Source organism: Syngnathus typhle, linkage group LG14 (assembly GCF_033458585.1).
Source record: "Syngnathus typhle isolate RoL2023-S1 ecotype Sweden linkage group LG14, RoL_Styp_1.0, whole genome shotgun sequence".
Taxonomy (NCBI): Eukaryota; Metazoa; Chordata; class Actinopteri; order Syngnathiformes; family Syngnathidae; genus Syngnathus; species Syngnathus typhle.
In genome coordinates, this window is record NC_083751.1 from 11532945 (window position 1) to 11591843 (window position 58899).

At 47.5% G+C, this 58899-nt stretch overlaps 6 protein-coding genes, 1 long non-coding RNA gene and 1 pseudogene across 8 annotated transcripts in view; 5 read left to right on the forward strand and 3 right to left on the reverse strand.

Annotated features, from left to right (window-relative positions):
• LOC133167015 (uncharacterized protein K02A2.6-like) overlaps nucleotides 1-15 on the reverse strand; it is a gene marked incomplete at its 3' end in the record, with an annotated part of 1345 nt that extends 1330 nt beyond the window's left edge. The window contains exon 1 of the mRNA XM_061297495.1: nucleotides 1-15. This exon is cut by the window's left edge and continues 1330 nt beyond it.
• Nucleotides 16-371: 356 nt separating this feature from the next.
• On the forward strand, nucleotides 372-4624 carry LOC133167486 (uncharacterized). Of its 2 annotated transcripts, XR_009717991.1 has the most exons (4): nucleotides 372-567; nucleotides 1011-1190; nucleotides 1292-1612; nucleotides 2217-4624. It is a non-coding gene; the product is annotated as an uncharacterized LOC133167486 (long non-coding RNA). The 2 variants fall into 2 exon arrangements; XR_009717990.1 differs by having other exon boundaries at nucleotides 1292-4624.
• Nucleotides 4625-18853: 14229 nt separating this feature from the next.
• Nucleotides 18854-22385, forward strand: LOC133167238 (trafficking protein particle complex subunit 8-like). Its single transcript, XM_061297865.1, has 9 exons — nucleotides 18854-19054; nucleotides 19190-19256; nucleotides 19302-19370; nucleotides 19443-19501; nucleotides 19697-19885; nucleotides 19980-20081; nucleotides 20244-20383; nucleotides 21409-21498; nucleotides 21651-22385. Exons 1-9 carry the CDS (start codon nucleotides 18854-18856, stop codon nucleotides 21910-21912), a joined length of 1179 nt encoding a protein of 392 aa, XP_061153849.1. The 3' UTR covers nucleotides 21913-22385.
• Nucleotides 22386-22883: 498 nt separating this feature from the next.
• On the forward strand, nucleotides 22884-29970 carry LOC133167127 (spindle assembly abnormal protein 6 homolog). The gene is made up of 16 exons (XM_061297691.1): nucleotides 22884-23003; nucleotides 23333-23393; nucleotides 24745-24824; nucleotides 24908-25012; nucleotides 25122-25290; nucleotides 25647-25724; nucleotides 26040-26147; nucleotides 26214-26405; nucleotides 28237-28431; nucleotides 28508-28597; nucleotides 28826-29005; nucleotides 29178-29259; nucleotides 29334-29434; nucleotides 29515-29576; nucleotides 29649-29749; nucleotides 29848-29970. The coding sequence occupies exons 1-16, from the start codon at nucleotides 22942-22944 to the stop codon at nucleotides 29889-29891; spliced, it is 1710 nt and encodes a 569-aa protein (XP_061153675.1). The 5' UTR covers nucleotides 22884-22941; the 3' UTR covers nucleotides 29892-29970.
• Nucleotides 29971-30000: 30 nt separating this feature from the next.
• Nucleotides 30001-36022, reverse strand: LOC133167239 (leucine-rich repeat-containing protein 24-like; annotated as a pseudogene).
• A 954-nt stretch (nucleotides 36023-36976) lies between these two features.
• Nucleotides 36977-42117, forward strand: LOC133167240 (trafficking protein particle complex subunit 8-like). Its single transcript, XM_061297866.1, has 14 exons — nucleotides 36977-37201; nucleotides 37325-37399; nucleotides 37488-37593; nucleotides 37669-37826; nucleotides 37904-38334; nucleotides 39461-39614; nucleotides 39692-39788; nucleotides 39987-40055; nucleotides 40128-40186; nucleotides 40382-40570; nucleotides 40665-40766; nucleotides 40929-41068; nucleotides 41141-41230; nucleotides 41383-42117. The coding sequence occupies exons 1-14, from the start codon at nucleotides 36977-36979 to the stop codon at nucleotides 41642-41644; spliced, it is 2157 nt and encodes a 718-aa protein (XP_061153850.1). The 3' UTR covers nucleotides 41645-42117.
• A 498-nt stretch (nucleotides 42118-42615) lies between these two features.
• Nucleotides 42616-50289, forward strand: LOC133167126 (spindle assembly abnormal protein 6 homolog). The gene is made up of 16 exons (XM_061297690.1): nucleotides 42616-42735; nucleotides 43065-43125; nucleotides 44490-44569; nucleotides 44652-44756; nucleotides 44874-45042; nucleotides 45387-45464; nucleotides 45825-45932; nucleotides 45999-46190; nucleotides 48523-48717; nucleotides 48794-48883; nucleotides 49116-49295; nucleotides 49468-49549; nucleotides 49624-49739; nucleotides 49820-49881; nucleotides 49954-50057; nucleotides 50156-50289. Exons 1-16 carry the CDS (start codon nucleotides 42674-42676, stop codon nucleotides 50197-50199), a joined length of 1728 nt encoding a protein of 575 aa, XP_061153674.1. The 5' UTR covers nucleotides 42616-42673; the 3' UTR covers nucleotides 50200-50289.
• Nucleotides 50290-50354: 65 nt separating this feature from the next.
• LOC133167241 (leucine-rich repeat-containing protein 24-like) lies at nucleotides 50355-55952 on the reverse strand. The gene is made up of 4 exons (XM_061297867.1): nucleotides 55943-55952; nucleotides 53362-53930; nucleotides 51619-51621; nucleotides 50355-50955 (listed from the first exon to the last, which is right to left on the reverse strand). Exons 1-4 carry the CDS (start codon nucleotides 55950-55952, stop codon nucleotides 50590-50592), a joined length of 948 nt encoding a protein of 315 aa, XP_061153851.1. The 3' UTR covers nucleotides 50355-50589.
• Nucleotides 55953-58899: the final 2947 nt, after the last annotated feature.

Here is a 58899-nt window from a genome sequence, read left to right on the forward strand (position 1 = left end):
AAGGCATCTGCATTTGCATGATGTTTGCCTGGTTTGTAGACAATGTTGTATTTGTATGCACTCAACTTCACAGCCCACCGCTGCACTCTAGGTGATCCCATTTGAGGAATTGGCTTCTTCTCATTGAACAGATAAATCAATGGCTTGTGATCCGTGTAAATGGTAATAATACAAAATAGAACTGGTTATTCCCCCCGCAAAAATAGCTTAGGGTCTTCTCACTGCTGCAAGGTCGCCATTTAAGGTGACATACAGTGACGCATAGAATCCAAAATTTACCTCACTGCTTCCGTTTCGGAGATACGTATTACACATTTATTTTATAGCGATGACGTCAGGTAGCCCCACCCCCTTGTTTACTTCCAAACGACCCAAAATAGTGCCGTTCGTTGGTGTTTCGCTTGTGCTGGTTTGTGCTGCAAAAATGGTACCGATTGTGCCGGCTGCTACGGTTTTGCAGATATTACACATTTAATTTATAGCGAAGACGTCACCCAGCCTCACGTCACTGTATTTTGTCGCAAATTTCAAGCTCCTGGAATGCTCCTGGTGCAGGACGAATACAAGGTAAATATGTTCTTAGCCTTTTTTTTTCTTTTTTTATCTTACAGAAAACTTTCACTGCGGGGAATGGATTTGAGTACGAGGATATTTCTGTAATTATGTTGGTATTGTGCTCATTGATCAATTTCCTTGTTTTCAATAAGCCTATGTGATCTTTTTTTTTCAATTACATCTGACATGCAAAAGGTTAACCGCAACCTAAATACCCTGATGAGTCTATGTCTGCTCCAAAACATTAATTAATGCAACAATTAGTACATGTATGTGAAGTTGATGACAGCCAGAAAAAGAAACTTGAAAACGTGAAAAAATAACTTTCTTTGTCAAAGGGAACATTATCAACATTTTTTTCCAACAATTCAAACAATGAATCACTGCACTGTGTAGAACACAGCATGTGGGAAGATCTTAGTATTTACTGATGCTGCTTTCACTCCACTTCCCAGGTCATTATAGATCTCCCAGGCATATGAAGTCCTCCTGCAGTATGCCACATAATGCCCGAGAGAATCCTGTGTCAGTCCTGGTTCAAAGCCAATGACTGCTCTCAAAGTAAAGGTCTTCTCTTTTAGCTCCAGACTGGAGGGAAATTCAAGCAAGGCAACTTCCTTGCAACTGCTACCAAGGTCAGTGTCAATCCACACAAACTCTCCCAGATTGTAGCTGTGAGTAACATTACCTGAACACAGAGCCTTGCCTGTATTGTTGTCCTGTGTTTTGAATGAAGACGGACACTGGGAAGGATTTCCAATTGGCCTGAGGCAGAGAGAGTCAGGAAGGCTGAGTCCCTCTTCAGCAGCAGTCTGAAGAGAAGCCATGCCACAGGTCTGCAGGACAGCAACGTTTGGACAAACAAGTGAAACTTGCCTTGTTACTTGTTGGCTTAAACTGCAGTACTGTGAGGAGCATTGTTTTATCAAATAAACACTTGGGATATTCCTCATTGCGCTCTCAATTACAGTGGAGATGTGGCATTGCGCATCAATTTGGAGAGCACCAGAGGTCAGGAGGACAGGTTTGAATATTTCCCCCAGCAGTTATGCCCTCTGTGAGTATACCTATGGGTTCACACTCTGTGTTGTGATGGTTTTCACCAGGTGGAGGAATTGGTTCCCACGTTCATAGTTCAGAACAGTCTTTTCAAATGAAAAACTTTCACAGAAAGAACAGCATAAGCATTGCAACACAGAATCAAATGCACAAGTATTGAGCACAAACACTTTTGATGTGCAAAGTTTAACAGGCTGTTGATGGTTCCCGTTTTTCAACAATGGTACCTTGACTTTTTTCCAGCCCACTTGTGTGTCAATATGCAGCCATTCAGGACAAGGAGAGAGATATGAAGTTATCTTTCTTTTTTTCGGTGGGACCGCTAAACCTCTCCAGTTTTCAACTGCACTGTCAGTAGATGCATCTGGCTGCAGATTTTTCTCCCCTTTTGTTTACTACTTCAGTTTGAGAAGTACTGCAGACATTGTCAGGCTCTCTGACGGTCGTGGCATCACACACATCGCTCTTTTGTTTTGCAAAGCAAATCCGCATGTTTCACTCAATGAAGGAAAGATGACGAGCAACAAAGCGGTCCACACGAATGGGTAGGCTTTCATGCTTGAAAAGGCCTTTTTTTATGTTTTTGAACTCTGCTTCAACAGCTGCGGAACTTGCAGTGATGCTGGCGCTTTTGAAGAGAGGGACCATTATTGCTGTCCAGAGTGGCAAGTAACTTCCAAGTCTTGTTATTTGGGGAATAATCTCAGGGAGGAAGTGGGTGTTGTCTCTATCCCCATCAGCCATGGCAAGTGACCTGCTCTCCTCACATATTTCTGTCACCCACTCTCGGACATTAGTCTGGATGTGCTGATTTAATCCATCACTTGGTTCTTGTCCCTCAACTTCCTCATCTGAAATGGGGACAAATTCCTCTGCGATTGGCGCTCTCAAGTATTTCTTGCACCTTTCTGATGGGATAGGGGCTCCAGAATTGTCATTACCCTCCGTCTCACTCAGTGCCACAATGGTGATAGCACGAAGAAGTTCTTTTGCATGTTGCAAACATTGTGACTTAAGAAGCTGTGCTATTGACCTAACAAAGAAATCCTTAAAACGAGGTCTTTTGTTTTTCAGGCAGTCCCATCGGCAGATCATCTTAATGCAATGTGCTACATCTACCCTGACAAAACATGGGGGTAGATGTCCAGGTTGATTCCCACGTGAAATGTTATAGCACTCATTTATGTAGCTCTTCAGATCAGGATGAGGGGTAAAAGCTTTGACTAGAGCTCCAAGAATGGCCAGAGAAAAGCCACTCACTGCTTTTTTAGGAACAGATGCACCTGCATGGATCCATTCCTTCAGCCACTGTGTGATAGCATTAACATCTTTCTTCTCTGACAGCATCTGCATGACTGGGACACTGGAGCTGGTATGCCCTGTCATAACACCCTGATACAGGAAGATATGGCCAGACATGCCATTCGGCCTCATCAGTTTTTTAACTATTGAGCCAGTTGCATCAACACATAATATTGGGTGGGATTTCTTTAAGCTCTTGTACACATGCATTTGTGTTTGACTCCAATAGTGACAGAAGAACTTGTCAAGTCCAATGTCTTTGATGCTGTCACTGTGAGGTGCACTGTATTTCAACATCTGCAATGATAAAATTGGATTTTGGTCACCTAATGCCAAATCATTTTTCTCTTGCTTTGCCTTGCGGACGGTGGCCAAATTTGGCAGGTGGCTTGGCTCAGGGTCTCCGAAGTCCATCGATTTATTTGCCTGTGATGCTCGCCATACATGTGGTTCCATCCTGCCCTCACAAAGTTCCTTGGCTACCTGCACACGCAACTGTTCAGATAGAAACCGCTTTGAGCTACCAGTGTGTAGGGAGTCATCACTGTTCTTAATGAAACAGTTCAATATTATTGGACTGTTAATTTCTGGCTCCCCACTACAATTAATGTTGAGAATGACACTCCTTGCAGTATCCTCTGATTTCGATATAATTATTTGAGACCAATGGATAGACCTTGGCTCTTTTAAAAACAAATGTGCAAGGAGTTTTGACTGTTTTCCAGATTTGTTCATTTAGGATGTGGGTCCAGGTGCCAGGCTTCAAAATTGTATATTCTCTTTTTCGGGTTCAACTGTTCTTATCTCTGTATTCAGCCTTTTCCGGAATAAATTCCATCCACTTGTCAAAAGGAATATGAAGCTGAAAGGACTGTTCAGGTCCTTATTCCGAGCTTGCTTCACTGCTAGTTTCAGGATCAGTTTCATCATGACTGAATCCCAGAGCTGACAAGATATTGCGTCTGTTTGTTTTTACAAAGGTGTACAGAGCCTTTGCAGACATCTTCTTTTCCAACTGGTCACTCAGATCTGTCCACACAGTAGCGCTTGGAGTGGCTACGTTACCATTTTCAAGTATGGCCTCTTTTGATGAGCAGAGAACTGCAACAATTAAATCATTGTCTACTGCTGGTTGTTTGGGCATCTAGTTGAAGGACAAATATAAATATAATCAGGATTCATTGCTTGAATAATTAAAATTACACATGCGTGATCATTATAATTGCTATGCATGGACGGAAAAATGATGCAAAGGGAAAAATATTTTGACATCAAAATGTATCAAGCATGCTTTCTTTAGTAATTTAGTTTTCTTGGTCAGTGCAAATTACACATGTATAATAAGACAATGTTAGCCAACTAACTATTCAGACTACCTAGGGTGTTTTTAATTCTATATTGTAGGAACTTTTTTTTTTTACATTTTACTTACATTGGTCAATGGTCACTTCCCAGAAAAAGACGCTTTCTGTCACTCACTGTTATTAAATCTTCGGAGATAGTTGTGCATTTGTCGCTTGAAAAAGTTGCACGTCTTTGTTTTTCGCCACCCTGTTGCGATATGTCTTACAGGTGCGCTTGATTTGGTTCCCCCGTGAGATTTTGTTTCCCCTGCCGCGGGAGCGCGCACACCTTATTTGGAAACCGAAAAACCGATGTCGTACGGCGTCAGCACTACGTTGTTTTCAATAAAAACATGAAGAACTCACGTTTGCGTCAGTCAATTTTCATTTTTATAAAGGATTATTCTCATTTGATGTCTTTAAATTCATCCGCGTTTTGCCATTGAAGCGGAGTGCGTCTAAAGACCAGTCGTACAGACGGAATACTCATTAATTCACCAAAAAGCAACAATATAATTACGTGAGCTCTTTGCATAAACCTCGATGCAAAGAAACTCCTCTTTTTGGGTACAGGCTACAAGGAGTATGTATTGCAAAGGAGACTTTATACTTAATTGTGATCATCATTCATCCATCCATCCATCCATTTTATTTTATTACTCAGGTATTTTCAAAGCAAATTAATATCGTTGCATTTATTAATTTGCTTTAACATGACAGCGCAATATAATTAAAAGCTGACACTAGCAATGTCAAACGTGTTCATTTAAGAAAAAGCCACACACGTTTTGTCATCAAATCTTTCATAACGAGAATGATTTCAGTGAATTGATTTGAATGAATAATTGAGAAGACATTTCAGTTCTGAAGGCTCCTTTTGTCCCAAGCAAAGTGACAGATGGTGGGGAGGGGGGATATAAATTGTAACAAAAACTCTATAAAAAATGTCAAGCCATGAGAATATGTTTACCCCCCCCCCCCCCCCTTTATTTTAAGAACGGTGAGTGCTGGACTCCAGCTGTTTTTTTTCTGTCTCCCTGGGGGTCTGTTCAAGTTGTGTGGGAAATTTAAACAGGTCCCCTCATTCCTAGGCCAAATTACATGGGGGGAACAAATCCCCACAGCTGCCCCGTGAGAATATGTTCCCCCCCCCTTATTTTGAGAACCGTGAGTGCTGGACTCCAGCAGTTTTTTTTCTGTCTTCCTGGGGGTCCTTTCAGGTTGTGTGGAAAATGTGAACAGGTTCCCTCATTCCTAGGCCAAATTACAAGGGGGGAACAAATCCTCACAGCTGCCCGTGAGGATATGTTCCCCCCCCCCTTATTTTGAGAACGGTGAGTGCTGGACTCCAGCTGTTTCTTTTTCTGTCTCCCTGGGGGTCTTTTCAGGTTGTGTGCCAAATTTGAACAGGTTCCCTCATTCCTAGGCCAAATTACAAGGGGGTTACAAATCCTCACAGCTGACCCGTGAGAATATGCCCCCCCCCCCCTTATTTTGAGAACCGTGAGTGCTGGACTCCAGCAGTTTTTTTTCTGTCTTCCTGGGGGTCCTTTCAGGTTGTGTGGAAAATTTGAACAGGTTCCCTCATTCCTAGGCCAAATTACAAGGGGGGAACAAATCCTCACAGCTGCCCCGTGAGGATATGTTCCCCCCTCTTATTTTGAGAACGGTGAGTGCTGGACTCCAGCAGTTTTTTTTCTGTCTTTCTGGGGGTCCTTTCAAGTTGTGTGGAAAATTTGAACAGGTTCCTTCATTCCTAAGCCAAATTACAGGGGGGGGGGGGGGGTAACAAATCCTCACAGCTGCCCGTGAGGATATGTTCCCCCCCCTTATTTTGAGAACAGTGAGCGCTGGACTCCAGCTGTTTCTTTTTCTGTCTCCCTGGGGGTCATTTCAGGTTGTGTGCCAAATTTGAACAGGTTCCCTCATTCCTAGGCCAAATTACAAGGGGGTTACAAATCCTCACAGCTGTCCCGTGAGAATATGTCCGCCCCCCCCCCCCCCCCTTATTTTGAGAACCGTGAGTGCTGGACTCCAGCAGTTTTTTTTTCCGTCTTCCTGGGGGTCCTTTCAGGTTGTGTGGAAAATTTGAACAGGTTCCCTCATTCCTAGGCCAAATTACAAGGGGGGAACAAATCCTCACAGCTGCCCCGTGAGGATATGTTCCCCCCTCTTATTTTGAGAACGGTGAGTGCTGGACTCCAGCAGTTTTTTTTCTGTCTTTCTGGGGGTCCTTTCAGGTTGTGTGGAAAATTTGAACAGGTTCCTTCATTCCTAAGCCAAATTACAGGGGGGGGGGGGAACAAATCCTCACAGCTGCCCCGTGAGAATATGTCCCCCCCCCCCCTTATTTTGAGAACGGTCAGTGCTGGACTCCAGCAGTTTTTTTTCTGTCTTCCTGGGGGTCCTTTCAGGTTGGGTGGCACATTTGAACAGGTTCCCTCCCTTAAACATATCCTCACGGCTTGACATTTTTTATAGAGTTCTTGTTACAATTTTTATCCCCCCTCCCCACCATCTGTCACTTTGCTTGGGACAAAAGGAGCCTTCAGAACTGAAATTCCTTCTCAATTATTCATTCAAATCAATTCACTGAAATCATTCTCGTTATGAAAGATTTGATCACAAAACGTGTGTGGCTTTTTCTTAAATGAACACGTTTGACATTGCTGTAGTGTCAGCATTTAATTATATTGCGCTGTCATGTTAAAGCAAATTAATAAATGCAACAATATTAATTTGCCTTGAAAATACCTGAGTAATAAAATAAAATGGATGGATGGATGAATGATGATCACAATTAAGTATAAAGTCTCCTTTGTAATCTATACTCCTTGTAGCCTGTACCCAAAAAGAGGAGTTTCTTTGCATCGAGGTTTATGCAAAGAGCTCACGTAATTATATTGTTGCGTTTTGGTGAAGTGGTTGAGTATTCCGCCTGTACGACTGGTCTTTGAATGCACCCCGCTTCAATGGCAAAACGCGGATGAATTAATAAATGCAACAATATTAATTTGCCTTGAAAATACCTGAGTAATAAAATAAAATGGATGGATGGATGAATGATGATCACAATTAAGTATAAAGTCTCCTTTGTAATCTATACTCCTTGTAGCCTGTACCCAAAAAGAGGAGTTTCTTTGCATCGAGGTTTATGCAAAGAGCTCACGTAATTATATTGTTGCGTTTTGGTGAAGTGGTTGAGTATTCCGCCTGTACGACTGGTCTTTGAATGCACCCCGCTTCAATGGCAAAACGCGGATGAATTTAAAGATATCAATTGAGAATAATCCTTCATAAAAATTAAAATTGACTGACGCAAACGTGAGTTCTTCATGTTTTTATTGAAAACAACGTAGTGCTGACGCCGTACGACGCCGTACGACATCGGTTTTCGCTTTCCCGCGGCAGGGGGAACGAAATCTCACGGGGGAACCAAATCAAGCACAACACCTGTCTGCAGAGGTCACTTGGCATGGTAATTAGTTAGATAATACATGTGTAAGAATTAAGGAGTTATCATGATGTCAAGTGAAAAAGAATAAACATGACAGGGGGTTAATGAAGAAGCATGATTTTAATAATGAAAAATTGCAATGGCACAAACAAATGGTTAATTAACAATCCATGGAGCAAGGATTTGACATCTCTAGAAAATAAATTAGTATTAAATAAATGACAAATTGAATGATTCACTGAACGCCAACAATTGTTTTTGCTGCACAATCGGTACCATTTTTGCAGCACAAACGAAACACAAACGAACGGCACTATTTTGGGTCGTTTGGAAGTAAACAAGGGGGCGGGGCTACCTGACGTCATCGCCATAAAATAAATGTGTAATATCTCCGAAACGGAACCAGCACAAACGAAATTTTTGCTGCACAAACCTGCACAAACGAAGCACAAACGAACGGTACCATTTTGGGTCCATTTGGAGACAGGTGGGGGGGGGGGGGGGGGGCTGGGTGAAGTCATCGCTATAAAATAAATGTGTAATATCTCCGAAACGGAAGCAGCACAAACGAAACTTTGCTGCACAAACCAGCACTAACGAACATCAGAGGCTGCAGTTTCGCTGAAAGGTGTCTTCGAACACGGCATGGGGTACGTAGCTCTGAGTAGAGTGACTTCGCTCAGTGGTCTGCATATTCTGCATATGGATGAGAGAAGACTTCATGCAAATCCACAAATCACTGCTGCTCTTGCTGAGATGGCAGAGGATTCTTTGGAGAGCGTCATGCCCCTCCTTCACGTGATGCCGTCGGTAGATCGGGCAAATCACCTGGTTGTCGTCCATCATAACACCGAAGGGCTGGCTTGTCACGTGCAAGATATCGTGTCTCATCACGAACTGCTTTTCGCTGATGTTTTGTGCTTCACAGAGACACACCTCCAAGGATCAGTGGCCGATGGACGTGCTTGCTTGGAAGGCTACACGATGTTTTGCAGGAACCGAAGTGATTCTTACACAAACTGTCCTGACTTGGCGACAAAACGTGGTGGCGGCGTAGGTATTTGTGTCAAAAGTCACATCGCGGCCCAGGAAAAGAAATACGTTCAGGGTGTGACCGACATTGAATTTGTTGTGGTGAAACTTGAAGATCCCCTCAATGTGTTGATTGCTGCCGTTTACAGGCCTCCAGGCAACAGTCTGCGCACTTTTCTGCCAAGCTTGGGAAATCTCTTGCGGTACCTTGAAGTAATGGAGCATCATCAGATCTTGGTATGTGGAGATTTTAATGAAGATATGCTATCTGCCTCATTCAAGCCCATTCTTGATTTGTTCCGCTCGAAAGGCTACACGCAACTCATAGCCACTGCTACCACTGACAAAAACACATTGCTTGACCTCATTTTTGTCTCTCGACCTCAGTGTGCCCTTCATTCAGGTGTCCTGCAAACTAGGGGTGTAACGATACATCGATACACATCGATTAATCGATATTATGCTCTACGATTTATTGGCATCGATGCTAAAGGTAAACATCGATTTATATCGCCGTGTTTGACCTCGGACATTAGACGCGACTTTATTTTGAAATCCAGTTCATTGTTGCTTGCTTCCTCTTCCGGGAGCAGGGAGCAGTGCGCGGCGTTGTTGTGTTGTGAGCAGAGCAGCCACGTGAAAGGGGAGGCGACAACTAGTACGCGGCTCCTGGGCTGGTGCTATGGCTAGTGTCCAAAAAGACGAGGAAATTTGCTCCCCTTTAGGCTTCAAGTCATTCGTTTGGAAGCACTTTGGATTCCAAAAAAAAGATGGCTCAACGGACAAGACACGTGCAGTTTGTAAATCCTGCCATGCGGTGATCAAATATTCAGGGAGCACAAATCTCGCCGCACATTTAAAGAAAAAACACGACATCAAAGTTAAGTGTTAAAGTAAGCAATTTGTATACTACAATACTCTTGTAATTTCCTAAATAAAGAGTTTGCAGTACCTTGTTGATTTTGCGTATGAATTGTTATAAATCAGGATATTGTTCTATATTTTTTTATTAAACAAAAAAAATCGATCGTAGAGCACTATATCGCGATATATCGTGATTGAATCGCAGCAGGCTTTAAGATATCGGCAAATATCGTATCGAAGTTCTTTATATCGATATTATATCGTATCGTGACAAAACCCGCGATTTACACCCCTAGTGTCTATTATTTTATCTTCGCGATTGTACTGATCACGTTGCATTGAAATAATTTGAAATAATTTGAAAACAAATCGGAAACCTCATAAACCGTGGCGATTATAGTTATTACCATTACTGTAAGGCTATTTTATTACTATCATGATCATATTCGAAATATGCTGAAACATTGCCACTCAATCGTATCGTCACGTATCGCGTGATTTTACAGGGAAGTCTTTTTCTGTCTTTCCATAAAGTGGACGCTACCATTTTTCACGTTTTAAGGGGGCGGGGGGGTTGGCTCTAAAAGCGTTGAGTTCACGTAAATATAAACATGCACATGTTCACTCAATTGTGTAATCATATTTCACACGAATTTAGAGCGATGTGTTCCGCTCTCAGTGTTTTTCTTCTGTGTGTACGAAAGTTTTGACGCTACGACTAAGTTACCCTCCCCTTTTCGGCGCCGCCGAAAAGTGGGTGGGTTTCACGGGTCTCATTATCAGTTGAAGACGAGAAAGGTAAGTGGCTTTTGGCAAGATTTTCTCACAACTTTATTAAAAACCCTAAATATATGCTTACATTTTAGCCAGGATTGTTGCGTTAGTGGGGAAATTAGCACTTCCTCACTTCTAACTGAAGTTAATTACGATCGACACAGTTCTATTACTGTACTATTACATGTCATTACTCATTAACTGTACATATAGGGAAAAAAATAGTCTCCTGTTCTCACGACGGACTTTAGCGGAGTTGCAGGGCTCGAAACTAACGATTGCCCGATTGCCCGGGGCAAGTAGCGATGGCAGAGGGGCAAGTAGAATTTTTTCCTCACTTGCCCGAACTTGCCCTGCCATAATACCATGTTTTCAAGCTGTAAAAACACGATTTTGTGCATAATTTCTCGCAACTTCTGCCGCTTCTGGTCCGACATTTTGTTTTCTAGGGAGCGGTTAGTTTCTCGTGTAAGTCTGCAATACATTGATAACGGCAAAGCGCTTCGTAATTAAATGCATGCTCCCTCACTCGTCCCTGGCTCTTCTGCGCCTGCGCACCAGCAGAGCTTGTTTCCGGTTGGCGGATACGAAGGCATATGAAGGCAAAACTTATAGTGTTGTCTTTTTTATTGCAAAAATGTGTCGGGCAAGTAGAAATCCACTCCAAAAAAATTCGGGCAAGTAAAATTTTGTTTCGGGCAAGTAAAATTTTCTCCAACTTGCCCGAGGGCAACTTGGGCAAAAAATAAGCTTCGAGCCCTGAGTTGTTTCTCGGTGAATTTAGTATGGATTAATTCCATCGGTTGATGAACGTGAACATTATTCGCGGCACAAGTATTGTATTTTCAGTGAACTCACATCTTTGGTTTGCGTCGAGCAAAAAAAAAAAAAAAAAAAAAAAAAAAGGCCGCATATGGCAAATGAACTTGTAATTATTCATTAATTAGTCTGTCGAAAATACATGTTTGTTTTGCGTTCCTATTTATGACGGAGGATTCCCCATTTTATTGCTCTTGCGTTTAAGTATTATACACTATCGTCCGCCGTGTGCATTTGCCGCTATCTCAGAGTCAGAGTCAGCTTTATTGTCAATTCAAGATGGACGCGCCACACGCATGCATGATGCTTGCTAGGGGTGTAAATCGCGGGTTTTGTCACGATACGATATAATATCGATATAAAGAACTACGATACGATATTTGACGATATCTTAAAGCCTGCTGCGATTCATTCACGATATATCGCGATATAGTGCTCTACGATCGATTTTTTTTTTTTTTTTTAATAAAAAATATAGAACAATATCCTGATTTACAACAATTCATACGCAAAATCAACAAGGTACTGCAAACTCTTTATTTAGGAAATTACAAGAGTATTGTAATATACAAATTGCTTACTTTAACACTGAACTTTGATGTCGTGTTTTTTCTTTAAATGTGCGGCGAGATTTGTGCTCCCTGAATATTTGATCACCGCATGGCAGGATTTACAAACTGCACGTGTCTTGTCCGTTGAGCCATCTTTTCTTTGGAATCCAAAGTGCTTCCAAACGAATGACTTGAAGCCTAAAGGGGAGCAAATTTCCTCGTCTTTTTGGACACTAGCCATAGCACCAGCCCAGGAGCCGCGTACTAGGTGTCGACTCCCCTTTCACGTGCAGCAACGCCGCGCACTGCTCCCTGCTCCCGGAAAAAGGAAGCAAGCAACAATGAACTGGATTTCAAAATAAATCCATCCATCCATCCATCTTCTTCCGCTTATCCGGGGTCGGGTCGCGGGGGCAGCAGCTTCAGGAGGGACTCCCAGACTTCCCTCTCCCCAGCCACTTCATCTAGCTCATCCCGGGGGATCCCAAGGCGTTCCCAGGCCAGCTGAGAGACATAGTCTCTCCAGCGCGTCCTGGGTCGTCCCCGGGGTCTCCTCCCGGTGGGACATGCCCGGAACACCTCCCTAGGGAGGCGTCCAGGAGGCATCCTGATGAGATGCCCAAGCCACCTCATCTGGCTCCTCTCAACGTGGAGGAGTAGCGACTCTACTCCGAGTCTCTCCCGGATGACCGAACTTCTCACCCTATCTCTAAGGGAGAGCCCGGACATCCTGCGGAGAAAACTCATTTCGGCCGCTTGTATCCGGGATCTCGTTCTTTCGGTCACGACCCATAGCTCGTGACCATAGGTGAGGGTAGGAGCGTAAATCGACCGGTAAATTGAGAGCTTTGCCTTTTGGCTCAGCTCTCTCTTTACCACGACGGACCGGTACAGAGTCCGCATTACTGCCGACGCTGCACCGATCCGCCTGTCGATCTCGCGCTCCATCCTCCCCTCACTCGTGAACAAGACCCCAAGATACTTAAACTCCTCCACTTGGGGCAGGACCTCATCCCCGATCCGGAGAGGGCATTCCACCCTTTTCCGATCGAGGACCATGGACTCGGATTTGGAGGTGCTGACCCTCATCCCGACCGCTTCACACTCGGCTGCGAACCGCTCCAGTGAGAGCTGGAGATCACGGCCTGAAGAAGCCAACAGCACCACGTCGTCTGCAAAAAGCAGAGACGCGATGCTGAGGTCCCCAAACCGGACACCCTCAACGCCTCGGCTGCGCCTAGAAATTCTGTCCATAAAAATTATAAACAGAATCGGTGACAAAGGGCAGCCTTGGCGGAGTCCAACCCTCACTGGAAACGAATCCGACTTACTGCCGGAAATGCGGACCAAACTCTGGCATCGGTGATACAGGGACCGAACCGCCCTTATCAGTTGGCTCGGTACCCCGTACTCCCGAAGCACCCCCCACAGGACCTCCCGAGGGACACGGTCGAACGCCTTCTCCAAGTCCACAAAACACATGTGGACTGGTTGGGCGAACTCCCATGCACCCTCGAGGATCCTGCTGAGGGTGAAGAGCTGGTCCACTGTTCCACGGCCAGGACGAAAGCCACACTGTTCCTCCTGAATCCGAGGTTCGACCTCCCGACGGACCCTCCTCTCCAGCACCTCTGAATAGACCTTACCAGGGAGGCTGAGGAGTGTAATTCCCCTGTAATTGGAACACACCCTCCGGTCCCCCTTCTTAAAGAGGGGAACCACCACCCCAGTCTGCCAATCCAGAGGCACTGTCCCCGATGTCCACGCGATGCTGTAGAGACGTGTCAGCCATGACAGCCCCACAACATCCAGAGCCTTTAAGAAATCCGGGCGGATCTCATCCACCCCCGGGGCCTTGCCACCGAGGAGTTTTTTAACTACTTCAGTGACTTCAACCCCAGAGATTGGAGAGTCCGCCTCAGAGTCCCCAGGCCCTGCCTCCACAATGGAAGGCGTGTCGGTGGAATTGAGGAGGTCTTCGAAGTATTCTCCCCACCGACACACGACGTCCCGAGTCGAGGTCAGCAGCACGCCATCTCCACTGTAAACAGTGTTGACGTTGCACTGCTTCCCCCTCCTGAGACGCCGGATGGTGGACCAGAATTTCCTCGAAGCCGTCCGGAAGTCATTCTCCATGGCCTCGCCAAACTCCTCCCACGCCCGGGTTTTTGCCTCAGCAACCGCCGAAGCCGCGTTCCGCTTGGCCATCCGGTACCTGTCAGCTGCCTCGGGAGTCCCGCAGGCCAAAACGGCCCGATAGGACTCCTTCTTCAGCTTGACGGCATCCCTTACCGCCGGTGTCCACCAGCGGGTTCGGGGATTGCCGCCACGACAGGCACCAATGACCTTACGGCCGCAGCTCCGGTCGGCCGCCTCAACAATGGAGGCGCGGAACAAGGTCCACTCGGACTCAATGTCCCCCGCCTCCCCCGGGACCTGGGAAAAGTTCTGCCGGAGGTGGGAGTTGAAGCTCTTCCTGACAGGGGATTCCGCCAGACGTTCCCAGCAGACCCTCACAGAACGTTTGGGTCTGCCAGGTCGGACCGGCATCTTCCCCCACCATCGGAGCCAACTCACCACCAGGTGGTGATCAGTTGACAGCTCCGCCCCTCTCTTCGCCCGAGTGTCCAAAACATGCGGCCGCAAATCCGATGACACGACTACAAAGTCGATCATCGAACTGCGGCCTAGGGTGTCCTGGTGCCAAGTGCACACATGGACACCCTTATGCTTGAACATGGTGTTCATTATAGAAAATCCGTGTCGAGCACAGAAGTCCAATAATAGAACACCGCTCGGGTTCAGATCGGGGGGGCCGTTCCTCCCAATCACGCCCTTCCAGGTCTCACTGTCATTGCCCACGTGAGCATTGAAGTCACCCAGTAGAACGATGGAGTCCCCAGAAGGAGCGCTCTCCAGCACCTCCTCCAGGGACTCCAAAAAGGGTGGGTACTCTGAACTGCCGTTTGGTGCATAGACACAAACAACAGTCAGGACCCGTCCCCCCACCCGAAGGCGGAGGGAGGCTACCCTCTCGTTCACCGGGGTGAACCCCAATGTGCAGGCGCCAAGCCGGGGGGCAATAAGTATACCCACACCTGCTCGACGCCTCTCACCGTGGGCAACTCCAGAGTGGAAGAGAGTCCAGCCCCTCTCGAGAGGGCTTGTACCGGAACCCAAACTGTGCGTGGAGGCAAGTCCGACTATATCTAGTCGGAACTTTTCTGCCTCGCACACCAGCTCGGGTTCCTTTCCAGCCAGAGAGGTGACATTCCATGTCCCAAGAGCCAGCTTCTGCAGCCGGGGATCAGACCGCCAAGGTCCCTGCCTTTGGCCGCCGCCCAGCTTGCAATGCACCCGACCCCTTTGGCCCCTCCCACAGGTGGTGAGCCCATGGGAAGGGGAACCCACGTTTCCTTTTCGGGCTGAGCCCGGCCGGGCCCCATGGGCGAAGGCCCGGCCACCAGACGCTCGCCTTCGAGCCCCGCCTCCAGGCCTGGCTCCAGAGGGGGGCCCCGGTGACCCGCGTCCGGGCGAGGGAAAACGTAATTCAATAATAGTTTTCATCATAAGGGGTACTGTGATTTCAAAATAAAGTCGCGTCTAATGTCCGAGGTCAAACACGGCGATATAAATCGATGTTTACCTTTAGCATCGATGCCAATAAATCGTATAGCATTATATCGATTAATCGATGTGTATCGATGTATCGTTACACCCCTAATGCTTGCACTTTGGAGCGCGGTGGTGCGTTTACGGGCAGTCGGAGAAATCAACGCCAACAAAAAAAATTACATCCAGCCTAGTTAAGACCATACCAAAGACTATAAAAATGGGACCCATTGCCTCCCTGCGTGTGTGACGATCATTGGGACTTAAAAAAAAAAAAAAAAAAATTAAATTTTCTTTTAAAAAAAATTCATAAAAATTGGGTGCGTATTATACATGGGTACAAGCTTTTTTCCAGCATCAGCATGCCATTTTTAGGGGTGCGTACTATACATGGGGGCGCACTATACACGGAAAAAAACGGTACACGACGCGTAATTCATTTATTTCAGACGGCACCTCGTAGTCGCCACACGTAAATGGATAAAAATGTTTTACAGTGTTCTTTTATTAAAATCTTTGATTTAGGTTAGCCCCCCAAAAATGCACAGGCGCTATTATGAAATGTGCTTCCAAATTTATATAGCAGATGACATTGTAACTGTAAGCACTGATATGCACTGACCGAGTAAGATCAGTAGTATTCATTGCCCAGTGTTAATATGTAGCAGTCTTGATATGCTACACCAGTGCTTCTCAATTATTTTCTGTTACGCCCCCCCCAGCAAGAAGAAAACTATTCGCGCCCCCCCTCCCCACCGTGACTATCCTAACTTGTCTTGTAAGTCGTAAAATGACATTTTTCAACCGATTCAACCCATTCCAACTTTCAACTGTTCATCATTTTTCTACCTATTCCACAACTTCCCACTTACCAAAAACTTCACGTCTTTTATTTTGAAATTCACACCCAATTCCTTTTTCCCTTCTCATTTCTACATTTTTCAACCGATTCAACCCATTCCAACTTTCAACTGATAATCATTTTTCCACCTATTCCACAACTTCCCAAAAACTTCACATCTTTTATTTTGAAATTCACACAATTCCCTTTTCCCTTCTCATTTCTACATTTTCCAACCGATTCAACTCATTCCAACTTTCAACTGTTCATCACTTTTTCTACCTATTCCACAACTTCCCACTTACCATAAAGTTCACATCTTTTATTTTGAAATTCACACCCAATTCCTTTTTCCCTTCTCATTTCTACATTTTTCAACCGATTCAACCCATTCAAACTTTCAACTGTTAATCATTTTTCTACCTATTCCACAACTTCCCACTTACCAAAAATTCCAAATTTTCAAATTTGAAATTCAACCAAAATTCTCTAGAATTTCGTTTTTCTACTCTAATTTCTACATTTTTCAACCGATTCAACCCATTCCAACTTTCAAGTGCTCATCTTTTGCCTACCTATTCCACAACTTCCCACTTACCAAAAATTCCAAATTTTCAAATTTGAAATTCAACCAAATTCTCCCAAATTTCTTTTTTCTACTCTAATTTCTACATTTTTCGACCGATTCAACCCATTCCACATTTATTCACTTTATTCACCTTATGCTTACCATATTCACCCTTACCCTTCACCCCCACTTCCACTATGCTTTCACAATTCAACCCTTGACCCCCACTTCCAGTGTGGCGGCCATCTTGGATTGACCCTGAAGTGACCCAATGAACCCAGAATGAACCGAAAGTGCCCCAAATCAAACCGGAGGTGACCCCCAATGAACCGGTAGTGACCTTAGGCAAACCGGAAGTGACCTCAGGCAAACCGAAAGTGACCCCAAATCAAACCGGAAGTGACCCCAAATGAACAGGAAGGGACCTTTTTAAACCGGAAGTGACCCCACATGAACCGGAAGTGACCTAAGCCAAACCGGAAGTGACCTAAATTGAACCGGAAGTGACCCAAAAAAACGCGGAAATGACACAAATCAAACCGGAAGTGATCCCAAATAGACCGGAAGTGACCTCAGGTCAACCGGAAGTGACCCCTAAACAAACCGGAAGTGACCCCAAATGAACCGGAAGTGACCTTTTTAAACCGGAAGTGACCCCAAATAAACCGGAAGTCACCTTAGCTAAACCGGAAGTGACCCAAATAAACCGGAAGTGACCCAAATTAGACCGGAAATGACCCGAATCAAACCGGAAGTGACCTTATTTCAAAACTAAGTACCCCAAATAGCTACATTTGCGCCAACCTTTCCATTTTTTGTCCGATTTAACCCATTTTTACCCCAAAAGTGAACCTCCTGAGGCCGTTTTTTTTGTTTTGTTCCAAATTTAAAAAGAATTTGGCGCAATTGCTTTATTTTTTATTTTTCCATTCATTCTCTATGGGGACTCAACATTTGCTCTAACTCCTTCATTTTTTAACTGATTCAACCCGTTCCAACTTTCAACTGTACATCTTTTGCCTACCTATTCCACAACTTCCCACTTACCAAAAATTCCAAATTTGAAATTCAACCACATTCTCCAAAATTTCATTTTTCTATTTTAATTTCTACATTTTTCAGCCGATTCAACCCATTCCAACTTTCAACTGTTCATCTTTTGCCTACCTATTCCACAACTTCCCACTTACCAAAAACTTCACCTATATTTTCTTTTTCCCTTCTCATTTCTACATTTTTCAACCGATTCAACTTGTTTCAACATCATTCTGCAGCATTCCTTCAATATTTATTCAACTTCTTCACCTTCACACGCAATTTCTTCAGGAATTGCAAATTCTAGTTTATGATTTAAAATAAGTACATGAACAATTCTTTGATTACCAAATTATTTCAGGAGTTAACTTAATCAAAGACTACTGCTTTACGTTCTAACTTATTTTCCGTCTTATTCTTTCAATGGGGATGACCAAAATGGCTCTTGACAACTGTCGACGTCGTCTTATTGCGTTTCAGGCTGAGAAGGAAGCACGGTAGCTAAAATTGAAAAAGACAGAAGATGATCTGACGAGGCGGCTCAACGACGCCGAGCAGGTTCTGTTTCTTGTTGCCATTTTTTGTTGCTAAATCTAAAAACAGAACAAGCTGCAGCTACAATAATTAATTGACAAGGCATTTTTTATCAAATGAATTGACAGCTGCTTTGTTCTGTGATTCATTATTTCGATACGCAAACTTGAAATTGTCCAAATGTGCAATTTCGGCCTCGCACCAGTACTCCGTAATAACGGACCGATTATCATTTTAGTGAAATGCTGATAATCAGGTGCAGAGTTCCCGATAATCGGTCCATCTAAAACTAAACCTTTTAAAATGAGATTGAATTGGGTTCGGCATCACGTATCTCGCCAGACGCTGTCGGAGATGGAGCGCATGCCTCTGGAATGGACTATTGAGAAGAACTCGCTTTGCAGCCGTTGCGCTGACGAGTTGCGCCGTGAGCAGGAGAAGGCGGCCGACGTAAGCCCGACTCCCCGACACCCTCCGGCCAACCCTGTGGCGCCGAGTGATGATGATATGTCACAGTTGCAGGAGCGCCAGCAGCAGCAGACGCAAACGCACTGTCAGGAGCTGGAGCGCGCTCACCAGCGCGACAGCCAGCAGATGCAAAGCCGCCTGGTGCAGCTGGAGACCTCCTGTGGGGAGCTGAGTGACACGGACTACCAAAACCAGGCCGCCCTCAGGGACCTCAAGGCCAAACTGGTGGCCGCCGAGAAGGTACGTCTGCCATTTTTGTCATATTCACAGCGCCAGATAGAGAGCGCATGAAAACAATAGTTAGGTGTAAAATTCCACTGCCTATACAATGACTCAGCAACGTGAACTCAAGAGTACGGGCTTCACACCGACAAGGTGGTTGAACACGTGGTAACGTTTAAGCACATTTGTTCTTTTCTGGCCATGTTGAACGATTTGGAAGGTTTCATCCGGTATTGACTGGTTGTTTTTTTTTTTTTCCCTCCAGACTGCAAAGTAAGCAGCAAAGAGCGAGCCAAGCTTTGTTTCAGAGCGGCACCGTGCAAAGCTCGCCGAGGTGCGTCGCTGCCATGTACATGCTCAACCGCACACTTCAATCATTGATTGTTCCTCGTGTTTGTGTTTGAAGCTTCCTTGGACCGCGCCGAGATGTTCACCTTTGCCGATGTCAATCTGAGTGACGAGCGGGTACGCCAAGCGGCCGTCTTTTGTGCACGTAGACCCACACGACTCGGTTTAGGGCTGTGGCGGGGTTCATTCTGCCCCCGTCCGCAATCCTGGCAAATTGTCTGATATTTGACAAAATGTGCGATTATAACGGGCGTACCATCGAATAGAGTTGAAGGACACTTGACGTCATCACTGTTGTCAATATGGGTGCAGATCGTAAGTTCGGCCACGCCCTGCGGCGACTTCTTCTTCCGCTGCCGCCGGACGTCCAAGGCTTGCCGTGCCGACACCTGCTCCTCGGGGTCAAGGACGCCCTCCGGCGGCAGAAGCCTGGGCGAGGACTTGGTCCGCGTGGTCAACGAGTGCGACCGGCTGGACCTCAACATTATTGTCATCTGGAAGGTCAGGTTTGCATGCGTGTGTGCGTGTTTGTTCAGAAAGGTGTGTTACAGAAGGCGCGTACTTGGAATTTGAAGTGCTATTTTCATGTGTGCAGGCTTACGTGGTGGAGGACAGCAAGCAGCTGATCCTGGAAGGTCAACTCCACGTGGCGCTGCAGGCGGTGGGCGAAGAGGCCACTTCCCTCGCTCCCAAGCAGGTGACCACATCTTTGGATGCCTCGTTTTGTGTTTAGCGTATCACCATGTGACGGCGGGTTGACCCGATCCGGCTTCTCTTGAGCTGGGCCACATCTCTCATAGTGTCTGTGCGTTCTTGTTGCTATGTCACACACGCTCACGAGGTGTTGTCTCGTTATCAGGACACTCAGGAGATGGTTCTGCTCAAGTTCAAGTCGGATCCGCCACCTCCCACCGTGCTGCCATCCACGCAACTCTCACGACTCATCAAGAGCAACCTGCGCTACTCGGAGACATACGCGCATGACTTTGCACACGACAGGTGGCGCGCACACGTGGGCACATGCAAACGAGGTGGCCAAATGCACTTGTAAATATTGTTTATTGTGTGCAGCAGGGGTCACCAAACTACGGCCCGCGGGCCGGATACGGCCCACGGGACCGTTTAATCCGGCCCGCCAACCCTGAACAAATTGTATTATTAAACTTTTTTTTTTGGTCATTTTGCCTGCAATGACTGCGTTTCCCCAGTAGATGGGGAAGCGCTCGCCTGCGCATTTACTACCGGAAGCCGTGTCAGAAAGCTCGGTGCACGCTCACAAGTGCGTGTACGGACATGGCGCACTCGCGCTCTATTTGTATCAGTCCCGAATTTAGAGCATGGGCTGTGACGACAGCATTCTTGTAATTCGCGCGCTGAGCTTTCAGATGCAGTTTCAGCCACATGAACGTCAAAATCTACCAGTCACATATCGAGGTAAACGGACCAACACCTCGGATCTCGCCTAAGAATTACCACAACAAATTTTACTCCAGACTATGACGCACTATCAAACTTTAACAAAAAAGACAGCGGTGTCTACAAGCCTACTGGAACCTACAAAAGGATTATAAGGAAGGAACACAAGAACTTTAAGAGACTGCTCATATGTGTCAGAGAGGTTCTGCTCTGACAACTGAGCTGAACTTTTATCTGTTAAGATTGTGCATGGCACAACAGAAAGTTAATGTTCCATGGTTTTTTTTCTATGAAGAACCCAGAGAGAGTTATTTAGTTATTATTTATTTCCTGATTTTTCTGTGAAGAACTCGGAGAGGGTTATTTAGTTATTATTTATTTCATTAATAGTGTTATTAGTTTCCTGACTTTTTTTGTGTAAAGAACCTGGAAAGGGTTATTAAATAACCGTTATTTGGTTATGTGTGGCTTTCTGGAAAAAAACTTTTTTTAAGCTCGCCTACGATCGTCACACTTTTTCTGTTACAAACTGACACCGGCCCCCCATCAGAGAAGGGAAAGGTTATGTGGCCCTCACAGGAAAAAGTTTGGGGACCCCTGGTGTGCAGTGTTTGTGTGGTTCCCGTTTGTTTGGTTTTGTCCAACTGCTGCCGGACTGATGTGGATATCACAGTAGACCTCAGGCACAAAACCACCAGGTGAGTGTGTGGCTTTTTCAAGTTTGGCCCTTGCCTGCTCACTCACACATACAAACGCATTCACTTATGGACACACAGACATGCAAAAATTCATACGCAAGTACACAAAAACACACGCTAGGACTTTCTCCCCCCCCCCACATCTTGTGTAGTTCTGAGTGGAGCGAGTGCGCGTGTAGCTTCACCTGGGTTGGCCAGACCCGCTACCGGCTGGCGCTTTGTCCCCGGCAGACGCGTCACCTGGAGTTGCAAGCCTGCTTCCTCATGCCCGGCGTCTACAACATCAACACGCACGCAGTCTGCGCCGCGCCGTGCCTCGATGGCCATCACCGTGACGACGCCAACGCCCAAACGGAGGTTGCGCAGCACGGCGCCGGACCAGCGCTTATTGTCATCACCGACAGCAGCCAATGACATTGCCGCAACACGCACCGCAAGGGCCAACGTGAAGAAGAACCCAAAAGGGAGGCTAGTGTCCTGGATTTTCATCAGGAGCTTTCATGCGACCACTAACTGCAGTGTGCGTGCGTGCCACCAGATGACAGCATTAGTTGTTCCTTTGGGTCTCATCAAGGTCAGCTTCAATTGACATTTGGGAAGTTGCAAGGTAAAAGAAAAAAAAAAAAAGCAATGTGGTTCACTTTTGACCAAGAAACTGAAAAAGTGCAGCATGTCTTAAATGTTTGACGAGCCCTCCCCATGAATGCTGCGGGATGCCGCGATCATGTAATCGGTGCCGGTGTCCGAGCGCGGCAAACTCAGATTAGAAAGCGAACAATCTTGAGTTTTGTTTTTAAATCTGACAATGGCGCCACCTTTTGTGTTTATGGTGTATTATATTTATAACACTTATCATGTACATAGAAAATAAACCAACTAATTCTCCATTGACAGTGTCAACATTTGGGTTTAATTTTTGGTTTGCTTACTTGGTTTTGCCTTCTAGTTATAGTTGAGCTCACCCGGTTGTATACAGTCACCACATGTCGAATTTGACTACAGCCTAAATGTTAATTAGTTATATAAATATAATCAACATGCTTTAGTAAGAGAATGACCTCCATTGCTCGTATGAGGTGAATTTCCCTTCTAGGGATTAAATTTAGTGGATTGTGGCAGAAGCAAGAAGCACGTGTTTAACTGCCAACAAATGAACGAAAGCAATATTACACGACAAAGAACGCACGTATAAAGCTTCCCTTAACTGCCTGCCTGCTCGCAGTATAATGTTTAAAATATTACGACTAATGCCATTCTTCCAAGACTTTAATACATGTACAGTATTAACTTTAGCTCAGCAACAGCAAACTGATAGAAAATCAAGTTTGCGGCACCACCAGTTCTCCCAAAAGAGGGCGGTAACGCGTAATTTGCCGACAGTCCGTCGGCGGAGAAGATAAGCTTACCAAAGAAGAAGAAATACAATCGCAACGGCGGGCCAACATGGAGGCAATTTTTAGCGACGTTGTCAAAGTCATAATTAGATGTCGACACTGTGATGAAAGGTATTTTGGTATTTTGTTTTTGTTTTGTCATTTGACAAGTTAGCCGCGTACGCGTCCTGCTTGAGCGCCCAACTCTCACGCACGAGTTGCGCTACCTGCGTGTACTGTCATTGCACTGTCAAGTTCCGATGACTTGTTTTGTGTGTATGTTCTTTGATCTTTCTTTGTAATTCATTGTATCTGTCTCGTATTGGCTTTTGTTTTGCCGCAGCCAGGTTGGCCTTCATCCGAAGCTTTTTGACTTTACCTGGATAAATTACTGATTTCGGAGGGGAAAAAAATAGAATGGTTTCATCTGTATGATAAGGTATGTTTTCCTGTTAATACAGAAAAGCACGCATCCGCGTCACCATTGAGCGTCAGTCGAGCACAAGTGCCGTTTGCAAACGAGTGAGTATGGCATTTATTTCGAATAAGAAAGTCCTTGAGCACTCCTTGCTTTGAATTATTGCATATTTCAAGAGCAGTCAGTCCTCTAGCGAAACGCCAACATAAAATTGATTGATTGATTGATTGATTGAATATTTATTGATCCCCAGGGGTGGGGAAATTCAGGCCCCAGCAGTATTCATACCACAGAGTGGGTATACAAAAGACGCACAAATGGCATGAGCGCAACTCAACAGGCTCTCATAAGGCTGCCACACAACGGCGCCACAAAGAAAGCCAGAAAGTGCTCAAGATAAAAGCCATCAAAGCAAAACAAAGATAAAAGACAAAGGAAAAAAAGTAACTGTGGCCAACCAGCACCCCTCAATACAAGAGAACACCCCAAAACACATTAATAGCCTCCACGGGGTCCATAGACAGGTGTAGGGGCAGTCCAGTTCAACGGCGCCCAATGGACCGTGGTCGTGAATCGGTGAAAAACATCACAAAGCAGGCAAACGTGTGAGCAGCGTCCTGGGCACCCAGTCGGGTGCACGTGCAGATGGTCACCACGGGGCTAGCATGGCGAAAGTCGTTGGTTCCGACGAGCACGAGGGAGCGGACTCCCCACAGGGGTTGCGGCTGCAAGGCCAAGGCGAGGGACCCGGTCATCACTGCCCGGATAAGCAGGAAGCCGCCGTAGAGTTACGCCGGTCTCGACCGATGATCCCGGTCCCAGGAAGAAAAAAAAATAATACAAAATATCCGATCCGAAGAGATACCGAGGTGCGGTAGAAGGCACCAGCATCGCCGAATGGACAAAAAGACAGAAAGAAAAAGGAGAAAAGAAAGAAATAAAGAGGAAAAGAGAGAACACTGCTGGGAGGCAGCCACTTACGGCGCCATACCAAAAGAAAAAGAAAAAAAAAAAAAACTTAACAAAACAATAACTTGAGTGACTGACCAGGACGTGAAACAAGAAGACAGCAGGACATGACGACAGCAAGACCGTACGACAACAGGAACCAAAAAGACATTAAGACAACAATGATCCGACGGGGTGTGAGGGGGAGACAGGACTTACATACATATGTGGCAAACCTCGGGATCATTTACAACATTTAGGACTCTTACCAGCTGGCCTACTGTTACTTTTTGCCTTTGTTTCTTGTCTTAGTTGCTTTGGATTGCTGACTTGTAACTTTGGCTCTTGTTGGTTTTCTTTGTGGCAGCCTTTTCTAGAAGCCTATTGAGTTAGTCTCATATATGTCTTTTCTTAACCCACTCTGTGGTATGAATGCTGGTGGAAACCCTTTAATGGGAGTTTTAAGTGAAGCGACCTGAAATCCATTGTGTCTCTTCTGCTCATCAGGATCTTCTGGTAAGATTGACCAATGACGAGGATCCGCATTTTTTCTTCAGCCTCACAATCTCTGAGGAAGATTTCCAAAGGTTTGCCTCAGAAGTAGCCACAATTCCATTTCCTGCATCAATGTGCTTTTTTTTTTCAAGTGCTCTTTTATTTTTCTGTTTAGTTTGAAAGTCCAGCAGGAGTTGTTGATTGAATTTGCGTCTTTCCCTGAGATGCTGGTGCAGCTTCTTCGTCAATGTCAGTCAGAGCAGAATTGCAGCCATCCCAGGTACTCCGCTGCCCCCAACAACATCAACATGTTTTCGCTGTGGGAGCCTCTTGTTTTTTTTTAATAAAAATTTTTTTTTATTCATTTGATTTTTTTTGATGGTGTGCAGGTTCCAGCTGCTGTTCTCATGCGACTCGCCGTCACTGGATGGCCCCGGCCAGCTGAGCGTGATGGAGACCAACTCCTTTAAGCACAGCAACCAGCTTTCTCTGCGGCTGACGCAGGGCTCTGATAAGCACGTCACAGACTACCTGGCTGCCTGTCTGACCTCTGTCAAGGTGACACGCCAAGGGCAGGACAATTCTGGGGCCCATGCACATTTTGAAATCGGACAGATGGGCCCACTCAATACCCGATGAACTGGTCTATGTGAAAATGTGGATTTGGATAATGAAGTCTTTTGTTTGAGTTAGTTCGATTGAATCTAGTTGGAAGTAAATAGCTCGTTATTTATGATTTAAAATAAGTACATGAACAATTCTTGGATTACCAAATTATTTCAGGAGTTAATTTAATCAAAGAGTACTGCTTTACGTTCTAACTTATTTTCCGTCTTATTCTTTCAATGGGGATGACCAAAATGGCTCTTGACAACTGTCAACAATCGATGTCACGTCGTCTTATTGCGTTTCAGGCTGAGAAGGAAGCACTGGAGCTAAAATTGAAAAAGACAGAAGATGATCTGACGAGGCGGCTCAACGACGCTGAGCAGGTTCTGTTTCTTGTTGCCATTTTTTGTTGCTAAATCTAAAAACAAAAAAAGCTGCAGCTACAATAATTAATTGACAAGGCATTTTTTATCAAATGAATTGACAGCTGCTTTGTTCTGATTCATTATTTCGATACGCAAACTTGAAATTGTCCAAATGTGCAATTTCGGCCTCGCACCAGTACTCCGTAATAACGGACCAATTATCATTTTAGTGAAATGCTGATAATCAGGTGCAGAGTTCCGATAATCGGTCCATCCAAAACTAAACCTTTTAAAATGAGATTGAATTAGGTTCGGCGTCACGTATCTCGCCAGACGCTGTCGGAGATGGAGCGCATGCGTCTGGAATGGACTCTTGAGAAGAACTCGCTTTGCAGCCGTCACGCTGACGAGTTGCGCCGTGAGCAGGAGAAGGCGGCCGACGTAAGCCCGACTCCCCGACCCCCTCCGGCCAACCCTGTGGCGCCGAGTGATGATGATATGTCACAGTTGCAGGAGCGCCAGCAGCAGCAGACGCAAAAGCACTGTCAGGAGCTGGAGCGCGCTCACCAGCGCGACAGCCAGCAGATGCAAAGCCGCCTGGTGCAGCTGGAGACCTCCTGTGGGGAGCTGAGTGACAGGGACTACCAAAACCAGGCCGCCCTCAGGGACCTCGAGGCCAAACTGGTGGCCGCCGAGAAGGTACGTCTGCCATTTTTGTCATATTCACAGCGCCAGATAGAGAGCGCATGAAAACAATAGTTAGGTGTAAAATGCCACTGCCTATACAATGACTCAGCAACGTGAACTCAAGAGTACGGGCTTCACACTCTTGGAGCCAAGGCCCATAGTTCCAACCATGGCACCAGTCCATAAAGTCAAATAAATGCTGACAGTTTTGTTTGGTCGTATTCATAAGCGCACCTCGTTTGTGTGAACCCGTTTCATCTGACCCAAAGCGGGAAGCCAGGATGGATGGGACGTGAAACGCTGCGTGTTCGCTTCGAGGGGGGAGGGGGGGGTGGCGGGGGGGGACGTGGCTCTTTGCGGTACACAGTAAAAAAATGTGGCTCTTAGTCTCTGACTGGTTGGCCACCCCTGGCCTACAGCTTAAGAAACTCATAAATCCTATCTAAAAAAAAAAAGATTTATAACAGCAAAACAAAATCAAACATTTGAAAATGTCCATTAATGCACTCAGTACTTGGTTGGGAATCCTTTTGCACGGATTACTGCATCAATGCGGCGTGGCATGGAGGCAATCAGCCTGTGGCATTGCTGAGGCGTTATGGATGCCCAGTATGTTTCAATAGCGGCCTTTAGCTCATTTGCATTGTTGGGTCTAGTGTCTTTCAGCTTCTTCTTCACAATACCCCACAAATTCTCGATGGGGTTCAGATCAGGGGAATTGGCAGGCCAATCGAGGACAGTAATGCCATGGTCAGTACACCATTTACTGGTGGTTTTGGCACTGTTGGCAGGTGCCAGATCATGCTGGAAAATGAAATCATCTCCATAGAGTTTTTCAGCAGACGGAAGCATGTAGTGCTCTAAAATCTCTTGCTACACAGCTGCGTTTACTCTGGACTCAATGAAAAACAGTGGACCAACACCAGCAGCTGACATGGCTCCCCAAGCCATCACTGACTGTGGGAACTTCACACTGGATTTCACGCAACTGGGATTTTGCTCCTCTCCAGCCTTGCTCCAGACTCTGGCGCCTTGACTTCCAAATGAAATACAAAACTTGCTTTTGTCTGAAAAGAGGACTTTGGACCACTCTGCAACTGTCTAGTGCTTCTTTTCCATAGCCCAAGTCAGACGCTTCAGAAGTGGCTTGACCATGGGAATACGGCTATTGTAGCCCATTTCCCGGACACGTCTGTGAACAGTGGCTTTTGATACCTGGACTCCAGCTTCAGTCCACAGTCTATGAAGCTCCTTCAAATTCTGGAAGCGACTCTTCTTCACAATGCTGTTAAGGCTGTGGTCATCTCTCTTGGTTGTGCAGCGTTTCCTGCCACATTTCCCCCTTCCAACAGACTTTTTGTGGATGTGCTTTGAAACTGCACTCTGTGAACAGCTTGCTCTTTGAGAAATTTCTTATTGGGTCTTACCCTCCTGATGGAGGGTGTCAATGATGGTCCTCTGGACCGCATTCAGATCAGCAGTCTTCCCCATACTTGTGATTTAGTTTACTGAACCAAGCTGAATGTTTTTCAAGGCTCAGGAAACCCTTGCAGGTGTTTCGAGTTAGACGATTCAAGTGATTAGTTGAATACCCTACTAGTATACTTTTTCATGATATTCTAATATTTTGGAATATTTGAGTTTTCTTAAGGTGTGTGCCATAATCAGCAATATTAAAATAATAAAAGGCTTGCAATATGTCAGTTGATTTGTAATGAATCCAGAATGTATTACATTTTTGTTTTTTTTAATTGTATTACAGAAAATAAAGAACTTTATCACAATATTCAAATTTTCTGAGACAGTCCTGTATGGCTCGATGGCTTGTGTTGCGTGCGCGCAGGAGTGCCAGCGCTTCCAGCAGCAGGTGGCGTCGATGCGGCGCCAGAGGGACTCGGCCGAGACAGCGCTTCACGCCAACGAGCGACTGGGCCAACAGCTGCAGACGCGTGTGGGGACGCTGGAGCAGGAAGCCAAAGACCGCGAGCAAAACGCGAGTCGCACTCGGGAGGCACTGAAGGCGGCACAACAGCAGAAGGTCGGCGCCGGCTGGCCCAGTTAGGAGGGGGCTGTCGCGCCACACCACAACACGCCACCTCCTCTTTGTTGTGTAGGAAACCCTCGAGGAGGACGCCCGCAGCAAAGAAGCTGAGCTACGAAAGCGCGACGCCCAGGTGGAGATTTTGTCCGCAGATTTGAAGAAGGTTTGTCGTCTCGCTCGTCGTCTAACAGTATCGAAATGTGCGAGGTGGCCGCGGTTGCGCAAAGCTTTTTAGCAGATTGCCCGCCTGCTGCTTATTGGACACCATTTGGTGTCTCGCAAGAAAACGCCGGCGGCGCCGCCAATTATTTTGGCGAGGACTGGGAATGGATGGGGCCTGCATTTAAGATGCCAAGAGACTCAGTATTGTGACATCTGGCGCTGTTGTTAGGCCAACGAGATTATCAAGAAATTCTGGTGCGAGCTGCAAATTCAGCAGAGCAAGAACAAGGACAAGAACGTGGCACTGGTGGAGCAGGAGAAAGTGCTGCGCGACACCTCCACCCAGCTGGAGCGAGCACAGGGGGAAGTGCGCGATGCTCACCAGCAGCTGCAGCACAAGGACCAGCAGGTGAATCGAGCCCGTGCTTGCGTGTCTTGCGTGTGGCTCACTTTGCATTTCGCTCGCTTTTTGCACGTGCCTGCAGTACCAGTCTGTTGGCTTTCTATGTATGTGTTTTGTGAATCTGCATGTCTGCATGTGCTTTTTGTTGACTTACCTGTGCGCGCACGCGCTTTGTCAGGTTGCGGGTCTGAAGGAACAGCTGGAGTCCAGCATGAAGAAGCTGGCCGAGTCGAAGGAGCTGCTGCGGAGCAATGAGAATGGTGAGCGCAAGCGTCCGCCTCGTCTCGGGCGCGCGGCGTTTTCATGTGGCATCTTTTGTCTGTGTCGTTGTCAGTGATCGGCTGGATAAACAAGCAGCTGAACGAGAAGCGGCTGAGCGAGATGCTTGCGGAGCCGCCACGGAGCACGCTGCCGACCGCCGCCATGACGTCAGCGGTAAGAGAGCGCCGTCATCTTTGTGGATGGGATCCACGTGTTTGCTCGCCATCTTCCGTCTTTTTCTTTGTCCCCTGCAGGCTCACTTTTATCCTCACGTGAGCAAAAGTCCCGCAATGCCCGATGTTGTCTACAAGCCAGCGTGAGTCGCTTGAGACGGCTTCCTCTCCAGAAGAGGGAACGTGAGAGTGAAATGTGAATTTCTCTATAACAGAGCGAGCCCGAGCGTTGGCGGTCTGGATGCCAAATACTTCAAGAGGAGAGATGACGGCGGCGGCCCCGTTCGCGAGTCTCCCGACGCGCTCATCGCCAGAGGTGATGTCGCACACTTGTGATAGCACAAAACGGCACGGCCACGTCACACCTTGAACCTTGGGCACGCTCACCAGCCGATTCTTGTCTTTCCTTCTCAGAGTTTCCGCGCAGCAAAACACCTTCAGCCTACTTTCCCAACTAAGCACACACGCTCCGCTCCACCTATGTTTATGAAGTTGCACCCTTGTTACAGAGCTCTGATTTCTCAAATAAATCAACCTTGGGTTCTCGATATTGTCCTCCACGTGGTGCTTTTTACTTTAACAGTGAGGACAAAATTGCACTTGCAAACAACAACATTCAGCCGTTGTCATCACCAAACGATGTCAGGTGACCCTCCATCTTTCGCTGCTATTTTCAAAGGACAAGCCCGGTTTGTCTGCAAAATTCTATTTTCTCTTGCTCACTTTCCAAAGAAGACAAGTACGAAGGAGAAGCACATGCGCCAGTACACGAAAGTCCAGAAAGCTGCTCAGTGTTTGTCCAAGGAGTTTTGATAAAAGCACAGCCATCGGGTCACAGTGTCGGCCTGTATTCAGCAGTGGATCTCGTAGGCCGTCAGAGAGTCCACAAACAAGCCGGCGTGGTTGACAAAGACCCCCTCGCCCTCTGGCGTCATGACCGGCTCCGCCTCGCCACCCTCGCCAGCAATTCTTAGCGCGGTCTGAATGTCGCTGTCCGCTTCAGCGGGGGGGAGCGAGGGGCTGGGAGGTGGGCCGGTTGCCAAGGAGCCAGAGGGGCCGCCGGCGTCAGGGGGGGCAGCGGGCAGGGCCGGTGGCAACACGGGTTTGGCACGGTTCAGGACGAACATCTCGTGGCCACGCTCGTCCCGGAACTCTTCCAGCTGGGCGAACGTGGTCGGCCCGTCCGAGTAGTCGTTCAGGTAAAGGATGCTCTCCTCCTGACGCACAACAACAATTTGAACTTAAACCGCGCATTCTTGCAGTCTCTTTGAAGACAAACCAAACAGCATTAGTCCTGCTAAAGGGAGAATTTCTAGGGGAAAAATGTTTACATTAAAAAACAATTGGGTGGAGAGGGGAAGAAAAAAAAGGTCTCACTATCACATCCTAAAAGTAAAAGTACAGTAATCCCTCGCTACATCGCGGTTCGTTTATTGCGGTTTCACTAACTCGTGGATTTTTTTTCCAAATTATTAATTTTTTTTAAAGTCAAAATAAAACTTCTAAATTGAGAAATTATGGCACAAACTTTTTATAAAAAAATGGTTATAATAAGAGTTGTAAAAACATATTTACAGTGTTGTACCTTGTTATAGAAAAATTGTTATAGTAATAAGAGTTCTAAAAACATATTTACAGTACGGTTTTTTTCCATGTATAATGCGCAAAATTTAACTAATTTATTGTCCTAAAATCTGGGGTGCGCATTATACATGAGTACAAAAAAAAAAAAAAATTCTTCTTTTTTTTTTTTTTTTAAATCCGGATATGATACGGAGGCCGCCATTACAGATGCGCTTTCTTCTCTGCTGTTCACTTCAAACACGCTCCATACGAACACAATGCTCTCGTATGAGACGCTTGCTCGATCACCTGCTCGTTTGCTGTCACAATGTACCCTACACAAATCCGAAACATTTCTTCGCTATCGAGTTTGCTAGCACATGCGCAGTGATACTGACCAGCAGAATAACATCCGGTTGTTCCCAAAGATGATATTTTTTCTGAAATAATTTTACGTTTACGGATTTAAGTAGGAGTCAAAATTTGGGTGCGTATTATACATGGGTACAGGCTTTTTTCCAGCATCAACATGCCATTTTTAGGGTGCGTATTATACATGGGGGCGCGTTATACATGAAAAAAAACGGTATGTACACTTGTACCTTGTTGTAAAAAAAATTATAATGATAAAAGTTGTTCTAAAAACATATTTACAGTATGTGTTAAGAATTCTCCATGTTATTTATGTTATTCAGCCGTGCTTTGATTTGAGGTAGGGTGATTTATTTTGAAGGCCGTTTTCAGGCAATACCACTTCCTGTTTTAAATTCGTGTACATACCGTAATTTCGGATTATAAATCGTGTTTTTTTTCCATAGTTTGGGTGGGGGGGCCACTTACACTCAGGAGCGACTTGTATGTTTTATTTTCACAAATTTTAACTTCATCATTAACACATCACTTACAAATATAGTTGACCACTTCACATGTTATTTTTAGTATAGTTGATCACTTCACATGCTTTCTTAACATGTTACACGCACACACGTATATTATTTTCAATATTTATACAGAATTTTCTGTATGTTATTTATACTATTAATGTATTATTTACATGTTTGAAACAATTAATGTTCTAATAATAATAATAATATATGCACTTAAATGGTTTCATATACATTTATTGACACACAAAAAATGTACAGATAAAAAAAAAAGTACAGATGAGAGGGTGACCATACTTCGCGGATTTCATTTATCGCGGGTGGTTTTTTGAACCAATTATCCGCGATAAACGAGGGATTACTCTATTTCCTGATCCAAAAATTCAAACTTCTTGGACACGTCCTAAAGCGATGCCTCTTCGGCAAGAAAAAAGGGCAATTTGTCCTAAGCCTGTTGCAAGCCTGCGGGTGCGCGCTTACCTTGTTCGCAGCGTGCTGGTCCTTGTGTTCTCGCAGTCGTCGGCTGTAGATCATGGCGACCAGCAGCAGCGCGGTGAGCACCAGCAGCGAGATGCCGGCGGCGATGGCCATCTGCGTGGCAGCGGCCAGTGCGCCAAAGGCCATGCTGCCCAGAGCGTAGAGAGGCTCCTGGCTCACCTCACCGCCGCCACTCCGCAGGCGCGGCCACACCGGCGTGTCGAGGGGCGCCGCCTGCGCCCAGCCGGCCCAGATAGACGAGGACGAACAGTTGATGGCAAGCTGGAAGGTGACCCGCACTGTGCCGCCCGCGTTCCAGGCCTCGCACTCGTACACGCCGGCATGTGCCACCGTCACGTTGCTGAGGAAGAGCATCCCACTGCCCGTGTCGGGGTCAAAGTGCAAGGCGCTCTCGTCGCTCTTCTGCACGTGTGCCCGGCCGCCCTCCGATGGCTCCGTCCCGCTGCCCACTCCTCGGGCCCCGCCGCCCAGGTCGTGCACCAGCCCTCGGGGCACCGGTGGTGACGCCTTGTCCGAAGATGCCTTCCTCCATGTCACCTGCAGGGGGCACGCTGGGGTAAGTCAACTCAAAGAAGTGGCCCGTTTCAAACTGGAAGTTAGAGCATTCAACATTGGTTTTCTTAAATACGAGTGACTTTGTTGTATACTTATTGCCCCCCCGGCTGGGCGCCTGCACATTGGGGTTCACCCCGGTGAACGAGAGGGTAGCCTCCCTCCACCTTCGGGTGGGGGGACGGGTCCTGACTGTTGTTTGTGTCTATGCACCAAACGGCAGCTCAGAGTACCCACCCTTCTTGGAGCAGTGCAACGTCAACACTGTTTACAGTGGAGATGGCGTGCTGCTGACCTCGACTCGGGACGATGTGTGTCGGTGGGGATAATACTTCGAACACCTCCTCAATTCCACCTACACGCCTTCCATTGTGGAAGCAAGGCCTGGGGACTCTGAGGCGGACTCTCCAATCTCTGGGGTCGAAGTCACTGAGGTAGTTAAAAAACTCCTCGGTGGCAAGGCCCCGGGGGTGGATGAGATCCGCCCGGATTTCTTAAGGGTTCTGGATGTTGTGGGGCTGTCATGGCTGACACGTCTCTACAACATCGCGTGGACATCGGGGACAGTGCCTCTGGATTGGCAGACTGGGGTGGTGGTTCCCCTCTTTAAGAAGGGGGACCGGAGGGTGTGTTCCAATTACAGGGGAATTACACTCCTCAGCCTCCCTGGTAAGGTCTATTCAGGGGTGCTGGAGAGGAGGGTCCGTCGGGAGGTCGAACCTCGGATTCAGGAGGAACAGTGTGGCTTTCGTCCTGGCCGTGGAACAGTGGACCAGCTCTTCAACCCCAGCAGGATCCTCGAGGGTGCATGGGAGTTCGCCCAACCAATCCACATGTGTTTTGTGGACTTGGAGAAGGCGTTTGACCGTGTCCCTCGGGAGGTTCTGTGGGGGGGTGCTTCGGGAGTACGGGGTACCAAGCCAACTGATAAGGGCGGTTCGGTCCCTGTATCACCAATGCCAGAGTTTGGTCCGCATTTCCGGCAGTAAGTCGGATTCGTTCCCAGTGAGGGTTGGACTCCGCCAAGGCTGCCCTTTGTCACCGATTCTGTTCATGATTTTTATGGACAGAATTTCTAGGCGCAGCCGAGGCGTTGAGGGTGTCCGGTTTGGGGACCTCAGCATCGCGTCTCTGCTTTTTGCAGACGACGTGGTGCTGTTGGCTTCTTCAGGCCGTGATCTCCAGCTCTCACTGGAGCGGTTCGCAGCCGAGTGTGAAGCGGTCGGGATGAGGGTCAGCACCTCCAAATCCGAGTCCATGGTCCTCGATCGGAAAAGGGTGGAATGCCCTCTCCGGATCGGGGATGAGATCCTGCCCCAAGTTTAAGTATCTTGTTCACGAGTGAGGGGAAGATGGAGCGCGAGATTGACAGGCGGATCGGTGCAGCGTCGGCAGTAATGCGGACTCTGTACCGGTCCGTCGTGGTAAAGAGAGAGCTGAGCCAAAAGGCAAAGCTCTCGATTTACGCTCCTACCCTCACCTATGGTCACGAGCTATGGGTCGTGACGGAAAGAACGAGATCCCGGCTACAAGCGGCCGAAATGAGTTTTCTCCGCAGGATGTCCGGGCTCTCCATTAGAGATAGGGTGAGAAGTTCGGTCATCCGGGAGAGACTCGGAGTAGAGTCACTACTCCTCCACGTTGAGAGGAGACAGATGAGGTGGCCCGGGCATCTCATCAGGATGCCTCCTGGACGGGCATGTCCCACCGGTAGGAGACCCTGGGGACGACCCAGGACGCGCTGGAGAGACTATGTCTCTCAGCTGGCCTGGGAACGCCTTGGGATCCCCCGGGATGAGCTAGATGAAGTGGCTGGGGAGAGGGAAGTCTGGGAGTCCCTCCTGAAGCTGCTGCCCCCGCGACCCGACCCCGGATAAGCGGAAGAAGATGGATGGATGGATGGACTTTGTTCCTATCAACAAAAAGAAAATGGTTTTTACCCCCATACCAAACTTTGAAAATATGAAAATATTTTTAAAATTCCATCATCTGAGTGTTATTTGTTTGTAAAACGACACCCTCCCAACCATTAAAAAGGTGTTGTTATTAAAAACTTAGGTTCCTTTTTGCGCCACGTGGCGGGCTGACCTGCGGGCGCGGGTATCTGGAGGCGTGGCAGGAGACGCGCAGACTGTCGCCCAGGCGCACGGCCATACGTCGGGGCTCCAGCTGCACCAGGGGCGGGATGCAAACCAGGCTGTTGGGCGGCACCTCCAACAAGCCCAGGCGCGAGAGTCGTGGCGGCTCACGGCAGCGCAGGCGCCGGCGCTCAGACGAGCTAAGCAGCCGCCGGCCCTCGTCATCCATCCAGCTCCGAAGCCAGTGTAGGGCGCAGTCGCAGCGCCATGGGTTCTCTGCAGGCATCCAAAAAAACATTGGTCGGTCAGGCGACATGCGTCTTCTTTGCTCCTTGCTGGCGGTATTGCGGCGGCTCACCGGTGACGCGCAGCACCTGTAGGCTGAGCAGTGGCCGCAGTGCAGCGGCCGCCAAGGTGTGCAGGCGATTCCCGGTCAGGTCCAGCAGCGCCAGCGAGGCCAGACCGGCCAGCGCCTGGTCACCCACCGCCTCCACGCCGTTGTGCTGCAGGTGCAGCTCCTGCAGCCGCTGAGGGCGCCGTGCCGCAAAACAACACGAGTTTTTATTTTCATTTTGGGTGGTTAAAGTAACAACCACTCCCCCCATCCTCCAAGTGCATTTCAATGGGCGGCTTTTGCTACGTCACCTGCAGGCCACGAAATGTCCAGCAGGCGCGCAATGTGGTTGGCGGCCAGGTAGAGGATGCGCAGGTGGCGCAGTCCCCGGAAGGTGTCAGCTGTCACGGACCGGATCCTGTTCCCATCAAGCGCCAGCTCCAGCAGCTGCGCCTGCGACTGGAATGAGCCCGGCTCCACCGCAGAGATACTGTTGTTCTGCGAGATGAGCGCAAGGGGGCGCCGTCTAGCCTCCGCATCTCGTTTGCATAACGGGCGTGTGTGCATACCTGCAGGTAGAGGTAGCGCAGGTGTGCCAGCGGGCTCAGGTCCTGCCGGCGGATCTGACCGATGGCATTATCTTGCAGGAACAGCGTCTGTGAGGAAAGTGTGAACAACATCAAATAGTGGACACTGGCTCTGGTGCACGGCGGGGTGAGTGTACTACACTTCTGTACTAAACGGGCCAACGAACGGCATCAACGCGGCAGTTTTCTAGCGCAGGGGTTTTCAACTGGTTTTGTTCGAGGGACCACCATTATAACCAAGAAGCAACTCGGGGACCACTCCTTTGACGGAATATTATTTTATTTTGCAACGGAGGCTAGACCTATACTGGCTATTTATTTGTATCTGTATGTCTACTTTGGTCATTTCAGCTACATTTGACATAATTTGGATGGGTAAATGATTCACAAAATTAGCTGGAAAATAAATCAAGTCTGAATCATAAATTCATTTTATTTTTTTTAAATGTTACAATTTTTTTCCATTTCCGATTTTGCAGTCCACCTGCAATACCACCTGAGGCCACGAGAGGCCTGCGGACCACCGGTTGACAATTGTTGAGGTGATATTTCCCTCGCTACGTCGTGGTTCAATCATCGCAGCTTCAGTACATCGCGAAATTTCCCCCCCCCCCCCCCCCCAAAAAAAATCACAAACTCAAAATAAACCTAAATTGAGGAATTATGGCACGAAAGTTGTCCACACGCCAGCAGAAGGCAGGAAGTGTCCACACAATTGCAGTGCGACCAGTGCAGTGCGACCACAAAAAAGTTGTTGTAATAATAAGAGTTCTAAAATCATATTTACAGTATTGTACCTAGTTATAAAAAAATGTTATAATAATAAGAATTCTAAAAACATATTTACGGTATGTACACTTGTACCTTGTTATAGAAAAGTTGTTATAATAATAAGAGTTCTAAAAACATTTTACAGTATGTATACTTGAGCTACATATACATATGCAAGATGGCGGCGCGTGCACACGCAGCGGCCTCTCTCTGTCTCGCCCGAACGGTGTTTTGTCATTTAATGTGTTTGTCCGACTTCATTACTGCACAGCTGACATGCGGCCACCCGACAAATACTTGCCGCTTGTTGACCCGCTTCCGGCGTGGTGCTTTGCAGAGCCGGTGGTGGTGGAGGTGGTGTTCAGAAACCCTCTGAAAGTTCCGCTGGCGCTATCTCGCCTCTCGCTGGTCTGGAAGTTTACGCGCGACACCCACGCTGCTGCCGCCGCGGAGGACGCCGGAGAAGAACTCGTCAGCAACCAGGACACGTTGGAGCAAGAGGTCAGCGTCCTCCGGCGATGCCTTTTCCCAGGACAAAATGCTTATCCATTTGCTCGCTTGTATGCGTGTTTTTTGTTTGTTGTCTCTGCGTTTGATGAACTCTGTCCCGCTTTCCCTTTCCAGTCAAGGCAGACAGATGATGTGGTCACTACCGAGACCATCCTGGACTTCCACTTGGCCCCCGAGGAAACCAAAATGGTGAGTTATAACGATCTGTGGCTGTCTTGAAGATGCTCATCTTTGTTAGCGTCTGGTGTATAACAGCCTTTGCGACTCGTAAACGCAGGCTCGACTCAGGGTGCTGCCGCACCGGACGGGCTGCCTGAGTATCACGGGCGTGGTCTATGACCTGGCTGCTGCATCCCCGGCGGAGACGCCGGACGACGATGACGGTAACAAGAAGGCGCCTTACCAAACCTTTGCTGTCCGTCAGTCACGTGAGATCCCACACGCCGCTCCTCTCACAGGGCTGCAGAAGGCAGAGACAATAATCGTCAGCGGCAAGCAGGACCTGAAGATCAGAGGCCCGCGACTCAATCACACCAAAGAGGACAAAATGTTTGTGCGCTACGGACCCGACCGGCGCTTGGAGCCCATCGTTACGCCACCGATGCCCCTCATGGAGGTAATTTGTTTGCGTGAATAAACAAACCAAACAGCTCGTCCGCCATGGGGATGTGTCTTCCCTTTTGTGTGCGTTAGGTGTTCTTCCTGCAGTTCCCGACAGCGCTGCTGTGCGGCGAGATCCGCAAGGCGTACGTGGAGTTCTGCAACGTGAGCGGCGTGTCCCTATGCGGCCTACGCGTGGCGTCCACTCACCCCGAATTCTTCACATTCGGGAATCCGTCGGCCGGCACGCCGCTGACGCCGCTTAGCCCCGCCTCTGCCGAGAACTTCTCGGCCTACAAAACCCTGGCGGCGGCACCCGGGTCCGGCGCGGCCTGTGAGACGCTGGTGTCTGCCGACGACTTTGGGCCCACGTCTGACGTGGTGGACGTCCCTGTCGGCGGCACGCTGGAGCCAGGACATTCCGTGCAGCTCCCGCTCTGGCTGCGAGGACCTGACCAGGAAGGAGTCCATGAGATCAACTTCCTCTTTTACTATGAAAGCCCAGACAAACGAAGCAAGATCAGGTAGATGTCGCACATACTCGGGACATTGCCTGATGATCGACATTCATCGGCTCACTTTCTGTCTCTGCGGTCAATCCTCTCTCCCTGACCGCACTCCCAAGTATTCAATTCTAGGGGTGTAACGATTCATCGATACACATCGATTAATCGATATAGTGCTCTACGATTTATTGGCATCGATGCTAAACGTAAACATCGATTTATATCGCCGTGTTTGACCTCGGACATTAGACGCGACTTTATTTTGAAATCCACTTCATTGTTGCTTGCTTCCTCTTTCCGGGAGCAGTGCCGCGGCGGCGTGTTGTGTTGTGAGCAGAGCAGGCACGTGAAAGGGGAGTCGACAACTAGTACGCGGCTCCTGGGCTGGTGCTATGGCTAGTGTCCAAAAAGACGAGGAAATTTGCTCCCCTTTAGGCTTCAAGTCATTCGTTTGGAAGCACTTTGGATTCCAAAGAAAAGATGCCTCAACGGACAAGACACGTGCAGTTTGTAAATCCTGCCATGCGGTGATCAAATATTCAGGGAGCACAAATCTCGCCGCACATTTAAAGAAAAAACACGACATCAAAGTTCCGTGTTAAAATAAGCACTTTGTATAATACAATACTCTTGTAATTTCCTAAATAAAGAGTTTGCAGTACCTTGTTGATTTTGCGTATGAATTGTTATAAATCAGGATATTGTTCTATATTTTTTATTTAAAAAAAATATATATCGATCGTAGAGCACTATATCGTGATATATCGTGAATGAATCGCAGCAGGCTTTAAGATATCGGCAAATATCGTATCGTAGTTCTTTGTATCGATATGATATCGTATCGTGACAAAACCCGCGATTTACACCCCTATTCAATTCACATTGCAGCTTGAAAGACCCTGGTGTTCCCCATAACTCTATACTTGGTACTGTTCTCTTCTTAACTCGTTCACTGTGATGGATGTTATGTTGTCAACCGATTTTTTACCAAGTAAGATTTTAACATGAGCGTGGGTCTTTGCTCAGCCCAAGTCTGTGAAATTCAGGTGATAAGACCCCCGCAATGACCAACACAAGCGAGTAAATGGCACTGCTGCAAAAGTGTCAATGTGATGACAATGATGAGCTCACTCTTCCTCCTCAGCCACCGGGTGGTTCGTCACTCGGTGTTTATTTGCGCCAGTCGCTCTCTCAGCGTTCAAGCGTCGGCCCACGCCAGCGCCATACCTCCTCAGCAAGGACAGGACCAGGATGGCGGCAGCACGCTGGTCTTCATCGATGTTGAAAACATCAACACGGCAAGCACCCCGGCATCAGCCTCGGGTCGCGCTATGATGCCACCGCTCACCTTGATAATTTGCCTTTGGCCTCGCAGAGCGACGCTGGCGTGCGCGAGTTCCACATCGTCCAAGTTTCCAGTGGCAGTCAACACTGGAGCCTCAGCAAGTGCATCAACCCGGCCAAGGATAAAGGTACAAAATGACAGCGCCCGCAGGTTACACAACGCTGATCGGCTAACAGTTCGCGGCGCGTTTCTTCGCTTTGGAACACCGACAAGGTGGTTGAACACGTGGTAACGTTTAAGCACATTTGTTCTTTTCTGGCCATGTTGAACGATTTGGAAGGTTTCATCCGGTATTGACTGGTTTTTTTTTTTTTTTTCCCTCCAGACTGCAAAGTAAGCAGCAAAGAGCGAGCCAAGCTTTGTTTCAGAGCGGCACCGTGCAAAGCTCGCCGAGGTGCGTCGCTGCCATGTACATGCTCAACCGCACACTTCAATCATTGATTGTTCCTCGTGTTTGTGTTTGAAGCTTCCTTGGACCGCGCCGAGATGTTCACCTTTGCCGATGTCAATCTGAGTGACGAGCGGGTACGCCAAGCGGCCGTCTTTTGTGCACGTAGACCCACACGACTCGGTTTAGGGCTGTGGCGGGGTTCATTCTGCCCCCGTCCGCAATCCTGGCAAATTGTCTGATATTTGACAAAATGTGCGATTATAACGGGCGTACCATCGAATAGAGTTGAAGGACACTTGACGTCATCACTGTTGTCAATATGGGTGCAGATCGTAAGTTCGGCCACGCCCTGCGGCGACTTCTTCTTCCGCTGCCGCCGGACGTCCAAGGCTTGCCGTGCCGACACCTGCTCCTCGGGGTCAAGGACGCCCTCCGGCGGCAGAAGCCTGGGCGAGGACTTGGTCCGCGTGGTCAACGAGTGCGACCGGCTGGACCTCAACATTATTGTCATCTGGAAGGTCAGGTTTGCATGCGTGTGTGCGTGTTTGTTCAGAAAGGTGTGTTACAGAAGGCGCGTACTTGGAATTTGAAGTGCAATTTTCATGTGTGCAGGCTTACGTGGTGGAGGACAGCAAGCAGCTGATCCTGGAAGGTCAACTCCACGTGGCGCTGCAGGCGGTGGGCGAAGAGGCCACTTCCCTCGCTCCCAAGCAGGTGACCACATCTTTGGATGCCTCGTTTTGTGTTTAGCGTATCACCATGTGACGGCGGGTTGACCCGATCCGGCTTCTCTTGAGCTGGGCCACATCTCTCATAGTGTCTGTGCGTTCTTGTTGCTATGTCACACACGCTCACGAGGTGTTGTCTCGTTATCAGGACACTCAGGAGATGGTTCTGCTCAAGTTCAAGTCGGATCCGCCACCTCCCACCGTGCCGCCATCCACGCAACTCTCACGACTCATCAAGAGCAACCTGCGCTACTCGGAGACATACACGCATGACTTTGCACACGACAGGTGGCGCGCACACGTGGGCACATGCAAACGAGGTGGCCAAATGCACTTGTAAATATTGTTTATTGTGTGCAGTGTTTGTGTGGTTCCCGTTTGTTTGGTTTTGTCCAACTGCTGCCGGACTGATGTGGATATCACAGTAGACCTCAGGCACAAAACCACCAGGTGAGTGTGTGGCTTTTTCAAGTTTGGCCCTTGCCTGCTCACTCACACATACAAACGCATTCACTTATGGACACACAGACATGCAAAAATTCATACGCAAGTACACAAAAACACACGCTAGGACTTTCTCCCCCCCCCCACATCTTGTGTAGTTCTGAGTGGAGCGAGTGCGCGTGTAGCTTCACCTGGGTTGGCCAGACCCGCTACCGGCTGGCGCTTTGTCCCCGGCAGACGCGTCACCTGGAGTTGCAAGCCTGCTTCCTCATGCCCGGCGTCTACAACATCAACACGCACGCAGTCTGCGCCGCGCCGTGCCTCGATGGCCATCACCGTGACGACGCCAACGCCCAAACGGAGGTTGCGCAGCACGGCGCCGGACCAGCGCTTATTGTCATCACCGACAGCAGCCAATGACATTGCCGCAACACGCACCGCAAGGGCCAACGTGAAGAAGAACCCAAAAGGGAGGCTAGTGTCCTGGATTTTCATCAGGAGCTTTCATGCGACCACTAACTGCAGTGTGCGTGCGTGCCACCAGATGACAGCATTAGTTGTTCCTTTGGGTCTCATCAAGGTCAGCTTCAATTGACATTTGGGAAGTTGCAAGGTAAAAGAAAAAAAAAAAAAGCAATGTGGTTCACTTTTGACCAAGAAACTGAAAAAGTGCAGCATGTCTTAAATGTTTGACGAGCCCTCCCCATGAATGCTGCGGGATGCCGCGATCATGTAATCGGTGCCGGTGTCCGAGCGCGGCAAACTCAGATTAGAAAGCGAACAATCTTGAGTTTTGTTTTTAAATCTGACAATGGCGCCACCTTTTGTGTTTATGGTGTATTATATTTATAACACTTATCATGTACATAGAAAATAAACCAACTAATTCTCCATTGACAGTGTCAACATTTGGGTTTAATTTTTGGTTTGCTTACTTGGTTTTGCCTTCTAGTTATAGTTGAGCTCACCCGGTTGTATACAGTCACCACATGTCGAATTTGACTACAGCCTAAATGTTAATTAGTTATATAAATATAATCAACATGCTTTAGTAAGAGAATGACCTCCATTGCTCGTATGAGGTGAATTTCCCTTCTAGGGATTAAATTTAGTGGATTGTGGCAGAAGCAAGAAGCACGTGTTTAACTGCCAACAAATGAACGAAAGCAATATTACACGACAAAGAACGCACGTATAAAGCTTCCCTTAACTGCCTGCCTGCTCGCAGTATAATGTTTAAAATATTACGACTAATGCCATTCTTCCAAGACTTTAATACATGTACAGTATTAACTTTAGCTCAGCAACAGCAAACTGATAGAAAATCAAGTTTGCGGCACCACCAGTTCTCCCAAAAGAGGGCGGTAACGCGTAATTTGCCGACAGTCCGTCGGCGGAGAAGATAAGCTTACCAAAGAAGAAGAAATACAATCGCAACGGCGGGCCAACATGGAGGCAATTTTTAGCGACGTTGTCAAAGTCATAATTAGATGTCGACACTGTGATGAAAGGTATTTTGGTATTTTGTTTTTGTTTTGTCATTTGACAAGTTAGCCGCGTACGCGTCCTGCTTGAGCGCCCAACTCTCACGCACGAGTTGCGCTACCTGCGTGTACTGTCATTGCACTGTCAAGTTCCGATGACTTGTTTTGTGTGTATGTTCTTTGATCTTTCTTTGTAATTCATTGTATCTGTCTCGTATTGGCTTTTGTTTTGCCGCAGCCAGGTTGGCCTTCATCCGAAGCTTTTTGACTTTACCTGGATAAATTACTGATTTCGGAGGGGAAAAAAATAGAATGGTTTCATCTGTATGATAAGGTATGTTTTCCTGTTAATACAGAAAAGCACGCATCCGCGTCACCATTGAGCGTCAGTCGAGCACAAGTGCCGTTTGCAAACGAGTGAGTATGGCATTTATTTCGAATAAGAAAGTCCTTGAGCACTCCTTGCTTTGAATTATTGCATATTTCAAGAGCAGTCAGTCCTCTAGCGAAACGCCAACATAAAATTGATTGATTGATTGATTGATTGAATATTTATTGATCCCCAGGGGTGGGGAAATTCAGGCCCCAGCAGTATTCATACCACAGAGTGGGTATACAAAAGACGCACAAATGGCATGAGCGCAACTCAACAGGCTCTCATAAGGCTGCCACACAACGGCGCCACAAAGAAAGCCAGAAAGTGCTCAAGATAAAAGCCATCAAAGCAAAACAAAGATAAAAGACAAAGGAAAAAAAGTAACTGTGGCCAACCAGCACCCCTCAATACAAGAGAACACCCCAAAACACATTAATAGCCTCCACGGGGTCCATAGACAGGTGTAGGGGCAGTCCAGTTCAACGGCGCCCAATGGACCGTGGTCGTGAATCGGTGAAAAACATCACAAAGCAGGCAAACGTGTGAGCAGCGTCCTGGGCACCCAGTCGGGTGCACGTGCAGATGGTCACCACGGGGCTAGCATGGCGAAAGTCGTTGGTTCCGACGAGCACGAGGGAGCGGACTCCCCACAGGGGTTGCGGCTGCAAGGCCAAGGCGAGGGACCCGGTCATCACTGCCCGGATAAGCAGGAAGCCGCCGTAGAGTTACGCCGGTCTCGACCGATGATCCCGGTCCCAGGAAGAAAAAAAAATAATACAAAATATCCGATCCGAAGAGATACCGAGGTGCGGTAGAAGGCACCAGCATCGCCGAATGGACAAAAAGACAGAAAGAAAAAGGAGAAAAGAAAGAAATAAAGAGGAAAAGAGAGAACACTGCTGGGAGGCAGCCACTTACGGCGCCATACCAAAAGAAAAAGAAAAAAAAAAAAAACTTAACAACTTAACTTAACAAAACAATAACTTGAGTGACTGACCAGGACGTGAAACAAGAAGACAGCAGGACATGACGACAGCAAGACCGTACGACAACAGGAACCAAAAAGACATTAAGACAACAATGATCCGACGGGGTGTGAGGGGGAGACAGGACTTACATACATATGTGGCAAACCTCGGGATCATTTACAACATTTAGGACTCTTACCAGCTGGCCTACTGTTACTTTTTGCCTTTGTTTCTTGTCTTAGTTGCTTTGGATTGCTGACTTGTAACTTTGGCTCTTGTTGGTTTTCTTTGTGGCAGCCTTTTCTAGAAGCCTATTGAGTTACGCTCATATATGTCTTTTCTTTACCCACTCTGTGGTATGAATGCTGGTGGAAACCCTTTAATGGGAGATTTAAGTGAAGCGACCTGAAATCCATTGTCTCTCTTCTGCTCATCAGGATCTTTTGGTAAGATTGACCAATGACGAGGATCCGCATTTTTTCTTCAGCCTCACAATCTCTGAGGAAGATTTCCAAAGGTTTGCCTAAGAAGTAGCCACAATTCCATTTCCTGCATCAATGTGCTTTTTTTTTCAAGTGCTCTTTTATTTTTCTGTTTAGTTTGAAAGTCCAGCAGGAGTTATTGATTGAATTTGCGTCATTCCCTGAGATGCTGGTGCAGCTTCTTCGTCAATGTCAGTCAGAGCAGAATTGCAGCCATCCCAGGTACTCCGCTGCCCCCCCACCTACCCCCCCTCGACATCAAGATGTTTTCGCTATGGGAGCCGCTTGTTTTTTAAAAAAAATAAATTTAATTAATTTGATTTTTTTGATGGTGTGCAGGTTCCAGCTGCTGTTCTCCTGCGACTCGCCGTCACTGGATGGCCCCGGCCAGCTGAGCGTGATGGAGACCAACTCCTTTAAGCACAGCAACCAGCTTTCTCTGCGGCTGACGCAGGGCTCTGACAAGCACGTCAAAGACTACTTGGCTGCCTGTCTGGCCTCTGTCAAGGTGACACGCCAAGGGCAGGACGATTCTGGGGCCCATGCACATTTTGAAATCGGACAGATGGGCCCACTCAATACCCGATGAACTGGTCTATGTGAAAATGTGAATTTGGATAATGAAGTCTTTTGTTTGAGTTAGTTCGATTGAATCTAGTTGGAAGTAAATAGCTCGTTATTTATGATTTAAAATAAGTACATGAACAATTCTTTGATTACCAAATTATTTTAGGAGTTAACTTAATCAAAGACTACTGCTTTACGTTCTAACTTATTTTCCGTCTTATTCTTTCAATGGGGATGACCAAAATGGCTCTTGACAACTGTCAACGTCGTCTTATTGCGTTTCAGGCTGAGAAGGAAGCACTGGAGCTAAAATTGAAAAAGACAGAAGATGATCTGACGAGGCGGCTCAACAACGCCGAGCAGGTTCTGTTTCTTGTTGCCATTTTTTGTTGCTAAATCTAAAAACAGAACAAGCTGCAGCTACAATAATTAATTGACAAGGCATTTTTTATCAAATGAATTGACAGCTGCTTTGTTCTGTGATTCATTATTTCGATACGCAAACTTGAAATTGTCCAAATGTGCAATTTCGGCCTCGCACCAGTACTCCGTAATAACGGACCGATTATCATTTTAGTGAAATGCTGAAGTGCATTTCACTAAAATGATAATCGCACCTCAGACAGGCAAACTCTGAGGTGCAGAGTTCCGATAATCGGTCCATCTAAAACTAAACCTTTTAAAATGAGATTGAATTAGGTTCGGCGTCACGTATCTCGCCAGACGCTGTCGGAGGTGGAGCGCATGCGTCTGGAATGGACTCTTGAGAAGAACTCGCTTTGCAGCCGCCACGCTGACGAGTTGCGCCGTGAGCAGGAGAAGGCGGCCGACGTAAGCCCGACTCCCCAACCCCCTCCGGCCAACCCTGTGGCGCCGAGTGATGATGATATGTCACAGTTGCAGGAGCGCCAGCAGCAGCAGACGCAAAAGCACTGTCAGGATCTGGAGCGCGCTCACCAGCGCGACAGCCAGCAGATGCAAAGCCGCCTGGTGCAGCTGGAGACCTCCTGTGGGGAGCTGAGTGACAGGGACTACCAAAACCAGGCCGCCCTCAGGGACCTCAAGGCCAAACTGGTGGCCGCCGAGAAGGTACGTCTGCCATTTTTGTCATATTCACAGCGCCAGATAGAGAGCCCATGAAAACAATAGTTAGGTGTAAAATTCCACTGCCTATACAATGACTCAGCAAAGTGAACTCAAGAGTACGAGCTTCACACTCTTGAAGCCAAGGCCCATAGTTCCAACCATGGCACCAGTCCATAAAGTCAGTTGTGATAAAGTTCTTTATTTTCTGTAATGCAATTAAAAAATAAAAATGTCATACATTCTGCATTCATTACAAATCAACTGAAATATTGCAAGCCTTTTATAATTTTAATATTGCTGATTATGGCCTACAGCAGGGGTGGCCAACCCACGGCTCGCGAGCCGCATGCGGTTTCATGCGGCTCCTTTACGTTCGCTTCGGGGGAGGGGGGTTGTTAATGAGACGTCAAACGCTGCGTGTTCGCTTCGGGGGGGGGGGGGGGTTGGTTGGTTGGTTTAGTAATGGGATGTCAAACGCTGCGTGTTCGCTTCGAGGGGGGGGGGGGCTCTTTGCGGTACACAGTAAAAAAAATGTGGCTCTTAGTCTCTGACTGGTTGGCCACCCCTGGCCTACAGTTTAAGAAACTCAAAAATCCTATCTAAAAAAAATTGAATATTTCCTCAGACCAAGTAAAAAAAAAAGATTTATCACAGCAAAACAAAATCAAACATTTGAAAATGTCCATTAATGCACTCAGTACTTGGTTGGGAATCCTTTTGCACGGATTACTGCATCAATGCGGCGTGGCATGGAGGGACTTAACAAGCTACATAACTCTACATGTGGAACAGAAAAGACCAAAGGCAATGGCATCAGGCAGACTACACAGTTCTTTGCTCTAAATTAGGGGTGTCCAAACTAACGGTCCAGTTTTTATTGGCCCGCAGCAAATTCTGAAAACATAATTGAATATGGCCCGCACAAGAAGCTTGAGCTTAGCTTCTCAGTTTCCACACTAGATGGAGCCCGCCACACAAAGCGTTTAACGTCCCATTAACACCCCCCCGGAAGAGAAGCGAACACGCAGGGTTTGACATCCGATTAGCCCCCCCACCCCCCCCACCCCCCCGATTCGGGAGAGAAGCGAACGCGCAGCCTTTGACGTCCCATTAGCAACCCGAAGAGAAGCGAACGCGCAGGGTTTGACGTCCGCTTAGCAACCCGGGGAAGAGAAGCGAACGTTCGCTCCATGTTTGCGTTTGTTTAGAAAACTCTCGTGGCATGCGGCACACGTGCTGCTGACGTATGACGTAGCCCGCGTCCTAATAGATTAAGGAAAGTATCGGCTCACAGATCGGCTGCATTTTCCGATACCCGATCCATCTATTTTGTTGATATCGGGGCCGATATCCGATCCAGATATCGGATCGGTACATCTCTACTCTGGACTCAATGAAAAACTGTGGACCAACACCAGCAGCTGACATGGCTCCCCAAGCCATCACTGACTGTGGGAACTTCACACTGGATTTCAAGCAACTGGGATTTTGCTCCTCTCCAGCCTTGCGCCAGACTCTGGCGCCTTGACTTCCAAATGAAATACAAAACTTGCTTTCGTCTGAAAAGAGGACTTTGGACCACTCTGCAACTGTCTAGTGCTTCTTTTCCAGAGCTCAAGTCAAACGCTTCAGAAGTGGCTTGACCATGGGAATACGGCTATTGTAGCCCATTTCCCGGACACGTCTGTGAACAGTGGCTTTTGATACCTGGACTCCAGCTTCAGTCCACAGTCTATGAAGCTCCTTCAAATTCTGGAAGCGACTTTTCTTCACAATGCTGTTAAGGCTGTGGTCATCTCTCTTGGTTGTGCAGCGTTTCCTGCCACATTTCCCCCTTCCAACAGACTTTTTGTGGATGTGCTTTGAAACTGCACTCTGTGAACAGCTTGCTCTTTGAGAAATTTCTTATTGTGTCTTACCCTCCTGATGGAGGGTGTCCATGATGGTCCTCTGGACCGCATTCAAATCAGCAGTCTTCCCCATACTTGTGATTTAGTTTACTGAACCAAGCTGAATGTTTTTCAAGGCTCAGGAAACCCTTGCAGGTGTTTCAAGTTAGACAATTCAAGTGATTAGTTGAATACCCTACTAGTATACCTTTTCATGATATTCTAATATTTTGAGATATTTGAGTTTTCTTAAGCTGTGCGCCATAATCAGCAATATTAAAATAATAAAAGGCTTGCAATATGTCAGTTGATTTGTAATGAATCCAGAATGTATGACATTTTTGTTTTTTTTAATTGTATTACAGAAAATAAAGAACTTTATCACAATATTCAAATTTTCTGAGACAGTCCTGTATGGCTCGATGGCTTGTGTTGCGTGCGCGCAGGAGTGCCAGCGCTTCCAGCAGCAGGTGGCGTCGATGCGGCGCCAGAGGGACTCGGCCGAGACAGCGCTTCACGCCAACGAGCGACTGGGCCAACAGCTGCAGACGCGTGTGGGGACGCTGGAGCAGGAAGCCAAAGACCGCGAGCAAAACGCGAGTCGCACTCGGGAGGCACTGAAGGCGGCACAACAGGAGAAGGTCGGCGCCGGCTGGCCCAGTCAGGAGGGGGCTGTCGCGCCACACCACAACACGCCACCTCCTCTTTGTTGTGTAGGAAACCCTCGAGGAGGACGCCCGCAGCAAAGAAGCTAAACTACGAAAGCTCGACGCCCAGGTGGAGATTTTGTCCGCAGACTTGAAGAAGGTTTGTCGTCTCGCTCGTCGTCTAACAGTATCGAAATGTGCGTGGTGGCCGCGGTCGCGCAAAGCTTTTTAGCAGATTGCCCGCCTGCTGCTTATTGGACACCATTTGGTGTCTCGCAAGAGAATCAATTGCGGCGGCGCCGCCAATTATTTTGGCGAGGACTGGGAATGGATGGGGCCTGCATTTAAGCTGCCAAGAGACTCAGTATTGTGACATCTGGCGCTGTTGTTAGGCCAACGAGATTATCAAGAAATTCTGGTGCGAGCTGCAAGTTCAGCAGAGCAAGAACAAGGACAAGAACGTGGCACTGGTGGAGCAGGAGAAAGTGCTGCGCGACACCTCCACCCAGCTGGAGCGAGCACAGGGGGAAGTGCGCGATGCTCACCAGCAGCTGCAGCACAAGGACCAGCAGGTGAATCGAGCCCGTGCTTGCGTGTCTTGCGTGTGGCTCACTTTGCATTTCGCTCGCTTTTTGCACGTGCCTGCAGTACCAGTCTGTTGGCTTTCTATGTATGTGTTTTGTGAATCTGCATGTCTGCATGTGCTTTTTGTTGACTTACCTGTGCGCGCACGCGCTTTGTCAGGTTGCGAGTCTGAAGGAACAGCTGGAGTCCAGCATGAAGAAGCTGGCCGAGTCGAAGGAGCTGCTGCAGAGCAATGAGAATGGTGAGCGCAAGCGTCCGCCTCGTCTCGGGCACGCGGCGTTTTCATGTGGCATCTTTTGTCTGTGTTGTTGTCAGTGATCGGCTGGATAAACAGGCAACTGAACGAGAAGCGGCTGAGCGAGAAGCGGCTGAGCGAGATGCTTGCGGAGCCGCCACGGAGCACGCCGCCGACCGCCGCCATGACGTCAGCGGTAAGAGAGCGCCGTCATCTTTGTGGATGGGATGCACGTGTTTGCTCGCCATCTTCCGTCTTTTTCTTTGTCCCCTGCAGGCTCACTTTTATCCTCACGTGAGCAAAAGTCCCGCAATGCCCGATGTTGTCTACAAGCCAGCGTGAGTCGCTTGAGACGGCTTCCTCTCCAGAAGAGGAAACGTGAGAGTGAAATGTGAATTTCTCTATAACAGAGCGAGCCCGAGCGTTGGCGGTCTGGATGCCAAATACTTCAAGAGGAGAGATGACGGCGGCGGCGGCTCCGTTCGCGAGTCTCCCGACGCGCTCATCGCCAGAGGTGATGTCGCACACTCGTGATAGCACAAAACGGCACGGCCACGTCACACCTTGAACCTTGGGCACGCTCACCAGCCGATTCTTGTCTTTCCTTCTCAGAGTTTCCGCGCAGCAAAACACCTTCAGCCTACTTTCCCAACTAAGCACACACACTGCGCTCCACCTATGTTTATGAAGTTGCACCCTTGTTACAGAGCTCTGATTTCTCAAATAAATCAACCTTGGGTTCTCGATATTGTCCTCCACGTGGTGCTTTTTACTTTAACAGTGAGGACAAAATTGCACTTGCAAACAACATACAGCCGTTGTCATCACCAAACGATGTCAGGTGACCCTCCATCTTTCGCTGCTATTTTCAAAGGACAAGCCCGGTTTGTCTGCAAAATTCTATTTTCTCTTGCTCACTTTCCAAAGAAGACGAGTACGAAGGAGAAGCACATGCGCCAGTACACGAAAGTCCAGAAAGCTGCTCAGTGTTTGTCCAAGGAGTTTTGATAAAAGCACAGCCATCGGGTCACAGTGTCGGCCTGTATTCAGCAGTTGATCTCGTAGGCCGTCAGGGAGTCCACAAACAAGCCGGCGTGGTTGACAAAGACCCCCTCGCCCTCTGGCGTCATGACCGGCTCCGCCTCGCCACCCTCGCCAGCAATTCTTCGCGCGGTCTGAATGTCGCTGTCCGCCTCAGCGGTGGGGAGCGAGGGGCTGGGAGGTGGGCCGGTTGCCAAGGAGCCAGAGGGGCCGCCGGCGTCAGGGGGGGCAGCGGGCAGGGCCGGTGGCAACACGGGTTTGGCACGGTTCAGGATGAACATCTCGTGGCCACGCTCGTCCCGGAACTCTTCCAGCTGGGCGAACGTGGTCGGCCCGTCCGAGTAGTCGTTCAGGTAAAGGATGCTTTCCTCCTGACGCACAACAACAATTTGAACTTCAACCGCGCATTCTTGCAGTCTCTTTGAAGACAAACCAAACAGCATTAGTCCTGCTAAAGTGAGAATTTCTAGGGGAAAAATGTTTACATTAAAAAACAATTGGGTGGAGAGGGGAAGAAAAAAAAAAGGTCTCACTATCACATCCTAAAAGTAAAAGTACAGTAATCCCTCGCTACATCGCGGTTCGTTTATTGCGGTTTCACTACATCGTGGATTTCTTTTTCCCAATTATTATTTTTTTTTAAAGTCAAAATAAAACTTCTAAATTGAGAAATTATGGCACAAACTTTTTATTAAAAAATGGTTATAATAAGAGTTGTAAAAACATATTTACAGTGTTGTACCTTGTTATAGAAAAATTGTTATAGTAATAAGAGTTCTAAAAACATATTTACAGTACGTTTTTTTTCCATGTATAATGCGCAAAATTTAACTAATTTATTGTCCTATAATCTGGGGTGCGCATTATACATGAGTACAAAAAAACATTAAAATTCTTCTCTTCTTTTTTTTTTTTTTTTAAATCCGGATATGATACGGAGGCCGCCATTACAGATGCGCTTTCTTCTCTGCTGTTCACTTCAAACACGCTCCATACGAACACAATGCTCTCGTATCAGACGCTTGCTCGATCACCTGCTCGTTTGCTGTCACAATGTACCCTACACAAATCCGAAACATTTCTTCGCTATCGAGTTTGCTAGCACATGCGCAGTGATACTGACCGGCAGAATAACATCCGGTTGTTCCCAAAGAGGATATTTTTTCTGAAATAATTTTACGTTTACGGATTTAAGTAGGAGTCAAAATTTGGGTGCGTATTATACATGGGTACAGGCTTTTTTCCAGCATCAACATGCCATTTTTAGTATCATACATGGGGGCGCATTATACATGGAAAATCCCGGTAAATAACTCTCTCTGGGTTCTTCATAGAAAAAAAAGCCATTAGCCAAAAAACGGTATGTACACTTGTACCCTGTTGTAAAAAAAATTATAATGATGAAAGTTGTTCTAGAATTCTCCATGTTATTTATGTTATTCAGCCGTGCTTTGATTTGAGGTAGGGTGATTTATTTTGAAGGCCGTTTTCAGGCAATACCACTTCCTGTTTTAAATTCGTGTACATACCGTAATTTCGGATTATAAATCGTGTTTTTTTTCCATAGTTTGGGTGGGGGGGCCACTTACACTCAGGAGCGACTTGTATGTTTTATTTTCACAAATTTTAACTTCATCATTAACACATCACTTACAAATATAGTTGACCACTTCACATGTTATTTTTAGTATAGTTGATCACTTCACATGCTTTGATATCTTTATCTTGAACATATTCAAAACATGAAAAATAGAGAGAAAAAAATCTAATAAGGTAATTAACACTTTAAAGCGCCATGTCCTCTGGACATGTCCTCTGTCACCAGGATGACATAAAGGAGGAGAAATTTGATCAATGGATTTAATGATTTGGAGTGACACAAATGGTTTGATAATATTGTTGTTTATGTAATGTTTTTTTTTAAATAACTGAATGTTACGTCAGGCCCGTTCTCAGCTCCTCGTTTGTGTTTGTCACGTTAGCATACCGTATCGTTTAGCCTATTGTTGCTCGTTCATGTCTGTTCTTGGTGCTGGATTTTGTCGAGTAAATTGCCCCCCAAAATGCAATTTATACTCCGGAGCGACTTATATGTTTTTTTTCACATTTTTGGGCATTTTATGGCTGATGCGACTTATACTCCGGAGCGACTTATAGTCCGGAAATTACGGTATGTCGGTTACAGTGGTACAGGAGTCATTGACGATGTAAGTGGGTCTCCTAACATGAGAAATTAACGATCACGTGTCAAACCTTTAGAACAATGTATAATTGCGCCAAATGTTCGTTTACATTACTTTAGAGGTCCGTTTTCGCGTGTTAGCAAGATCGCGAATTAGCATCTTTCCGCTAACTCATTAGCCTTCCCAGTACTTCTTAACATGTTACACGCACACACGTATATTATTTTCAATATTTATACAGAATTTTCTGTATGTTATTTATACTATTAATGTATTATTTACATGTTTGAAACAATTAATGTTCTAATAATAATAATAATATATGCACTTAAATGGTTTCATATACATTTATTGACACACAAAAAATGTACAGATAAAAAAAAAAAAGTACAGATGAGAGGGTGACCGTACTTCGCGGATTTCATTTATCGCGGGTGGTTTTTTGAACCAATTATCCGCGATAAACGAGGGATTACTGTATTTCCTGATCCAAAAATTCAAACTTCTTGGACACGTCCAAAAGCGATGCCTCTTCGGCAAGAAAAAAGGGCAACTTGTTCTAAGCCTGATGCAAGCCTGCGGGTGCGCGCTTACCTTGTTCGCAGCGTGCTGGTCCTTGTGTTCTCGCAGTCGTCGGCTGTAGATCATGGCGACCAGCAGCAGCGCGGTGAGCACCAGCAGCGAGATGCCGGCGGCGATGGCCATCTGCGTGGCAGCGGCCAGTGCGCCAAAGGCCATGCTGCCCAGAGCGTAGAGTGGCTCCTGGCTCACCTCACCGCCGCCACTCCGCAGGCGCGGCCACACCGGCGTGTCGAGGGGCGCCGCCTGTGCCCAGCCGGCCCAGATAGACGAGGACGAAGAGTTGATGGCAAGCTGGAAGGTGACCCGCACTGTGCCGCCCGCGTTCCAGGCCTCGCACTCGTACACGCCGGCATGTGCCACCGTCACGTTGCTGAGGAAGAGCATCCCACTGCCCGTGTCGGGATCAAAGTGCGAGGCGCTCTCGTCGCTCTTCTGCACGTGAGCCCGGCCGCCCTCCGACGGCTCCGTCCCGCTGCCCGCTCCTCGGGCCCCGCCGCCCAGGTCGTGCACCAGCCCTCGGGGCACCGGTGGTGACGCCTTGTCCGAAGATGCCTTCCTCCATGTCACCTGCAGGGGGCACGCTGGGGTAAGTCAACTCAAAGAAGTGGCCCGTTTCGAACTGGAAGTTAGAGCATTCAACATTGTTTTTTATAAATACGAGTGACTTTGTTGTATACTTATTGCCCCCCCCACCCCCCGGCTGGGCGCCTGCACATTGGGATTCAACGAGAGGGTAGCCTCCCTCCGCCTTCAGGTGGGGGGACGGGTCCTGACTGTTGTTTGTGTCTATGCACCAAACGGCAGCTCAGAGTACCCACCCTTCTTGGAGTCCCTGGAGGAAGTGCTGGAGAGCGCTCCTTCTGGGGACTCCATCGTTCTACTGGGTGACTTCAATGCCCACGTGGGCAATGACAGTGAGACCTGGAAGGGCGTGATTGGGAGGAACTGCCCCACGATCTGAACCCGAGCGGTGTTCTATTATTGGACTTCTGTGCTCGACACGGATTTTCTATAATGAACACCATGTTCAAACATAAGGGTGTTCATGTGTGCACTTGGCACCAGGACACCCTAGGCCGCAGTTCGATGATCGACTTTGTAGTCGTGTCATCGGATTTGCGGTCGCATGTTTTGGACACGCGGGCGAAGAGAGGGGCGGAGCTGTCAACTGATCACCACCTGGTGGTGGGTTGGCTCCGATGGTGGGGGAAGATGCCGGTCCGACCTGGCAGACCCAAACGCTCTGTGAGGGTCTGCTGGGAACATCTGGCGGGATCCCCTGTTAGGAAGAACTTCAACTCCCACCTCCGGCAGAGCTTCTCCCATGTCCCGGGGGAGGCGGGGGACATTGAGTCCGAGTGGACCTTGTTCCGCGCCTCCATTGTTGAGGCGGCCGACCGGAGCTGTGGCCGTAAGGTCATTGGTGCCTGTCGTGGCGGCAATCCCCAAACCCGCTGGTGGACACCGCCGGTAAGGGATGCCGTCAAGCTGAAGAAGGAGTCCTATCGGGCCGTTTTGGCCTGCGGGACTCCGGAGGCAGCTGACAGGTACCGGATGGCCAAGCGGAACGCGGCTTCAGCGGTTGCTGAGGCAAAAACCCGGGCGTGGGAGGAGTGGCGAGGGCATGGAGAATGACTTCGGCTCGAGCTCGAGAATTCTGGTCCACCATCCGGCGTCTCAGGAGGGGAAGCAGTGCACGTCACAGGGGTAGCAGTGCAGACACTGTTACAGTGGAGATGGCGTGCTGACCTCGACTCGGCGTGTGTCGGTGGGGAGAATACTTAGAACACCTCCTCAATTCCACCTACACGCCTTCCATTGTGGAAGCAGGGCCTGGGGACTCTGAGGCGGACTCTCCAATCTCTGGGGTCGAAGTCACTGAGGTAGTTAAAAAACTCCTCGGTGGCAAGGCCCCGGGGGTGGATGAGATCCGCCCGGATTTCTTAAGGGTTCTGGATGTTGTGGGGCTGTCATGGCTGACACGTCTCTACAACATCGCGTGGACATCGGGGACAGTGCCTCTGGATTGGCAGACTGGGGTGGTGGTTCCCCTCTTTAAGAAGGGGGACCGAAGGGTGTGTTCCAATTACAGGGGAATTACACTCCTCAGCCTCCCTGGTAAGGTCTATTCAGGGGTGCTGGAGAGGAGGGTCCGTCGGAAGGTCGAACCTCGGATTCAGGAGGAACAGTGTGGCTTTCGTCCTGGCCCTCAGCAGGATCCTCGAGGGTGCATGGGAGTTCGCCCTACCAATCCACGTGTTTTGTGGACTTGGAGAGGTTCTGTGGGGGGGTGCTTCGGGAGTACGGGGTACCGAGCCAACTGATAAGGGCGGTTCGGTCCCTGTATCACCGATGCCAGAGTTTGGTCCGCATTTCCGGCAGTAAGTCGGATTTGTTCCCAGTGAGGGTTGGACTCCGCCAAGGCTGCCCTTTGTCACAGATTCTGTTCATAATTTTTATGGACAGAATTTCTAGGCGCAGCCGAGGCGTTGAGGGTGTCCGGTTTGGGGACCTCAGCATCGAGAGTAAAGAGAGAGCTGAGCCAAAGGGCAAAGCTCTCAATTTACCGGTCGATTTACGCTCCTACCCTCACCTATGGTCATGAGCTATGGGTCGAAGATGGAGATGAAGAAGATGGATGGATGGATGGATGGATGGATGGATGGATGGATGGATGGATGGATGGATGGATGGATGGATGGATGGATGGATGGACTTTGTTCCTATCAACAAAAAGAAAATCGTTTTTACCCCCATACCAAACTTTGAAAATATGAAAATATTTTTAAAATTCCATCATCTCAGTGTTATTTGTGTAGCCCGGTGAAATAGTAGATTACCAGACTAATAGTTTATTTAACTATTTCTGTTACAGTAATTGTCATAATATTCATTATTATGATAGTATATAAATCCTATTTTTTATTTAAATATAGGTCACCCAAACTTAAACTGTAAACTGTCTGTTTAAGCAGTTAGGTTGTGTTTGTGTTCATACCATTTCATTGGTCAATTAAACAAATTGGCATTACATAGTCAAATGTGATTGGCTGTTGTAGGGTAGAGGTTTTTTTTCCCCCCGGGAAGGAGATGTGGAAAAAGAAAAAAAAAAGAGTTAAAAAAGACGGAGCTGAACAGATGTATGCGGGATCCTTGCGAAGGAATGGACAGTGTTGTTGGTAAATAATTTGCTAAGAATACAGGGGTATGTTTTAAGATACGTACAGACTCTCGTAGTTTTTGCCGAGTCGGGAAAGTTTTTTGTGTTGCAAGAGGAGCGAGCATGGAACAGGAAATTAGCAAGGCCGTAGTAACCGCGGTTAACGTCTGAGCTACGTTGCCATTTCGTTGCCACGCACTCAAGCTACCCGACGACAGAGACCATATCTTGCCACGCACTCAAGCTACCCGACGACAGAGACCATATCTTGCCACGCACACAAGCTACGGACAACCGAGACCGTTTATTGCCACGTACTCAAGCTGCAAAAAACCGACAAGGAATTTTAGCTTTGCTGAGTAGTGAGCAAGGCGGGGAAACAGGCCTGCAACGGGGTGGTGCGGACTGAAAAGGACATTTCATACGTCGTGAGTACTGAGTGTGCGTGTGAGTGGGCCCACTACACTAAAATTCTGAGCGTGTGTGTATCCGTGTGCGCGTGTGAAAAGAAGTTTGTCTTTTGCCATTGTTCTATGTGGATTTACTTTCGTTTTGTGTATTAAAATATGGCTCGTTCTAATTTCGCCAATACGTTATAGTTGCTCTGGGTCTCATTTTAACTAGTGTTTGTTTGGTTGGTAGTTTTTACAGACCTCACTTAATTAGGTGAACCTTTGTGGTATCCACCTGAGGGCAAACCGGACCCAAGCACCCACCATTCTCTGGTAGGTTCTACACAGAGTGGTTTACAGGGGTGCTACATAAAATGGAGGCACCGCTGGGATTGATTTAGCTCTAAAATAGTTATAAAATAGCACTACATTTAATTACATTTAGTTTGACCCAGAGAAGTGTAGGTTTAATAGTAATAATAAAATAAAATAATTCTGTATTCTTTACCCTTAAGTTAAAGTCACCTTAACAAAGCCTTAGTTTTCCCCTTTGAAATTTAAATGCTACTTGTAAAAATAAAGCCCATCAAATTTAGTCCTGACAAGTGATCCAAGTAACTGCACAACCAGGGGGAATGGCTCAGCTGAAGAACTGGTGTATTGGAGAAGGCATAGACCTGGCTAACGCTTTGCTGTTGAAAGACGTTCCTGCAGAGGCTGAAACAAATACCATTGAAGAAACCTTGCAGACAATCAAAGCACTTGGGAGAGTCAAAGTAAGAGGAAGGATGTTTGACCCACATTCTCAAAGTCTAACTGTGCTGTGTGAGTGCAAAGAGAAGGTCAATACCAGCGCAATTCCTGTTGATGTATTTCCCGAATGTTCTGTTGGGCCATGGAGGATATTTGTAGTTTCTGCACTAGAGAATGAGACAGCCAGTGATGGTCCAAGTGCGCCGCAAACCCATCCTAGTTTTAATCCCCCACTGCAAGCGTCCTCTCCTGAGGCTATCATCAAAGCTGTTGGTGAAATCTTGAAACTAGGGGTGTAAATCGCGGGTTTTGTCACGATCCGATATAATATCGATATAAAGAACTGCGATACGATATTTGCCGATATCTTAAAGCCTGCTGCGATTCATTCACGATATATCGCGATATAATGCTCTACGATCGATTTTTTTTTTTTTTTTTTTTTTTTTTTTAATAAAAAATATAGAACAATATCCTGATTTATAACAATTCATACGCAAAATCAACAAGGTACTGCAAACTCTTTATTTAGGAAATTACAAGAGTATTGTAGTATACAAATTGCTTACTTTAACACTGAACTTTGATGGCGTGTTTTTTCTTTAAATGTGCGGCGAGATTTGTGCTCCCTGAATATTTGATCACCGCATGGCAGGATTTACAAACTGCACGTGTCTTGTCCGTTGAGCCATCTTTTCCTTGGAATCCAAAGTGCTTCCAAACGAATGACTTGAAGCCTAAAGGGGAGCAAATTTCCTCGTCTTTTTGGACACTAGCCATAGCACAGCCCAGGAGCCGCGTACTAGTTGTCACCTCCCCTTTCACGTGCGTGCTCTGCTCACAACACAACAACGCCGGGCGCACTGCTCCCAGAAAGAGGAAGCAAGCAACAATGAACTGGATTTCAAAATAAAGTCGCGTCTAATGTCCGAGGTCAAACACGGCGATATAAATCGATGTTTACCTTTAGCATCGATGCCAATAAATCGTAGAGCATTATATCGATTAATCGATGTGTATCGTTACACCCCTACTTGAAACAGACACAACAGCCCACCAGCAGTGACATCAGCCCATTCAGGAGACTGCGGACCTTCTCAGGGGTTACGCCCACACTATCTGGAGAAGAACAGTTGGAAAATTGGATTGAACAAGCCAGACTCATGATTGAGGAATGTGAACGTCCGGAAAGAGAAAAGAGGATGAGGATTATGGAAAGTGTAAAAGGTCCTGCGCTAGAGGTCC

What these genes read in the sequence shown, in the direction of transcription:
- LOC133167127 (XM_061297691.1), top strand. Translation starts at nt 22,942, where the DNA reads ATGGAGGCAATTTTTAGCGACGTTGTCAAAGTCATAATTAGATGTCGA. An exon ending in AGCAGGAGAAGGCGGCCGAC is followed by an intron (nt 26,148 to 26,213) that starts GTAAGCCCGACT and finishes GATATGTCACAG; the next exon opens with TTGCAGGAGCGCCAGCAGCA. An exon ending in TGTCCGCAGATTTGAAGAAG is followed by an intron (nt 28,598 to 28,825) that starts GTTTGTCGTCTC and finishes CGCTGTTGTTAG; the next exon opens with GCCAACGAGATTATCAAGAA.
- LOC133167126 (XM_061297690.1), top strand. Translation starts at nt 42,674, where the DNA reads ATGGAGGCAATTTTTAGCGACGTTGTCAAAGTCATAATTAGATGTCGA. An exon ending in AGGCGGCACAACAGGAGAAG is followed by an intron (nt 48,718 to 48,793) that starts GTCGGCGCCGGC and finishes TTTGTTGTGTAG; the next exon opens with GAAACCCTCGAGGAGGACGC. An exon ending in GATGTTGTCTACAAGCCAGC is followed by an intron (nt 49,882 to 49,953) that starts GTGAGTCGCTTG and finishes TCTCTATAACAG; the next exon opens with AGCGAGCCCGAGCGTTGGCG.
- LOC133167240 (XM_061297866.1), top strand. Translation starts at nt 36,977, where the DNA reads ATGCGGCCACCCGACAAATACTTGCCGCTTGTTGACCCGCTTCCGGCG. An exon ending in CAACCCGGCCAAGGATAAAG is followed by an intron (nt 39,789 to 39,986) that starts GTACAAAATGAC and finishes TTTTCCCTCCAG; the next exon opens with ACTGCAAAGTAAGCAGCAAA. An exon ending in CTCAGGCACAAAACCACCAG is followed by an intron (nt 41,231 to 41,382) that starts GTGAGTGTGTGG and finishes CATCTTGTGTAG; the next exon opens with TTCTGAGTGGAGCGAGTGCG.
- LOC133167238 (XM_061297865.1), top strand. Translation starts at nt 18,854, where the DNA reads ATGTCACAGTTGCAGGAGCGCCAGCAGCAGCAGACGCAAACGCACTGT. An exon ending in CATGTTGAACGATTTGGAAG is followed by an intron (nt 19,257 to 19,301) that starts GTTTCATCCGGT and finishes TTTTCCCTCCAG; the next exon opens with ACTGCAAAGTAAGCAGCAAA. An exon ending in CTCAGGCACAAAACCACCAG is followed by an intron (nt 21,499 to 21,650) that starts GTGAGTGTGTGG and finishes CATCTTGTGTAG; the next exon opens with TTCTGAGTGGAGCGAGTGCG.